Raw genomic sequence first — 72,089 nt, forward strand, 5'->3', positions numbered from 1 at the left:
ACAGCACCAAGGCCGTTACCCCTAGTTACCAGACAAGGAGTTCCAGGGGACGTCGAAGAAGAGGAGGAGGTCATGGCTACTCCCACAGCACACAGCACATGGCTTCAGCAATGGCGTTGATGCAAGGGCGTGGCCAAGGCAGCAATCTATGCTGGTTGATCGACAGTGGTGCATCTCACCACCTGGTGGCGCCATCTAGTGTCCGTTTGGAGAATTGCAGACATTTGCAAACCCTTAAAGTTGTGACAATGGCAGATTCAACTAAACGTTCCTTAGAGACCGTAGGCACAGTGTTCTTGAAATGTTTGCAAACAGAAATTGATGCCTACGTGCTAAAGGGATTGAAGGGGTGTATTTTGTCTGTGTCAGAACTTGATAGAAATGGGTTTAAAATTGTGTTTGAAAATGGGGTTTGCACTATTTCAAAGAATAACGTATCTCTTTTGCAGGTGGAATGCAGAGATGGGTTATATTATTTTGAGACAAGTCCAGATGAAGTTGAACAGGTTCATGCTGGTTGTGTGAACTCACCTACCCATAATTCTTGTGTCCATTTATGGCACCACCGTCTGGGACATATTAATTTTCAGTATGTTAAAAGGCAACCTGAATTATCAGAAGGGTGCAAAATGAACAAATGTACTAAGTATTTGGATTGTACTGCATGCAAAAGGGCGAAGGTTCATAGATGCAGCTATCCCAGTTCAGATAGGAAATCTGACAAAGTATTCCAACTTGTGCATATGGACCTATGTGGCCCAATGCCTGTTGCTAGCATGGGAGGTTCGAGGTATGCACTGTGTCTCTCGGATGACAAAACAAAGGTTACATGGTTTTTTCCTCTCAAAACAAAAGCAGATACTGCAGAAACAGTTAAAAATTGGGTTCATGCAGTGGAACTTGAATTCGGTACTAGAGTACTTGCTTTTCAGACAGACAGAGGGTCAGAATTTACCGGGTCTGTGTTGCAGAATTTCTTTAAGAAAAAGGGAATTAAGCATCGTCTGTCTACTCCTTATTCCCCCCAAGAAGGAGGCGTGGCCGAACGTAAAAACAGGGTTCTGCAAGAGTTGGCAAACTCTATGTTTGATGCTAAACTCCCTCAAAGTTACTGGGCGGAAGCCTGGCAGGCGGCTACTCATATTCTGAACCGAGTATATAATTCGGTAATTGCAACTACCCCATATTTTGCTTTATATGGGAAGAAGCCCAAAATTAATTACTTTCGGGTGTTTGGATGTCCAGCCTATGTACTTATCCCAAAAGCGTTAAGGAAAAAGGGAGGTCCAAGGGCTAGGAAACTCATCTTTTGTGGGTACGAACCACACGCCAAATCTTGGAGGTTCGTGAACCCAAATGGGGATACTACAAGAGTGGTCCTCAGTAGGAGCGCTGAATTTTGTGAGCAGTCTGGATGGACTCACTTACACTGTAACCCTGACATTTTGAGAGATGATTTAGGCATTTATGCTGAGAATGAAAGTCCAGAGAGTAGTGAGCCAGAAGAGGATGGTGCACATGGTTCAGATGCAGATTCTGACCAGGCACAAGGTCCTTCTCCTAAGGTAGAAAAGCCAGAATCTAGGAGTGTTCCAACATCGCCAGTCAGTAGGCCTAGCAGACAGCAAAAGAGAAGCAGGTCGCCTGCAACACCAAGCCCAAGGGAGGTATCTAAACGGAGGTCTTTATCCCTAGAGGCACATCCAGGTATAAAGTCTGAGACAGATTCTGACAGCCAACGGTCAGAGGGGGCACAAGAGGAACAATTGCGCAGGTCAAATCGTGCCACAAAGGGCAAGCCGCCAGAGCGGTTTAAGGTGACAAGTGTATACGTAAATATGGCACAGTGTGAGCCAGATAGCTATATGAAGGTACAACAGCTTCCAAGCTCAGAAGCCGTTAAGTGGCAGGAAGCAATGGAAAAAGAGATGGCTTCAATGAAGTCTCTCGGTGTGTTTACAAGTACAGAGCTTCCGAAAGGGCAACAAGCTGTAGGTTGTCGATGGGTATATCGTTTAAAGCCCACAACTACTGAAGAGTTGCAATATAAAGCCCGGCTAGTTGCAAAAGGGTTTTCGCAGCGCAAAGGTGTTCACTATTCTCAAATCTATGCCCCAACTTCAAGATCGGAGTCACTAAGAATGCTTTTAGCCTCTTCAGCTAAGAAGGGAAATAAGCTGTTTCATTTTGATGTCAATGTGGCTTATTTAAATGCAGACTTACAGGAGGAAGTCTATATGACACCACCACCGGGTTTTGAAGGAGACAAGCCAAACCAGGTCTGGCGCCTACATAAATCCATTTATGGGTTGAAACAGTCCGCCCGTAATTGGAATTCCTGCTTAAACGACGCTCTAGAGAGCATGGGGTTCAGAAAGAGCGCAGCAGATGCGTGTCTTTATCTAAAAGGCTCGGGATGTGAACAAGAAGCAGTTTTGATATTTGTTGACGATTTATTATACAGTGGAAAGGATGATAAACTTGCACAACAATTTGCCACAAAGCTTGGAGAAAGGTTTCAGATAAAATCACTAGGCAATGTATCTGTTTATCTAGGAGTTAAAATTCAGCAAGATGAAAATGGGAACTATTGGCTCAGCCAAGAAGCTAAGATCCAGCAGTTGCTGGAAAGGTTTAAAATGGACAACTGTGCTGGTGTTAAAACCCCAATGGAGTTAAGTTACATAAAGGATGCTCAAGCCGAGCAACAGACAGAGTTCAGTAATCCCGGGGTTTACCAGTCAGCGATAGGCAGTCTACTCCACATTGCACAGTGGACTCGGCCCGATATAACATATGCTGTCAACATGCTGTGTAGACAAGCTGAAAAACCATCAATGCATGCTTGGCAAGGAGTAAAAAGAGTTTTAAGGTATCTCCAAACTACCAAAAGGTTTCGCTTAAAACTATCAGCAGAGGGCAGCACACAACTTGAATGTTGGGCCGACAGTAGTTGGGCAGATGCTGGACCAGATAGAAAATCAGTGTCAGGAATGGCGATAAAATTTGGAAATGCACTAATTGGTTGGAGATCAAGAAAGCAGTCACTTATAGCTTTAAGTTCAACTGAATCTGAGTTTAATGCATTATCAGATGTATGTAGAGAACTGGAATTTTATAAGCAACTGGTACAAGAATTGTTTGGAGAATGTTCCCTACCTATCAGAGTGTGGGAAGACAACCAACCTTGTATTAAACTAGCTAAATCAGGTCAATTCAAGGCCCACACAAAACACTTGGATATCCGTTATCAAAATGTATGCCAAAGTGTAAAACAAGGTTTAATTGAACTAAAGTATTGTCCAAGCCAAGAAAACCTTGCAGACGGTTTTACGAAAGCTTTGAGTCCGCAATCTCATAAATGTTTCTGTTCAGGTTTAAATTTGAATTAAGGTTGGTACAGCTCAGTGTTACGAGCGAGAGGGGGTGTTGCTATCAAAGGGTTAAAAGGTAGCAGAAACGCTCTAATCACTGAGCAGCTGGAGGTCATTAGGCTTCCAGGAACATGAGTTTGTATAAATAGTCTCCTGTGTGTTTGTTCTCCCCTTTTCTCCCCCTTTTTGGGCGTGTTTGCTGAGATGTGTGGTTCTTCGCCAGGGTTGTTTTTTGTTTTTGTAAATAAACCTTATCTTTGAGTTACAAACCGCATGCTCCAAGACTCCTCTTTGAAAAGATACTGCCTCTCCTGCCCTTCTTCAACTGCTGTGCGAAATACTCTGCTGTAGTGGGACTTGTGACGATGGAAGCGCACTGGGCATTTACATTAAACTAACTAATTAATTTCTGTCATATCCCTTATTGTCCTCTCTTCTACTTTTATCTTATTTATTAATTTTTCATTTCTTTGTTTCTTTAATTGCCAGGCAAGGATCTTGCCTGGTTTATTTGCCCATTCAAAATTTTTATATTTCCAAAATTTGATTTGTTATTCTACCTCCTGTTCTATAATTTTATTGTATTCTACTCTCAGTAATTTAATTTCTTGATTTAATCTCTCTTTATTTTTCCTTGCATAGGCCAATTTTTCCTTCCTTTTAATTTCTTCTAAAAGCTCCCTTTTCTTTTTTTCTTTATTCTTATATGCTATTGAGTTTTGTTGTATGAAATATCCCCTAACAACTGCCTTCCCAGCATCCCACACTGTTTTTACATCTATCCCTTTCCTCCAGTTGTTTTCAAAATATTCCTTCATCAACTTTCTGGCTCCTTGTATTACTTTTTGGTTGTTTAATAGCAAAACATTCATTCTCCACCTTTTTTCCCCTTTCTCCTCTTTTCCTTTAAGAGTTAATGATACTGGATTATGATCTGTAAGTGTTTTTGGTAATATTTCGGCATTCTCTGCTTTAATTGTCATATCCTTAGTAATCCATATACTATCGATTCGACTATGAATTTTTAGGTTCTGAGAAATATGTGAACTCCTTTTCGACAGGATATTTATATCTCCATATATCCACTAAATCAAAAATCCTTACCATTTCCACAAAGCTTTTTGGCAGCTTCCCTTCATTCCCCCCTCTTTTCTTCTGCGATCTATCCAATTCTGGTTCCATTACTCCATTTAAATCCCCTAACACAATAATTCTCATATCTATATATTCCATTAATAACGATCTTACTTTAGCATAGAATTCTGATTTTCTTTCATTTGATCCATAGATTCCCGCTACCACAATTGGCTCCCCCTCTAGTGATATTTTGACTATTACAATCCTCCCCTCTTTATCTTCGTATAACAATTCTGGTTCATATTTGCTTTTAACATACATTACAACCCCCCTCTTTTTTCTTACATCAGATGCGATGAATTCTTCCCCTAACTTTGGTTTTACCAATAATCATTTATGCTTAGTATTGATGTGGGTTTCTTGTAAACAAACAAGGTCCCGCTTCTGCCTCTCTAAGATACGTTCAACTTTCTGCCTCTTCCTCCTATTATTTAAACCATTTACATTCCAAGATAACAATTTAAATTTCATTCTTTATTAGTTCAAAAAGTTATAGAGTTAGTAGAAAGAGTTAAAATTATCTGCAGTGGTAAAGGAGAAGGGTTTTGTACTAGTTATTGGTCTGATTATTTACCACTGGCGTAGTTCTTTATCCTTCCACCCTTTCCACCTCTCCCTTTCTTCCTTCCTCATTTCTTCCTTCGCTTTTCCCTCCTCCTAATTCTCCTCGATACTTCCTCCAAAACATATCTGCTTCCTCAAATGTCTCAAATCATCTTCTTTTTCCTTTGAAACTGAAGGAAATCCCCACTGGGTATTCCCATCTGAAGGATATTGATTTAGCCTTTAGTGCTTTTGTTAGAAATTGGAATTGCTGTCTCTTTTTTATCATCCTGGGTGGGACCTCCCGTAAAATGATTATTTCCTTTCCATCGATGGTTAAGTTCTTCTTACTCTTTGCTTGGAGGATCTTATCTTTCATCCAATTCGATGTGAATACAATGATGCAGTCTGCCGGCCATTTGTTCATTTTTGCTTTTCTTGAGTTCACTCTGAAGATTTTCTCTGTCCGTTCTATTATGTCTTTTTCCTGTAAATGTAGCCACCTTGCTAAATTTTCAGTCATCTTCTTCCAAATATCCTCCCTTTCCTCTTCTGGAACATTTCTGAATCTCAAGGTTTTCTCTTTAATCTGCATCTGTATCATTGCTAGCGCATCCCCAGTAGCTTACTGGATTGCTTTTTGTTCCTCCATCTCCTTTTTCAATTTGTCCATTTCTTTTCTTTGTTCCCTTTGTTCTTTGCTAATTTTCTTCACCATCTCTTCCATTTGTTGATTTTTATTCTGAATTTCTTGCACTTTCTTATCTGTCTCCTTCATTCCTTCTAAGACTTCTGATAATTTTTCCTTTATTTCTTCATTTTCTTTTTCATTTTTTTCCATTGTGTTTTCTAATTTTTCTAATTTCCCATCAATTGTATTAATTTTTTCTTCCAACTCTTTTCTCAATGCTCCAACATCCAATTTCAAACTAATAATAAGGTCCCTCAAATCCATTTCTTCAAAGCCTGAGTTTCTTCTTAATTGTTGCTGTTGACTTCCAGTTCCAGTCTGTTTTTTAATTGCATGAGACATTTTGCATTCTCTTTTTCAACCACCAGATGTCCTTCTATTACTTCAATTTTCCTTTATTGCTGCTTTTCCTACTTTGTCCACTGGGTGTCACTGTGTTCTTATTTACTCAGCTTGCCAGCTTCTGCCCTCCTTTAAGCCTCTCTTTCACTGTTTTGTCTTCGTCACTTCCTCCTTCTTGGTGATTACTCAGCGTCTTCAGACACTCGACGCCATCTTATCTGTTAAATTCCCCTCCTTTTCACCACAGCGTTCCTTATTCCTTTGTCCTTATCTTTCCTTCAAGGACATTCAGTTTCAAAGCAGCTGCTTTACTCCACCCAGCTCCAACAACAGACAGCCTGCACTGCTTTGCACTTTGTAGTAAGTCCGTTTCAGATAGTGTGCTTTTAAATAGTTTAATTGCAATCTGAGTGATTTCTTTACACTCTCTCCATATATATTTTTCAGCTCTTCTGTCTTCCCTTTACTTTTGTGGTAGCATTACTTCCCCTCCGCTATTTTTACTCCTTATTTTGTTTTGGGTTTACTCGCTTCTTGAGGGGTTCCCCCCCGAGTTTCCTTTTTTCCCCTTGTCTTATTTTCTTTTAGGTTTTATTGTTACTGCTACCACTTTACGTTTATTTAAATATATAAATAGAGATTTTACCATCTTGTCACTGCTTCAGTGATGTGAGGCTTTTCACCGGTCTGTTTGATGTTCTTCTCTGTGCCTGGATTTCCCCCCCCCCCCACCTCAGCCTTTTATTCTTTTGGTGAGGGGTGCCGGGACTCCAAAAAGACACTGCCGAAGTTTCTTTGGCTTGAGCTTCCTTCCAAGCCTTTTCAGGGGTCGTTTAGCCAAACGTCGCCCCTCACAGTACCGGTGTATGCCCTGACTTGCTTACTACAGTCAGAGCTCACACTGTTGCAGCTGTGGTAAAAGTGGAAGTCCTATTTCATCTTTTTTTTTAATTCATTATAATTTTTTCCCCAGAAGTCTTTTACCTTGGAGCAAGTCCACCACATATGATAGAAAGTACCTTCCTTTTCTTTACATTTCCAGCATAAATTATCACAATTGTGGTAGAGCTTCGCCAGTTTAACAGGGGTTACGTACCATCTATACATGATTTTCATAATATTTTCCTTTAACATTGTATATGCGGTAAACTTAACCCCTTTCTTCCAAAGTCTCTCCCAATCCTCCATCATTATATTATGTCCCACATCTTGTGCCCAATCAATCATAACCGATTTTTCTTGTTCATCTTTTGTATGCCACTCCAATAACAAATTATACATTTTAGACAAATTTTTAACATTAGTATCTAACAACTCCGTTTCCAGTTTGGTTTTTTCAATTGCAATACCTTTTTTCTTATCAATCTTAAATAATTCATTAATTTGGTAATATTGAAGCCAATTTACTTTATCTTTGATTTGTTCGAATGATTTTAACGTAAATCCCTCCCCGTCTTTAACCAATAAACCTGAGTATCTCAACCACTTATTTTCCATATTAAGCTTTTTTTGTGCCTGCACTTCCATTGGTGAAATCCATTTGGGTGTTCTTCTTACCAAAAGATCCTGATATCTAGACCAAACATTAAAAACTGCCTTCCTAATTACCGTATTTTTCGCTCCATAGGGTGCCCTGGACCAGAGGAGAATAAAGAAAAAAAATTATTTCAGCCCCAAAGAGCAAAGATCCATCCCACTGGCTGTCTTGGCTTCCTCTTTAGCCACGCACAACCTCTCCAGCCAGGAGAGGCTGCGAGCAGCTTTGGCAGAAGCTGCCCGATAGCTGCCTGAAGCCCGGGGAGCACAGCGCTGCGCTCCCCGGGCTTTGGGCTGCAGGCTGCTATCCGCAAGCCTTCGGAGCCCGGCGGGCACTCCCACCATGCTCCAAAGGCTTGCAGATAGCTTCCTGAAGCCTGGAGAGTGAGAGGGGTCAGTGCGCACCGACCCCTCTCGCTCTCCAGGCTTCAGCGAAAGCCTGCATTCGCTCCATAGGACGCACACACATTTCCCCTTCATTTTTGGAGGGGGAAAAGTGTGTCCTATAGAGCAAAAAATACGGTATATGACTCTTAAAGCCACTATAGGCCTTTATTTTGTCATACCAAAGATATGCATGCCAGCCAAACCTACTGTCCAATCCTTCTAGGTCCAAAATGTCCTCATTTTCTAGATTGATCCAATCTTTAATCCAGCAGAAGGCCGCAGCCTCAAAATATATCTTTAAATCAGGTAGGGAAAGCCTCCTCTTTCTTTTGAATCTGTAAGTAATTTATACTTAATTCTCAGTTCTTTCCCTTGCCAGATAAATTTGGACAGGGCCTTCTGCCATTCTTTAAAACATTTAACATTATCAATACGTTTGAAATAGAAACAACATTTTCGGCAGTACATTCATCTTAACCACCGATATTCGTCCCATAAGTGAAAATTTTAAGTTTGACCAAATCTCTAAATCTCTTTTTATTTCATTCCATACTTTCTCATAATTATCTTTATACAAATTCAAATTCATGGCTGTTAAATTCACACCCAAGTATTTAACCTTCTTCGTAAATGCTAGGCCTGTTTTTTTCTATAAGGGTTTTTCTTTCATCTTTATCTAAGCTTTTATCGATTACTTTGGTTTTGCTCTTGTTTAATTTAAATCCAGCCAGCTGCCCGTACTCCTGTATCATCTCCAGTGCTTTTACTGCACTGGTCTCTGGATCCTGTAAAGTTAGAACCAAATCATCAGCAAAGCCTTTTAGTTTATATTGTTTCGAACCCACTACAATGCCCTTGACTTTCTCTTCTTTTCTTAAACTGTTCAGCAAGACCTCAAGGAAAAGTGGGACCCTTGCCTGGTTCCTTTTTCAATTTTAATTTCTTCCGAGACCACATTATTAATAATAATTTTAGCTTTTTGTTCAGAATAGATCGCTTTGATACTATTTAGAAATTGTTGACCAACCTCAATACTTTCCAAATTTTTTTCCATAAAAAACCAAGAGATATTGTCAAAGGCTTTCTCCGCATCAATAAACATTAATAATGCTTTGGTGTTTCTTGTAGCCTCTAATCTTTCCAGAATATCCACTATATTTCTAATATTATCTTTCATATGTATTCCAGGCAGAAAGCCTGCCTGGTCTTTATGTATATATTCTGATAAAAACCTTTTTCAGTCTATTAGCCAGGATATCTGCAAATATTTTATAGTCTACGTTCAGTAGTGAGATTGGACTGTAATTCTTTACATCTGACCTATCTTGTTCAGATTTCGGTATCACAGTTATAAGTGCCTCTTTCCAGGTTGCAGGTGCCCTCCCTCCTTTCAGTATCTCATTACAAACCTCTGCCAAAGGTTGAATTAACCAGTCTTTAAAAGTTTTATAGTATTTGGCAGATAATCCATCCAGTCCTGGGGCTCTGCCCATTTGCATCTGGTTTATTGCCATCTCAACCTCCTGCCTAGTAATCTTGTCATTGAGTAGTGGTTTTTTATCTGCGGGAATTTTCTGCAATTCATTTGTCCTAAGAAATTGCTCGATTTTATCTGTATCCTCTTTACCTTTTTTATACAGCTGTTTAAAATGTTTCTGAAAGCATTTTCTAATATCCCCAGGGTTTTCTACAGATTTTCCCTCCGAACAAGTTTAGGCAGTTTAAGGCCAGGACCAAACACCTAGACGTCTGTTTCCAGAATATGTGCCAGAGTGTTCGGGCGGGATTAGTTCACTTTAAATACTGTCCCAGTGCCAGGAACCTCGCTGATGGTTTCACAAAACCGCTGACCTTCCAGCGTCATCAGTGGCGTAGCGTGGGTTGTCAGCACCCGGGGCAAGGCAAGTAATTTGCGCCCCCTAACCCGTGGATTTGCGCCCCCTAACCCTAACCCCCAGATGTTGCGCCCGGTGCGGCTGGCCCCCGCTGCACCCCCCACGCTATGCCACTGAGCGTCATGGGGAGTTCTGTGAAGGTCTGTGTTTGGAGTGAGTGGTTATGCTTACATTCCCCCAGATACAGGGCAAGAGGGGGTGTGAGGTTTGGTGGTTATAGGGTTAACCTCTATGTGTCCTGCATCTGGGGAGGAGCTTCCCACATCCAGGAGCTGAGCTCTTTGTCTGTGTGATAGTTTCACTTCTGACTGGAGAAGAGTCAGAGATGCACGCTATAGCGCCAGACTCTGACGGAATTGCTTGCATTATCTGTCCGATGTAAATAAAAGCTGTTTAGTTAGCAAGAAACAGCATATGAATTCTGGTGCAGGGGAAACATGCCGGACCCGGGCACTTATTCAAGAGATAAATTACAATCAAGAAGAACAAATAATAACACTGTTTAATGGTAGTAGTAGTAGTAGTAGTAGTAGTAATAATAATAATAATAATAATAATAATAATAATAATAATAATAATAATAATAATTTTATTATTGTTATATTTTATATACCACCCTATACCCAGAAGTGTCAGGGCAGTTCACAGACAAATGAAATAATATTAATTCATTATTGAGAAATTGTATTTCTTATTTCTTATTTTCATTTTTATATTTTATATTATTTATATTATATTCATATTTATAATATTTTTCTAAGAAATTCTTATATTATCATATAAAAAGAATGATAAGAATAAATAATGGTAAAAAGTACTATTTCTCAATAACGAATACTGGTGATAAGTTACAATCCAGAAAAATTAAAAACACCAGTTGATGGTATTAAATGATGACTGGTAAAGAGCCATGACGATAATAAATAACGACTCTCCTTTTTCCACTCTCCTTTTCCCACTTAATTGAGAATTTTAATTTATATGATTCCTGGAGAACAAAAAATCCAAGTGCTAAAGACATAACCCACTACTCGGAGGCAAAAAAATCTGGGGGACGAATCAACACAATATAGCTATCAAAAAAGTTGATACTGAGTTTAGAAAAAGCAGAGATACTGAATAGATCGATATCAGATCACAATCCAATATATATGAAATTTCAAAAGCACACTAAGGGAAGGTGGAGAATGAAGGAGGAGGTATGGAGAGATGATCAAAGGGTTAAAAGGGCTAAGGAAATATTGACAGAATTTTATGAAATAAATGAAAATCAGGATACAGATAAAAAAATGATTTGGGAAGCGAGTAAAGCCTATATGTGAGGTTATGTAATACAACAAATGGGAAGGATAAGGAGAAATAAAGATAATAATATTATGGAAATAAATAAACAAATAAGAGAGAAAAAAAAGATTTAGTGAAAACCCCCAAAAATGAAGATATCCTCCAACAAATAAAGAACTTAGAAGCCCACCTATTGAATTTAATAAATAGAGAAGTTGAGGGGAAAAATTACATGGACAAAACAAATATATTTTGAACAGGAAAATAAACCGGGTAGGATGCTGGCATGGTTTATTAAGGAAAGACAGGTAGAAAGAGTAATAAATAGAATTATTGATGAAGAAAAAGAAATTATTGACCCAAAACAAATCAAAGAAAGATTTATAAAATATTACAAAAAAATAATAAAAAGTAGAATTGAAAGAGGAAAAGAAAATCCAAAAATACCTATTAGAAAATAGATTACCAGATATAGAAGAAGAATATGCAATTTTAAATTCAAATATTGAACTTGAAGAGATTAAAAAAGTGATTAAAAATATGAAGGATGGGAAATCGCCGGGACCAGACGGAATTTCAGTAACATATTATAAAAAATTAGAGGAAATAATAACAACCAAATTAATTATACAATTAATTATGAATGAAATTTTAGACAAAGGAGAAATACCCAATTTGTGGCAAGAAGCATTGATAACCCTTATCCCAAAGCAAGGTACAGATCTGAGACTTATAAAAAACTACAGGCTATATAGACTATAAAATATTTACTGGAGTTTTTGCAAATAGAATGAAAACTCTGCTAAAAAGGATAATTTAAAAAGATCGGGCAGGATTTTTGCCAGCCAGACAAATAAAGGACAACACTAGAATAATTATAGACTTAATAGAATATGCCGAAATGAATCCAAGTAAAGAAATTTCAATGCTTTCGGCAGACGCTGAAAAGGCATTTGACAGTGTCTCTTGGAAATTTATGTTTAAAACTTGCAAAAGTTTAAATTTAGGTAAAAGAATTATGAATGGAATTCAAGCAATTTACAAAAAACAAAGAGCCAAACTAATCCTAAACAACGAAATTACAGAAGAATTTGACATCGAGAGAGGGACACGACAGGGATGTCCTTTATCCCCGCTCCTATTTATAACAATATTAGAAACCCTATTAATAGCTCTGAGAAAGGACGAAGAAATAAAGGGCATATGTCTTGGTACACAGTGTTACAAAGTAAGAGCATTTGCAGACAATGTGATTATTACAACCAAAACACCAAAATAAAGTATAAAAAAGCATTAGAAAGAATGAAAGAATTTGGCGAAGTAGCAGGATTCAAATTGAACAAAGATAAATCGAAATTGATAACTAAAAATATAGGCAAGAAAGGGAAAAAGGAATTAGAGGAAACAACAGGACTAAAAATAGAAAATAAAGTGAACTACTTAGGGATATGGATTACAAATAAAAATACAAATTTATTTAACGACAATTATATCAAAAAATGGAAAGAAATTAAAGGAAGTATGGATAAATGGGGAAAACTAAAATTATCATTAGGTGGAAGAATATCTATGATTAAAATGATGATACTCCCCAAAATTCTATTTTTATTTCAAATGATTCCAATTGTAATAGGAACTAAATATTTTATAAGCTGGCAAAGAGAGCTTGCAAATTTTATATGGCAGGGGGAACAGGCAAGGATAAAATGAGAAGTAATGATGGGCCCAAAGGAAAGTGGAGGATTCGCAGTGCCAGATTTAAGAAAGTATTTTGAGGCAGCGTGTTGGTGTTGGATAAAAAAAATGGATATTATTAAAAGATAATGAAGTCCTAACACTAGAGGGTTGGGACAAAATATACGGCTGGCATGGCTATTTATTTTATGACAAAAAAGAACAACATAAAAAATTTACAAATCACATAGTAAGAAAGGCTCTTTTGGATGTCTGGGAAAGAACAAAAGGAAAAATTATCGAGAAAACTCCCCAATGGGTTTCACCAGTGGAGGCAACCACAACATTAAAGAGTAATGCAAAAGAGACTTGTGTTGCGTTCGCAAAGTAAAGGAAGGATTGAACTCTGATTAATAAGAATACACACAGAGACTTGAACCAGCAAGACTCTGGGAAGGGTGCGTATAATCGTGTCTTTCTGTGCCTGTCCCATGTCCAGCCCCTGGCCCAGGCCGTTTTATTCACAAAAGGACTTTTTACAGAGTGTTCGAAAGAACCAATCAGATTTCTTCTGAGCATTTCAACAAAACCCACGTGGGGACAAAGTTAGATAAAAAGAAATTCTTTTAACTACAAAGACTACTACTCTGAGCATGCATACATAATCTGAGAGTAAATAAAAGAGGACTAGAGAAACCCCGGAGATCACAAACAGGAGTAAACAAGAGAGGATGGAAGGATGGCAAGGAGGTAGGCATCTTTATCACCTTCCTGTGAAACTATTTCCAGGCCCTAAGATTAATATATATGGAAACTACATCAAATAAACTTGCCCACTATCTTTATGGCCCAGGATGCCTGCCTGGAGAAGCAACTGCTGTGTACGTGACATGTGAGGAAGAGAGGAATGGAACAGGGATGCAGGGGTGTTGATTGATCAAGAATCATATCAAAATAGGGCTTCCGGAGGCGGCGCGAAACGGCAATGGCGGTCCTCTTCTGCCTTTGAAGAGGGGCTCCGCGGAAAAGGGTCGCTCGCTGCGGCATAGCGGCGACCCATTAAGAAAAACCACGGGCAAGGTGAGCCCGTGGCCGTGGGACTCGGCGGGCACCAGAAGCCCCCCCAGAAACGGAGAAGGAACCCCGTAAGGGGCTCCGGAACGTAGAAGGGGGAGCGGTGCTGTGAGTTCATCGCTCTTTCTGCGGAAGCGAAGCCGCGCGGCTGCTGCCGATGAGCGCCGACCTTTCTTCTTGAAACATCAGATTACAAGCAACATACCCGTGAGTAAGGGGCATTAAAATTTCGGGACTAAATTATTAAATTCGGCTGAAAACGGGAGACGAGAAACAGGAAGTCCGTCTTCCGATTTTGCTTACAAGATCAAAGCAAAGACTCTGAGAAGCGGGAAGCGCTTTAAAAGAGACTGTAAAAACTTGGGACCACCGTGCATCTGTTGATTAAGCTTTTAAGGGGAAAAGAGGAAATTCTTTTGAACTTGTTGGACTTTTAACTGGAACTCTCCTCTTGTTTGTGGATTATAAGGACTAAAGAAGGACTAAAGAAACCAAGCCGTCGGGCTGCCAGACGTAAGAGAACTGCCAAACTGCGGAAACTGTTACTTGAACTTAAACTGTTACTTTGGAGCACTATTGATTAGACACTGTTGCTGGCACCCCTTTTGAAACTTTGTGATTTTAAAAAGAGAGCTCTGGAGAACCTTCCTTTTGTACTGGAACTATAGGGATTAAGCATTGGGATTGCAGGAACTTTAATGGCGGAAAAAGTTATTTCTTTTTTCTGAACTTTTGTGGTACTCCCCCTAGAGGATTGCAGAGTTATAGAGGCCTGGGAACTATACTTTATTTTGACTTTCTGTTGTTTGAGTGTTTATACTCTGGACTTGTCTTTCCCATGGAACAATAGACAACTTGACCTTGAACAGAGGCAGGTGTGGAATGAGTGGCTCAGGGAGAACAAGAGCAGCTAAAGCGAAAGCAAAACAAACTGTACAACTTGTTCAAACAACTTTGACTCATCAACGTAGATCATCGGTCCCAGCTGTGCTGGAAGCACAGAGGGGGGAAGCTGAACAGCCTACAGCAGAAGATATGGCAACAGGAGGATCTGAAGCAGTTTTGAAACAAATTTTGGAGCAACTGGCAATTTTAAATCAAAAGGTGGATAATCAATCAACCAAAATTGACCAAGCTACATCTTCGATTAGCAAATTGACTGATCAGGTTTCACAGCATACACGGGCAATTGAAAATTTGCAAGGAGCAACGGCTGAAAATCATAAACTAGCTGAAGAAGCCAATCAAAAAGCAGAGCAAGCCAATAAGAAGGTTGATGAGATCAAGGGAGAAGTGAAGCCTTTGCAAAAACAGATTGGGGAACAACAAGCCTACCTGTCAATGGTTGAATTGAAAAATAGGGAGAACAATCTCAGGCTGAGAGCTATTCCAGAACTTGAACAAGAAGACCTGAGTGGCTATTTGACATCTGAATTTTCTAAGTTCTGGGGTATAGAAGAAGATAAGGATTTTAAGATTGTAACTGCATTCAGACTGGGAAGATTGGTAAGGAAAGACAAATCCAGAGATTGTTTGATTATTCTGAGATCAAGGGAAGAAAGAGACAAGATACTAGGCCTGCATTTTAGAAAATCACTTCAAATAAAAGACAAAAGGGCTGAAATTTACAGAGATATACCGAAACAGTTACTGGACCTTAGAGCCACCTATTTAGAACTGACAAAACTGTTGAGATACAACGCAATTCCTTACAGGTGGGAGTTCCCACAAGGATTATCTTTTACCTACAAAGGAAAGAAGGTTAAAATTAAAACAACAGAAGACCAGCAAAAGTTCTTGCATGACCACGGGGAAGACCTCCAAAAAGGAGCAACAGCATCTTGGCCACCACCACCACCTGGACCAACATTGCCTGGAGCTGGACCAACGCTCCCATCCTCGGGATCAGAGGAAAAGGAAGAGACCCCACTGTAGGATCAACGAATTAACCCAGGATGTCTCTGCAGCTACTTAGTTGGAATATAAATGGTGGAAATTCCCCGGAAAAAAGAAGAAGAGTATTTCACATTTTGAAAAAGGAACAATTGGACATTATTTGCCTGCAAGAAACCCATGTGACTAGGCTCCATAGAAAAGTGCTAATTAATAAAAGATTAGGCCAGGAATTTATTTCATCGGACAGAGTTAAGAAAAGAGGAGTGGTGATTTATGCAAAGGAGAGCCTGTCACCGAAATTTTTATTTAAAGATGAACAAGGAAGAATTTTGGCGATTGAAATTCAGACACAAGGAGAAAAATTTCTGATATTAGGAATATATGCACCAAACGAGGGGAAATCAGAATTTTTTAAGAAGCTGCATGAGACTATGCTGGATTACCTGGACTATACCAACATCATTATGATCGGAGATATGAACGGGGTGGTATCTACAAACATGGATAAGTCACAAAATCAAAACATAACAAAAGATGGAAGGCTACCTAAAACCTTTTTTGAACTAACCGACAATATGGATTTGATCGACATATGGAGGACAAAGAACCCCCTAGGTAAAGAAGGAACCTTCTTTTCGGAGGCTCATCTGTCGTGGACACGAATCGACCAAATATGGACAACTAGAGGGCTGGCACCTAAGACTAGAAAAGTGGAAATCTGCCCAAAAACCTGCTCCGACCATAACGCCTTGAAAGTGGAATTGAGACTTAATCCAATCGGTTCCTTTAGATGGAAAATGAATGACACCCTATTAAGAGATCAGGAGATCGTGAAGAAGGCCCAAAAAACTCTAAAAGACTATTTTGAGATAAATTTGAACACTACGGTGGAAAAAAGAACAATCTGGGACGCAAGTAAAGCAGTTATGAGAGGATTTCTGATACAACAAAACACGATTAAGAAAAGACTCTGGAATGAAAAGAAGGATAAGATATTGGAGAAAATAAGAGAAGGGGAGAAAAAACTAAGATCTAAGCCAAAGTCGAAGGAGGTGCTGAGAGAAGTTAAATTCTATCAAGCACAATATTCAAAATTGATAAACCAAGAGGTTGAATGGAAAATTAAACAAATGAAGCAAAGATCATTTGAATCAGCGAATAAATGTGGAAAACTGCTAGCATGGCAGTTAAAAAAGAGACAAAAATTAAATACAGTTACAAATCTAGAGATTGAAGGGAGAATTGTCCAGAAACCAGAAGAAATTAGAAAGTGTTTCCAGAGATATTTTAAAGAACTTTATGTACAGGGGCCACAGAAAGAGTTTGAGGTGGATCAATTTCTAAAAATTAATGGATTATCAAAATTATCTCAGGAAAAGAGAACAATCCTGAACTGTAAAATAACACAACATGAAATTGAGGGTGCCATTCAGAATTTGCAACTAGGCAAATCTCCAGGCCCGGATGGACTTACCTCCAAATATTATAAGACTTTGAAAGACTATCTGATACAACCCTTGATGGAGGTTTGTAACCAGATCATGGAGGGGAAGAAGGCACCGGAAACGTGGAAAGAAGCTTTCATCACATTGATACCTAAATCAGAAACTGAAAAGACTCAACTTAAGAACTACCGTCCCATCTCACTCCTAAATGTGGATTATAAAATCTTTGCGGACATTCTGGCAAGTAGGCTTAAAAAAGTACTCAATGGAGTGATTCATAAGGACCAGGCAGGCTTTCTCCCTGGTAGACATTTGTTTGATAACACTAGGAACATTATTGATATTTTGGAACTTTTACAAACAAATATCAATACGAGAGCGGTGTTAATTTTTATTGATGCGGAGAAAGCCTTTGACAACATTTCCTGGATGTTTATGAAGGAAAACTTGGAAGGGATGGGAGTGGGACGGGGGTTTGAAAATGGAATAGAAGCAATTTATTCAGAGCAAAAAGCTAAACTGATAGTGAACAATGTGGTGACAGAGGAGTTTAAAATTGAAAAAGGGACACGACAGGGGTGCCCCCTATCCCCTCTTTTATTTATTTCAGTCCTAGAGGTGCTTTTGAATATGATTAGGGAGGACCGGTTGGTACAAGGAATACAGGTCGGAGTGAAACAATACAAACTGAAAGCATTTGCAGATGATTTGGTTTTAACATTACAGGAGCCAGAATCTAGTATAAAAAGAGTTTTAGAATTGATTCATGAATTTGGTCGGGTGGCGGGATTTAAGTTGAACAAGCAAAAAACCAAGGTGTTAGCTAAAAATTTGACACCTACAGAAACAGAGGAGTTTCAGAAAGAGACAGAATTAAGCGTGGTTAAAAAAGTGAAATACCTAGGGGTTCATTTGACCTCCAAAAATATGAATTTGTTTAAAGATAATTATGAAAAATGTTGGTCGGAAATCAAAAAAGACTTGGAAATTTGGTCAAGATCGAAACTTTCCTTGTTGGGTAGAATTGCAGCTATAAAAATGAATGTATTGCCGAAAATGTTATTTCTGTTCCAGGCCCTACAGATCGTGGACAGAGTGGAATGTTTTGGAAAGTGGCAGAAGGATATTTCTAAGTTTGTTTGGCAGGGCAAAAAGCCCCGAATAAAGTTTAAAATATTAACTGACTCGAAAGAAAGAGGGGGGTTTGCCCTGCCGGACTTGAGGTTGTATTATGAATCTGCAGCTTTCTGCTGGTTGAAGGATTGGTTTCTGTTGGAGAACACTGATGTCCTAGATCTGGAAGGGTTTGACAATGCTTTTGGTTGGCATGCATATTTGTGGTACGACAAGGTTAAAGTTCACAAACTGTTTAAAAACCATATTGTCAGAAGAGCAATATTTATGGTCTGGATAAAATACAAAGACTTATTAGAGGGTAAGACCCCAAGGTGGCTATCACCGGTGGAGGCTAAGGCCCGAAAAAGACTCAATATGGAGGCCTATTGGCCGAAATATTGGGAAATAATTGAAAAAACTGGAGAAAATTGGAGGTTGCAGAGCTTGGAAAAATTAAAAAATAAGGTGCGAGATTGGCTACATTACGCTCAAATTCAAGAGGTTTTTAAAATAGACAAAAAGGTTGGGTTCCAGGTGGAAAAATTGAAACTAGAGACGGAATTGTTAGAACCAAAAACTAAGACACTTTCGAGAATGTATAACTTGCTGCTTAAATGGAATACACAGGACGAGATAGTTAAATCTGCCATGATAAAATGGGCACAGGACATTGGGCACAACATCATGTTTGAGGACTGGGAAAGGTTATGGAACACCGGAATGAAATTTACGGCATGTAATGCCTTGAAGGAAAACATTATGAAAATGATATACCGGTGGTACATGACCCCAGTCAAGCTTGCTAAGATATATCACCTGTCCGACAACAAATGTTGGAAATGTAAGGAGGCTGAAGGGACATTCTTTCACCTCTGGTGGACTTGTCCAAAAGTGAAGGCCTTCTGGGAAGTGATTTACAATGAGTTAAAAAAGGTATTTAGATATACCTTTCCCAAGAAACCAGAGGCCTTTCTTCTGGGCATTGTGGACCAGAAGGTGTTAAAGAAGGATAGAATTTTCTTTATGTATGCTACTACAGCAGCAAGAGAGGGACGCAGGTGGCGCTGTGGGTTAAAGCCTCAGCGCCTAGGACTTGCCGATCGAAAGGTCGGTGGTTCGAATCCCTGCGGCGGGGTGCGCTCCCGCTGCTCGGTCCCAGCGCCTGCCAACCTAGCAGTTCGAAAGCACCTCCGGGTGCAAGTAGATAAATAGGGACCGCTTACTAGCGGGAAGGTAAACGGCGTTTCCGTGTGCGGCTCTGGCTCGCCAGATGCAGCTTTGTCACGCTGGCCACGTGACCCGGAAGTGTCTCCGGACAGCGCTGGCCCCTGGCCTCTTGAGTGAGATGGGCGCACAACCCCAGAGTCTGGCAAGACTGGCCCGTACAGGCAGGGGTACCTTTACCTTTACCTTTACAGCAGCAAGAATTCTCATTGCAAAGTATTGGAAGATACAAGATTTACCCACGCTGGAGGAATGGCAGACGCAGTTGATGGATTATATGGAACTGGCTGAAATGACTGGCAGAATCCGAGACTTGGGAGAGGAAACAATGGAAGAGGACTGGAAAAAATTTAAGGACTATTTGCAAAAACATTACAAGTTGTATGAATGTTAAGAAAATGCACGATTAGGAAATTTAAGCTTCAGCAACTTGATTAGGCGAATTGAAAATTAAGGTACAAGGAATAAGAGGTGGAACTATGAAATAACTTTATTATGTCTATTTTAAATATATAAGAATTGGGATATAACACCGTGAATCTAGAAACTTGATAAACTGAAAGATACAGTAAGTTATGAAACAAGGTAACAAATTGCTGACGTTTTTATCACAAAGAACGCAGGGTTTGGAGGATGTGGGGAAGTCCAGTTGGATTGTTAAAAAACATTATGGAAAGTTGGATTTTTTGTATATTCTTTTTTCTTTTTTTCTGTTCTTTTTCTTTTCTCTTTATTCTATATATCTTTGACTGTAAGAAAAGAAACTTAATAAAAATATTATTAAAAAAAAGAAAGAATCATATCAAAATAGTTTAAACCCAGTCAACACAATGCTTTCATTGCTGACACAGATGGCTTACTCTATATCTGTTATAATTCCTCATAGCAATCCCACCTGATCACTACATCTCTGGATATTTGCACTCCTACAACTTGGCCAACGTATAGGGAAATATTAGAAGATGCAGATGGAAATATTAAATTAAAAACTTGTGAACAATTACAAACATTTGGAATAAATTGGTTCCAATATTAACAATTAAAAGCTACATATGAAAAAGACATAAAAAGGGGGGATTGGAAAATAAAACTTCAAAATTAGAAAAGGAAATATTGAAAAGCGATCAAAAAATACTTGCAAAAATGTATAGATTAAACCACCTTAGAACAAGAGACGAAAGGGGAAAACATGTTAAAATGGGAGCACGATTTGGGATATGAGATAGATCTGGAAAGATGGAAAACTTTTTGGGAGAAAAACATAAATTTTACTGCGTGTGATTTATTAAGGGAGAATTTCAGAAAAATTCACCACAGATGGTACCTAACCCCTGACAGATTTTCAAAAATAAATAAAAGGAACAACGACCAATGTAACAGAACAAAAGGTACGTTATACCACATGTGGTGGACTTGCTCAAAGATTAAAACCTTTTGGGACATGATCCACGACGAAATAAAAAAATTGATAAGGACATCACACACAAAAAGGCAGAGGCATATCTATTAGGAATTCTAGATAAAGATATCCCAAAAGATAAAATTGATTTCTATACGCGACAACAGCGGCAAGAATTTTGATTGCTAGCTGTTGGAAAGAAGACAGCATCCCAACAAAAAGAGAATGGTTGGGGAAACTTTGCGAGTACCTGGAACTAGCAAAACTGACGGACATAATAAGGAGAAAATCCAAAACTGTGGTTATGAAGCAATGGGAGTTCTTAAATGATTATTTACAAAACCAGGGCTCGGCTACTAAAATCTGGTTGTGTTTAGAATAATCTTGTGCGTAATATAAAAAATGCAAAGTGAGACATTAAGGAAATCCAAAGGGAAAATATGAAGAACAGAGGATCTGACGAACGGATTATTAAAAACACGTGAGGCAAACGGTGGAAGTCTTTTTTTTTTTTTTAAACCACCACTTTATTTAAGGTAGATAAGGACAAGATGAAATTATACAATTGAATATAAATATAAATGGGAACGGCTATGTATAGTGAATACTTATCTACTAAAATTTCACCTATGATCTTTTTCTTTTACTTCTTTATTTTTTCTTTGTTCTTTGTTCTTTTTTCTGATATCTTTCATTTCACTCCTTTATTGTGAATAGCATTTTATAGAGGTATAAATAACTGTAAATATGAAAAGAGACAAAGTATTCTCTAAAATTTTTTTCCTTGGTTATATGTATTTTCTTTTTCTTTTGTATTTTCTTTTGTTGTAAATATGTATGTTTTCTAATTTGTACTTAATAAAAATTATTAATAATAAATAAATAAATAAATAAGGATCAGCAAGAATCCTTTTTTTTAAAAAAATAGTTTAATGGTTATAGAGATGAAGAAAAGGAAATACAGGTAGTAAGAATAATGAACAAAGGTAAAAACATAGCAGTTGGGGGAAAGGATGAGATGATAATAATGGTGACAACAACAACAACAACAACAATATTAGCAATTAATGGAGCCCCTGCCCCCCAGGCACCTTCAACCTGCTTGCGAAATCTGCAGGTGCCGCGGAGGAAGTGTTGTGGACCCAGGCGGGCAGCCAGGGCACTGCTTGGCGCCGTGCCTTGGCCACGATTCCCCAGCGCCTGCTGCCCAGCTTCCAGGTGAGGTCTTGTGTTTGAATCCAGCCTAGAATAAGAACAAACAAAATCATCATGAATAACAGCATCGGAAAGTATTTTCTCTCTGTTCCAGATGACCTTTGAGCTGCTCCGAGATGGCTTTGCGGGAACCGCGGCACTGGACGACGTAGCGCTGGGGTCCGGCGCCTGCACCCGCCCCCCTCCGCTGCAACTTTGAGGAGCCCGGTGCCTGCCGGTTTCGGGAGGAGGGTGGGCGCAACGGCCAGGCAACGCCACCTTGGGGCAAGGCCCACCCCAAGACTGTGTAAAGTGGTCTGGCAGACTTCCGTGCAGTACTATCTGCTTCAGGACTCAGCAGAGTGTGCACAGCACGGCCACTTGGTGTATAAGCTTGCAGAAGAGAGAGTCCACACGCTGTTGTTCTAAACTAACAGCTTTATTTACAGCAGAACAGTAAAATAACAAACAGACCATCTGAGACAGCAGGCATGGTGTCTCAGCAGAAAACGAAAGTAACTCACAGACAACGAAATAGCTTTCTGGACGTGGAGAAAGCTCCTCCCCAGATGCAGGACACACTGAGCTGTTAACCCTGTAAGCTCTAAACCTCACAGAACGCACCCTGGGCACGCAAGAGGGTGACTGACGCCGGCGTCAGGCCGGATAACTGCCGGGGGTCCCAATATGTAAAGACATCCCATGTTGAAAATGCAGTGTCCCGTGCACAGCGGAATGATGAGGAGTACGTGCACATACTCTATATTGCTTTATTTACACTTCAAAGCTGGTAGGTTACAGAAAAACATCTTGCCTCTGCCGGAGCAGAGAAAACATCCTCTCTCCTCTAAAGCACGGAGAGAAAACAACTAAACTGCGAAGAACAGTGAAAAACAGGAAACCAGTGTACGTTACATCCAGTCTCCCTTTCCCGTGGGAAAACCCAACAGCAACTGACTGTGGAATGTAAACACCTGTCTCGTGACAAGCACTTCGCTGCACAGTGAAAGAGAGCAGAAACCAGCATCCTCCCCCTTTCTGTGAACATCACTGGGCAGCGTGTTCGTACAATATCAGTACAAACCCAACTTCTGCACATAGGTACAGTGTTGATCCTTTGATACAATCTTGGACAATACATCAGCAGGAATTTCATTACCTGGCAAATAGGACACTGTTACGAGTCCCTTTTGAATACATTCCCTAGCATGTTGCAACTTCAATTGCAAGTGCTTCGTGCTTTGCTTACAACCTTCAGAATTCAGCAAAGCCAAACATGCTTTGTTGTCCTGGTAAACCTGGATTGGACATTTGACAGGAATTTTCATGTCTTTGCACAATTTTAACAACCATTCACAATCCTTAAGTGAATAAGACAGTGCATTCAGTTCAGCTTCACAAGTACTTAAGCTAACTGTTGTTTGCTTCTTGCATGACCAATCAAATAGACCCTGATTGTACATATAGCAAACTCCAGACGTACTTTTCCTGTCTGTAGTGTCACTTCCAAAACTTGCATCTGCAAATATCTCAAGACCACCAGACTTTTGATTGTTAAATCTCAGTCTGTAATGCATAGTGCATTTCAAATACCGCGCTATGCGTTTCAGAGCTTTCCAATCCTTAACAGTAGGATTGTTGACTTGTCTGCTTAGCAAATTACAGCTAACAGCAATGTCTGGTCTTGAACATCTGGCAATGAAGTTTAGCTTGCCTAGCACACTTCTGTACAGTGTAGTATCAGAAAATGCTTCTTCAGTGTCATCTACCTGATAACCTGTTGTCATCGGTGTGTCTACAGGGTTAGCATCCATCAGGTTTAGTTTGCTTAATACATCAGCAATTTTCCGTGACTGGTGTACTAGAATGTTACCATCTTGATCTCTCTCTATTTCCAGAGATAGGTAGTTGTTTACCTCACCAAGATCTTTCATGTCAAAGTGCTCTTTCAGTTGAGCTAGGGCATTATTGTACATTGTGACATCCTTCCAAAAGAATAAAAGATCAACATAAAACAAACAATACAGTTTCTTTTGCCCCTCCTCTTTGACAAATACACATGGATCAGCTTTCCCTTGCTTAAAACCTAGAGAAAACAATACTTCAGTGAGTTTTGTGTGCCAACACCGTGCACTTTGTTTGAGACCATAAAGGGACTTCTTCAGAGCACAAACATATCCCTGTTTTACCTGTACGCCATCAGGTGGAAGCATATAAAGTGATTCATCTAGAGATCCGTACAGAAAAGCTGTATTCACATCATGGTGACTAATGTGTAGATTCTCCTCTGCAGCTAGCTTGAGCATAAGCCTAATGCTCTCATACCTCACGGTGGGTGAGTAGGTCTCGTGATAGTCTTCACCTGGTATTTGTGCAAAACCTCTGGCTACCAATCTGGCTTTGTGTCTGACTATCTTGCCATTTTGATCAGTCTTCGCTTTGAAGACCCATTTGCTTCCAAGCAGTTACATTCCTGGAACTACTGGAACTAGGTCCCATGTTTTGTTCCTTTCTAAGGAATCAAGCTCAGCCTTCATGGCATTTAACCATGGCTCAGCTTCCTTTGAATCCAAATCCTGGATTTCTTGGAAACTTGAAGGTTCAAATACCTTCTTGGAGCTTTTAACAGCTGTTACTGCTATCTTAGCAAACTCATCAGCAAATCTCTTTGGAGGTCTGCCTTTTGTTGCTCTCTGTGACCTGCGAATTAGCCTTAAGTCTTCAACACTCTCCTCTTCCTTCTTAGGAGAAAAGTGACCTATTGTGAACAATGGTTCCTCCAATTCTTGATCAGAGCTCTCAGAGGGTCACATAGAGGCTTTCGCACTCTTGAAATCCTCTGAATCACCCGATTCAGTTTCAGACTCAGAATCAGAACCTTCATCAGTGGGTGTGGGTTGTTGCGGTTGCTTTTGACTATCCTCAGTCTCATCACTGTCATCAGGATAACATTGGAAAATTCCCACATTCTCCCCCCACTTAGCATTGTACTCAACACTTCTTGTGAGCTTAATTGTCTTAGAGTCAGTCATCATTATTCTGTAAGAACCTTTCTGATAACCTAGAAAGATACCATGCAATCCACGCTTGTCTAACTTGGAGCTTTGTGGTGAGTGAACCCACATGTCAGAACCAAAAATTTTCATGTGTTTGATGTATTGCTTCTTGCCAAACATCTTCTCATAGAGGGTACAACCAATCGCTGAAGATAACCTGCGATTATAACTGTAAACAAAACACGAGAGAGATTCGGCCCAATAACTCTCTGGAAGATTTGCATCATGCAGCAAGGTTTTTAACCCTTGAAGCAATGTTTGATTTGCCCTCTCGCAAAGTCCATTCTGCCATGGCGAGCGAGGACTAGACAAATCATGTTGAATTCCTTTCTCAGTCAGAAAAGCTTCAAACTGCTGAGAAGTGAATTCTTCCCCGCGATCAGTGAAAAGAATTTTTATCTTCTTACTATGCACATTTTCCAACCAAGCACAGAATTCCTTGAACCTAGGAAAAGCCTCTGATTTCTGCTTGAGATTGTACACATAAATATACCTGGAAAATGCATCAATGAGAACCATGAAGTACCTGTTTCCACCCAAAGAGGGCGCTAGTGGTCCTACCAAATCAGCATGAATAACCTGGTATGGTTCTGTAGCTTGCCTACTAGACACCTTACCTTTCGTAGCCATTTTCACCTTGTTTGCTGCGCATGCCTTGCACTTCATGTGGTACCTGCAGGGTTTAATAGTCATACCTTCAACCAAGGCAGGCATTTTAGATACTGCCTCAAAATTCAAATGACCAAATTTTCGGTGAAAATCATGAATACATCCTGCATGCAAACTTTTGTTAGTACCTGCAATGCAACACGTTTCATCCTGCACAACATCATCAAAATACAAAACATACAAACGATCAACATATTCAGCATGCAATACATAATCATTTTTCTTTGTGATGATGCACCTTTTGTTCTTAAAGGAAACGTCAATTTTCCGCTCATTCAGCTGTCCAACGCTGAGCAGATTATGCTTGGCATCCGGTACATAAAGCACATCCTGTATCGATAAGTCCAAACTGTGAAGAACAACAGTTCCGTAGCCTTTACTGGGGATTGTGTGGTCATCCACCTGGTGAATCGCACCTTCCTGCGGTGTAAAAGACACGAACAGTCGCTTATCGTTGCACATGTGATGCGTTGCAGCCAACAACGAAGAAAGATCTAGACGTCTTCTGGACCTCTGCAACCTTTGGAGTGAAGCGTGAGACCATTGCCTTGTGCTGCGTTGTCCTGGACACCGGACCTTTGCCTTTGCCTCGGCCTTTTCCACGCGATGAGCTTTCGCTGCGCTGCTCTGTCTTGGCCCTGGGATATTTGCATTCCCTCTTCATATGGCCTAGACGTCCACATGAGTAGCATTTCACTGCCTTCAAAGCTTTGGCGCCATCTGGTGGTTCCACTGCACTATGGGATGACGTCTGTGAAGTCTCCCCCTTGCCCATGCAGCTATCACCCTGGCGGTCTGCTTCATTCTGAATCACGGCAGTATCACAGGCTACTGTGAGCTGAGCATTTGGCTGATTGGCATCAAATTCCCCACTTGCCTCAGCCAGCCTTCTGCAGCTAGCCATCATGACTCTGGCATTAGCCTTCTGCGTCATCTCTGCTGCTTTAAATCAGGCTGCTTTATACAAGCTGCGTCTGTGTACAGCTGCTTCATTCCAAAAGCAAGTTCAAAACAGCCTCTGCCTGTGAGCCTGTGCCACTCTGCTTAACTGCAGCTGCTTCAAACCTCATTCCAAAGGCAAGTTCAAAAGTGCTTTCTCTCTGCTGCCTTAAATCAAGCTGCGTCACTGTTTTCTGCAGCTGCTTTATTCCAAAAGCACTTTTAAAAGTTACTTTCGATTTCCCCAGCATAGGAGCTTGTTCCTTTGAGCCTTTGCCTGTGCCCGGCAAAATGGCCATAAAAGTTCAGAGTCCAGCCATAAAGCCATTAATTAGAAGCTGGCAGGCTGCCCGGAGCAGTAGCACATACCTCATCAATCATCTGGACGCGCAGAGCAGATACCGTCCGATCCGTCCCTCTGCATTCCGATCCTTTTGCCGGCACTCCGATTCGACTTCTGGGCGTTTTTCTGGGCCCATAACCATTTATTTTGATATTGCAGTGTCCCGTGCACAGCGGAATGATGAGGAGTACCTGCACATACTCTATATTGCTTTATTTACACTTCAAAGCTGGTAGGTTACAGAAAAACATCTTGCCTCTGCCGGAGCAGAGAAAACATCCTCTCTCCTCTAAAGCACGGAGAGAAAACAACTAAACTGCGAAGAACAGTGAAAAACAGGAAACCAGTGTACGTCACATCCAGTCTCCCTTTCCCGTGGGAAAACCCAACAGCAACTGACTGTGGAATGTAAACACCTGTCTCGTGACAAGCACTTCGCTGCACAGTGAAAGAGAGCAGAAACCAACATCCCAATCGGAACTTGTCTCTTCCCTCCCCAGGGCACAACAGGGTCGCCGACACCAGAGCCCTGGCAGCAGGGCAAGCAGAGCCGCTGCAGACAGGGATGTACCTACCACTGGGAGGCACCCACTGTGTCGGATTCTGGTACTACCTGAGCGCCGGAGACGCAGGTAAAAGCTCGGGGTGGGATGGATGACTCGCCGGGGTCTCGTCCTGCCAGAAAGCTTGATGATTCCATCAAGGCGCTCTCCCGCCAGGCTCTCTGCGTGTCTCTGTGGAGGAAGAGGGCGGGAGGCAGGCCAAGGCACTGGCAGCGGGTTCAAGGCGGCACAGAAGCTGGCGCTACACAAATTTCACGGTGGCGGTTGGCGGCGAGTGGCAGGTGAGTGCCAAAAGGGAGCGTCAGGTTGGGGGAATGGTGCCGGGTACGAGTTTGTGGCAGCATGCGGACGCCCCTCTCTCTGGTGTAGGTGGCGTTTGCAGCAGAAGGCGATGGAGGGGCTGTGCCGTCATATGTGCTGCTTGACGAACTCGAGGTGACACCGGGGAGCTGCCTCGGCCCAGGTAAGTCTTGGGAGTTGTAGCGCTGCATGACCAAAGGGTTCCAGGTGCAAAATAGGGCCACAGAATCAACTGCTCTGGCTTCTCTGTGCTCAGGCTTGTGCAATTTTGAATCCGGCACCTGCAGCTGGAGGAAGCCCCATGGCGATTGGCAGAGCTGGGATTGGGCTGGGGCAGGCGCCGACGGTGAGTCTCGAACGCGGCACCCCCAAGCGTCCGGGTCGGGAGGCTTGCAACTTACAACCCTGCAAAGTGGGCCGAGGGGATCAGAACAAATCGTTGCAATAACAGTTTGCTCTGAGCCGGGTCCAGGTGCGAATAACTGGGCTTCTCGCCTGATTATTACTTTCTTTTCTCTCTAGGGCGCTATGTCTCCGTCCAGGTGGGCGCTGGGCACCACGCCGCCCGCCTCGCCAGCGAGACCCTCAAAGGCACCGGCTGCTTCTGCTTCTGCATGGCTTTCTGGGGTGAAAGCGGTGAGTCGGGTTTTGCTTGGGCTTGTGGAACTCCCTGCTGCGGGAAGGGAATTATAGCAGAGCCTCCGGCACCCAAACCCACTGCCCACCTGACTCCTCCTTCCTTTTCCTCCCCAGCAGCCGATGCCGAGCTCCGGGTGCTCCTGTCCAGCCCGCAGGGGGAGTGCGTGGTGTGGCAGGCAGCTGGCCACCAAGGTTGGGCCTGGCAGGAGGAGAGGCTTCTCGTTGATAGCAGTGGCAAGTTCCAGGTAAGTCATCTCAGAAAGTTTGGCGCCTTTGGGACTGCCTGCCACTGGAGTTCCTATGATAATTAAACTTCCTTATATTAGTCCTATTAAACTCCTTTAAATGTGATGGTGTTTGTCCACCTTTGGGACTGCCTGCCACTGGACACCCTATAAAGATGTCGAGCTTTCCGATTCAAAAAAGAGAATCCCAATTACCCCTTTGGGACTTCTTGCCACGGCGCCGGGAAGCTTTGGGACTCCCTGCCACTTTGGAACGCCTCTCGGGGTGAGGTGTTCAGCAGGTGGCAGGCTCAAATTCCTTCCTGGCAGGAGGAGCCACTGGTTTGAACCCATGTATCGCAGGTGGTGCTGGAAGTGGGCACTGGTGATTGGTCTGATACGGGCACTATTGCGGTGGACGACATAGCATACGCGGCCAGATGCGGGTGCCAGGAGCAGTGCCAGGGGAGCGGTGGCGAAGGGGAGGGGAGGCCCAATGCTTTGACGATCTGGAGTTTGAGAGACAGAATTTTTGCACTGCTTCCTTCTGGCCTGAGCAAAGCAAAGTGGCCGTGAGAGTAGAGATAATTTATTTGCTGCTTTATGTTGCCCAATAATTATAACATAAATACAGTGGTACCTCGGGTTAAGTACTTAATTCGTTCCGGAGGTCCGTTCTTAACCTGAAACTGTTCTTAACCTGAAGCACCACTTTAGCTGATGGGGCCTCCTGCTGCCGCCACGCGATTTCTGTTCTCATCCTGAAGCAAAGTTCTTAGCCCGAGGTAATATTTCTGGGTTAGCGGAGTCTGTAACCTGAAGCGTATGTAAACTGAAGCGTATGTAACCCTAGGTACCACTGTATATATTATAAGAACTACAATTACAATAAGAAAAATAATCATGCTGACAATAAAAAATATTGGCATAGTTATAATTACTATTTAATTATATATTATAATATTACAATAAGAAAAGTAATCAGAATTACAATAAGAAAAATTGGCATCGTTATTATATTCATACTTATTATTTAATTATATAATATAACAATTACAATAAGGAAAATTGGCATCATAATTATGTTATTCCTATTATACGCAGAGGCACTTCTGCGAAAAGAGGGTCTGTACAATGTCATTACAGACACACACATCGCAGCTCCAATGACGAATGAATGGGCAGCTAAGGATTCCAAATCAAGGGGAACACTTACATTGCTGGTATCCCCAGAAGAGCTTTGTCTCTTGCGTGATAAGGCCTCAGCCAGAGAGATTTGGGACACTTTAAGAGATTCTCATTTAAGAACAGAGGCTGGTGCTTCTTTGTTCTACTATGCCAAGCTGCATGATATGGCACTTGCTGAAGGTGCAGATGTGCGTGCTCATCTGATGGAGATGCAGAATCTGAGACATGAGCTGCAACAGAGAGGTCTCACCTTTCCAGAGGCTGTGTATTCCTTCATGATACTACATTCTTTGGGTTCAAGTTGGGAACCCGTTGCCACTCAGATTGCTGTTTTGCCAACTGCTCAGATCACGGTAGAGCATGTTACTGCTGTGATTCAGAATGAAGCTGACCGCCGGAGGGGACTTCCGGTGAGCACGATCTCGTCGCAAGCGGGGATTTTACCGCAAGGAAAATCCCGGGCTATTTCGGAGGAATAGGGGTGCTACAGGGCGCACTAGCCCCCTAAAATACCTCTGGTGGGTGTCCAGAAGGTCAGGTTCCCGGTGGTACCAGTAGCGGTTCGCCCCACCGTCAGGTAGCTTCAAAAAAAGCAAAGAGAACGGCGGAGCAGATCAGCGGGTCGAGGGAAGCCATTATCTGCCTCTGAATAGCGAAGCCCCGAGCTTGCAGAGGAAGTGCTTCGCTCTCAAATTAAAGAAATCCGGCTCCAAATTAATTGTAAATCTGAAGTCTGAAAACAACAAGGAAGTCCCGGAGAGAAAGAAGGAATTTTGCGGAGTTCACCTGACAGCCGAAATCAGCTTAGACGCAGCACTGCACGCAGAGCGGAAAAAAGGAAAGTGAGTTGCCCTAGCGGCTATTGTTTCTTCTCCCCCATTAACTCTTCTAAAAAGTAACTTTTTACGAAGATACGTTATATCAAAGACATTACCAGAGTAAAAGGGGAAACAGAAGAGCAACTTTTTGTTTAAAATTGAAGTCTTTGGTGTAACGGAGGAGATAAATAGATGAAGGAAGTGCTTCTCTACTTTCACTTTTAAAGAACAAAGGACAGTGAAACGAAAGGGAAGCCTTCGACTCCATTGAGAACTTTTAAGCAGAGTTAACAGCCAGAGGACGTATTAATAAACAAGTACATTTTGGCTTTGGATTTATAGGTTGTTCTAATTTATTTTCTTCTTTTTTTTTAATCCTTCAAAGTAGGTAAAAGACCCTAACTAATTAGGGCACCTTTACAACTTTTATAACTTTTATAACTACGCCACACCAACACAGATATAGGACCTCTAGTGGTTGGAAGGAGATGATATAACTTGTTTTTTTGCTACTACTTCATTGACGGACACTGAAAATTGGATATAATTGGATATAATATTGAAAATTGGATATAATTGGATATAAAATTGGGGAGTGTACATCTTTTTTTCCCATTTCTTCATTGAGGGATATTGGACATAAATTTGATATTAAGGATCTATAATTGCTGTGTTTTCTTCCATCTGTGGGATTGTTTTTCTACGCCACTCATATTTTTCCCGAATCTTATGGTGAAAATTGGATATAAAATTGGATATAAAATTGGATGTAAATAAGGGTTCCTACCTTGCCTTCTTCATCTATGAGACAGATTTTATTTTTATTTTTATCATCTTCGTTTCCCGGCCTTGAAAGAAGAGGGATCTAAGTTAAATTAAGTTTATCTCCTGCTGGATTATTGCAGAAGAACAAAAATTTGGAACCTGAGCTCAAAGGCAGGAGTTCACGGAACAAAATAATCCAAAAAGAGGAATAGCCTGATTGGTGGCAAGAAGACGACTCTGAATTGACACTCGGTGGTTTATACAACTCAACGACTGTTAATCAAATTAAAAGTTACAAATTAGGAAATTGGGTAAATGTAAAAGTTAAAGAGTGAATTGATAAATATTGAGGTATATAAAAGATTGTTTTATTTGACAGATAGTTAATAATATTGGAGGGGTATATGGTATTGTGAAGAGGTGTCAATTTTGTTATAGGAGATTGGTGGACATAAAAGGTTTCTTGGTTTTTGTTTATTGGGTCAGTTAGATTAAAATGTCTAATCCACCAAAGAAAGGGTTGGATGGGGGGACACCAACAGAAATGAAAGGGTCCAAGCAAGAAGCAGATTTCAAAGCAGAAATTTTAAGAACAGGTTGATAATAAGATTAGAACAGGTTGATAATAAGATTGGGAAAATGGATAAAAAAATTGATGAAACAGTCAATGAGTTGAAAGGGCAAATAAAGAAATAATAAATAATGACTTCAAAATTTTATCCAAAATGTATAAGTTGTTGCTAGAATGGAATTTGAAGGATGAGGCAGTTAAGAAGAAGAAGAAGAAGGTTTGGATTTGATATCCCGCCTTTCACTCCCTTTAAGGAGTCTCAAAGCGGCTAACATTCTCCTTTCCCTTCCTCCCCCACAACAAACACTCTGTGAGGTGAGTGGGGCTGAGAGACTTCAAAGAAGTGTGACTGGCCCAAGGTCACCCAGCAGCTGCATGTGGAGGAGCCGAGACTCGAACCCGGTTCCCCAGATTACAAGACTACCGCTCTTAACCACTACACCACACTGTACATTGGGCCAGAGACTTTGGTTATAAAGACTCTCCTCCCTGCAAGAGAGGGGAGTGGTTGTGGGCGGGAGCCCGAGCTCCGCCCCTAGTTAGCCCCCTGCCATCGCCTCACCTGGCTGGCGCCCACGCCCCTCAGCAGGCATCCAACCAGGTGCCTGAGGGGGGCGTGTTCAGCAGCCTTTTGCTGTGGCGGCAGCCTTCGCCCGGCCTCATTCTTCGTCCTCTCACCACGAGTCACCCACCCTCCACTCCCTTTTAGTTAGGGCTTAGGTCACTGGCCTTGCTATGGACCTTAGGTTGGTCGCCCTGGTTGTTTAGGGGGCCTGGTAGGAGTTTTTCCATTTGGCATTAGGCCTTTTTGGTTTTTTCGCCTACCTCGTAGCAATTGTCACAACTTTTTGTGGTATTGGTGGGTAGGTTAGGCATTGGAATAATGTGTTGTGCTGTGTCGAAGAGCTAGGTGTGGCCATCGCCTATGCCTTCAATTTTTAGGGGTATTCCATTAAAGGAATCTGGCGGTCGTGTATTCTGTCCGATGCCTGCTTGGCGGGAGGCCATGGCACGACCCTCGGTGACATTAGGGGTGAGCCTATAGTTGGATCGGCATCAACTGGCTCCACCTACTGGTGAATAAACCCACTTGTTCAAATCCAATGCCTAAGCCAATACCTTTTCACTGCTGTAATCAATAAAGTTGTGGCCTTTCCTTGCCCATTAACCTTATATCACGTGTCCGTGTGTATTCTTTCCACATTGCGGGGGTCGGGTCCTCGAACCACAACATACAATTTGAAGACTGGGAAAGATTATGGAAGGAGAATTTAAAATTCACAGAATGCATGACATTAAAAGAAAATGTTATGGAAATGTTTTACAGATGGTACATAACACCAGTAAAATTAGCGAAAATGTATAAGACATGTAATAAGTGTTGGAAATGAGAAGGCTCTTTTTACCATATGTGGTAGGAATGTAAGAAAGTGAAAGACTTCTGGGAAATGATATATAATGAATTGAAGAAGATACTAAAATATACATTTATAAAGAAGCCAGAGGTCTTTCTGTTAGGAATTTTAGGAAATGAGATAAAGAGAAAGGACAGTAATTTTTTTCAATATGCAGTGACAGCTGCAAGAGTGTTACTGGCTCAGAAATGGAAACAACAGGAAATACCGACAATGGAAGAATGGAGAAGGAAGCTGTTAGACTATGCTGAGTTGGATAAATTGACTGGGAAGATTAGATACTTAAGAGACCAAAAGTTCACCGAGGACTGGGGAAAATTTGTGGAATATCTGGAAAGTATAAGTGAGGGACAAATAACGCTAGAGGGATTTAAAGAAGCACTGTGAAATGTGAGAAGTATTGTTAAAAGTGAATAGAAAAAGAAAGGTTCAAATAATGACAATACAAACCTAAGAAATGCGTAAATTAATAATGACTACAAATGATTTACAGAAAAGCTGAAGGAAGTCCAGAAAAGAAACACTTTGTGAAAAATTGGATGTGAAATTATTATGTGTTTTTGTTTTTGCTGTAAATTAATAAAAATTATTTATATATATAAAAAAGAAGCTGACCGCCGGAGTGCTAGCTGCATGGGTAAGGGGGAGTCTTCACAGACGTCATCCCAGAATGCAGTGGAACCACCAGATGGCGCCAAAGCTTTGAAGGCAGTGAAATGCTACTCGTGTGGACGTCTAGGCCATAAGAAGAGGGAATGCAAATATCCCAGGGCATGCAAATATCCCAGGGCATGTAATGCTCTGAAAGAAAATGTTATGAAAATGATATATAGATGGTACATGACCCCAGTTAAACTTGCAAAAATATACCATTTGTCTGATAACAAATGTTGGAAATGTAAAGAAAATGAAGGAACATTATTTCACCTCTGGTGGACCTGCCCCAGAGTGAAGGCTTTCTGGGAAATGATATATAACGAGCTGAAAAAGGTATTTAAGTATACCTTCACCAAGAAACCAGAGGCCTTCCTTCTGGGTATTGTCGGCCAGAAGGTGTTAAAGAAGGACCGAACATTTTTTATGTACGCAACAACAGCAGCAAGGATACTCGTTGCTAAGTATTGGAAAACCCAAGATTTACCCACGCTGGAAGAATGGCAGATGCAACTGATAGACTATATGGAACTGGCTGAAATGACTGGCAGAATCTGAGACCTGGGAGAGGAGACGGTAGAAGAAGACTGGAAGAAATATAAGATTTATCTACAAAAATATTGTAAATTGTATGAATGTTAAGCAGGATGCTAGATTATAAACAATTCGGCACCATTAAAACAGATGAGGTGAATTATGAGGTTAAGTTAAACTTAATTAGACAATGATTAGGCTAAACCAATTTTTTTCAAGATATAAAACAAATTCATTTAAAATGTGTGATGTAATATTGGAAAATTAGTTAGTAAGAATGTAAACAAGGTGATAAATTGCTGGATTAAATTTTTTATAACTGGGAACGCAGAAACGGGAGACGTGAGGAAGTCCAAAGATGACAAGAAAATGTGTTATGATATATATTATTGTGTTTTATTTATTTGTATTGTAATTAAAAACTCTTAATAAATATTTTTAAAAAACAAACAAAAATAATTGAAGACTCCAATAAAAAAATACAAAAAGATTTGAGGGACCAAAAGAAGGAAACAGAAAAGCTGAAGGAAGAAGTAAAAAAATTAAATAAAACACAAGACCAATTATTGGACAATTTAGCTATGAACTTGCAAAATGGTTGGAGATGAAAGAAGAACAAATAGCATATACAATAGAGAATAAGAGGAAAACCACAACAATTTAAGACCAAAAGAATCCCCGGAGACTGTTTAGTAATATTCAACTCCATTGAAATGAAAAATATAATATTAAGAAATAGTTTTAAAAGAAAGTTGATGATCGGAGACCGTCCAATCACCATCTTTAAAGAAATTCCAATTAGGATCCTTCGCAAAAAGGAAGGATACAGACAGTTAACAAGTGTTTTGAAGAGGAACACAATACAGTACAAATGGGAATTCCCAGAGGGGGTTTCCTTCTCTCATAAAAATAAAAAATTCAAGCTGACAGATATTCATGAAGCAGAAAAGTTCGTGAGAAGATACGAAAAAGACCTGGGTAAAGAAGAAGTAGGACAGCGAGGAGGCGACTTGGTCGCAGGGGGCAGTGGAGGGGGTGGAGTCGAGGAGGGGGGGGGAGTCAGAGGAGGAAACGGAGGATTTTAGATCGGAGGAAGAGGAGGAGGGAGAAGACAGAGAGTTCAACAGAAAGGGAAGCACCAGACTTTAAATCAGAAAGTAGGATAAAGTGTACTTAGTCATAACTTGAAATGACCATTAAGTTTATATCGTGGAATGTGAATGGCTTTAATGATAAGTCCAAGAGGAATAAATTTGAAAAAATTATAAAGAAAAAAAATATTGATGTCATTTGTTGCCAAGAAACTCATGTTGCCAAAAAACACAAGCATATTTTAATAAATAAGAAGCTGGGAACAGAATTTATCAACTCAGACTCAAAAAAGAAAAGAGGGGTAGTAATTTATGTGAAAGAAAAATTAGAACCCTAGCAAATATGTAAGGATGAGGAAGGAAGAATCCTAGGAGTACAAATTAAATACCAGGGAGAAAAAATAAATGTGGTAACAGTTTATGCCCCAAACTCAAATAGACTGGAGTTTTTTTAAAAATTGGAGCAATTCTTATTAGACTTAGATAATAACAAATTGGTCTTACTTGGAGATTTAAATGGAGTACCGACACAAGAACTAGATAGAAGTGTAAGAAAAAAGAAGTTAAACCAAGGGAAATTACCGAAATCCTTCAATGACCTTGAGGAAAATTTAGATCTAATAGATATATGGAGATACAAAAACCCTACGACAAAACAATTCACCCAAATCTCTGAACCACACCAGAGCTGGAGTAGGTTGGATCAGATTTGGATCTCAAGAGAATTAACAACAAGAGTGGTGAATTGCGAGATCCAACCCAGAACTCTGTCGGACCATAACCCAATAACACTACAACTAAAGTGGAACACCCAGGGGCTATACAGATGGAGAATGAATGACTACTTATTTGAAACAGAAGAAGTGATTGAAAAAGCAAAAACTACTATAAAAGACTATTTTGACCTAAATATGAATAAGGGGACAGACATAGATGTAGTGTGGGACGCTAGCAAGGCAGTGTTAAGAGGCCTCCTGATACAGCAAAATATTCAAAGAAAAAAGGCCAAAGAACAGAAAAAAGAAGAAGTAATTAATAAAATGAGAATATGTGAGAAAAACATGATAAAAAATTCGAACAACAATGGTTATAAACAAGAATATAAGATGCTCCAAACACAATACTCAATATTAATAAATCAAGAAGTGGAATGGGGAATCAAGTTAATGAAACAAAAGTTTTTTGAATCTGCAAACAAAACTGGAAAGTTCCTGGCGTGGTAACTGAGAAAAAGGAGAAAACTCAGTCTTATCAACAAAATAAAAGTGGAAGAACAAGTGCTAGAGGACCCCAATGAAATAAAAAAGAACTTCCTTAAATTCTATGAAAAGTTATATAAAATAGAGGAAGAAGACTTAACAGGTATAGAAAAATATTTAGAAGAAAACAGCCCAAATAACATATCGGAAGAGGAAAGAAACGATTTAAATAAACCTATAAAAGTAGAGGAAATTAGAGAGGCAATTAAGAGGATGAAACTGGGGAAAGCCCCAGGCCCAGATGGGTTATCTGCTAAGTATTACAAGACCCTAGAAGAATATATAACACCGGTATTATGTGATGTAATGAATGAGATATTAAGAGGAGGAAAAACACCAATATATTGGAAAGAAGCATACATCACGTTGATTCCGAAACCAGATTCAGACAAACTTAACATCAAAAACTACAGACCGATCTCATTATTGAATAATGATTATAAGATCTTTGCCGATATAATGGCACACCGACTTAAAAAGTGTCTGAGTAATCTAATCCATACTGACCAGACCGGTTTTCTACCCAATAGACAAATTAAAGACAACATAAGACATACAATAGACATCATTGAATATCTAGAATGCCATAATGAAATTCCAGCAGTTTTAATGTTCGTTGACGCCGAAAAGGCATTTGATAATGTGTCTTGGGTTTTCATGATAAAATGTTTGGAAAGGTCGGGGATAGAGGACACATTCCTGGAAGGAATTAAAGCGATTTATACACAACAAAGTGCTAGACTAATCATAAATAACAATTTGACAGATCCGTTTAAGATAGCGAAAGGTACCCGACAGGGGTGCCCTCTGTCCCCGTTACTGTTCATTATGGTGCTAGAGATAATTACAAATAAGATAAGGAAAACTCAAGATATTCGGGGTATAAAAATAGGAGTGAAAGAACACAAATTGAAATCATATGCTGATGATCTTATGTTGTCGCTGGAAGACCTAAAAAAGAGTGTTGGTAAAGTATTGGAACTACTAGAGGAATTTGGAAAACTATCCGGTTTTAAATTGAACAGAGCAAAAACCAAAATAATGACCAAAAATCTGGAAGAAAAGACAAAAAATGATCTCGAAACTCAAACAGGGATTAAAATTGCCAAAAAAGTAAAATATCTCGGAATCTGGTTAACCATGAAGAACATAAATCTGATTGAAAATAACTACAAGAACACATGGAAAGAAATAACAAAGGACTTGGATACTTGGAACAGAATACACCTCTCTTGGTTGGGGAGAATGGCTGCGATCAAAATGAATCTATTACCAAAATTACTCTTTTTATTCCAAAATTTACCGATAATTAGGGGAATTTCACTATTTAAAGATTGGCAGAGACTACTTTCTAAATTTATTTGGCAAGGAAAAAGACCAAGGATTAAATTCAACCACTTAATTTCTATCCAACATCATTCTAACATTCATTAATTTTACAATATTTCTGTAAATAGTCTTTAAATTTCTTCCAGTCTTCTTCCGCCGACTCTTCTCCCTGGTCTCGGATTCTGCCAGTCATTTCTGCCAATCCCATATAGTCAATCATCTTCATCTGCCATTCTTCCAGAGTGGGTAGATCTTGTGTCTTCCAGTACTTTGCAATAAGTATTCTTGCTGCTGTTGTGGCATACATAAAAAAAGTTCTATCCTTCTTTGGCACCAATTGGCCGACCATGCCCAGGAGAAAGGCCTCTGGTTTCTTCAGGAAGGTATATTTAAATGCCTTTTTCATTTTCATTTCATTATAAATCATTTCCCAGAAAGCCTTAATCCTTGGGCACGTCCACCAAAGGTGAAAGAATGTACCTTCATTTTCTTTACATTTCCAGCATTTATTATCAGGCAGATGATAATTTTTTGCAAGCTTGACTGGGGTCATGTACCACCTGTAAATCATTTTCATAATATTCTCTCTTAGGGCATTGCATGCCGTAAACTTCATACCTGTGGTCCATAACTGTTCCCAGTCAGCAAACATAATGTTATGTCCAACATCTTGTGCCCATTTAATTTAGTACCGGATGAATATGATCTCGCAGCGAAGACCCCATAAGGAGTCTCGCCGCGGCATTCTGCACCCGCTGGAGTTTCTGGGTCAGTCTCAAGGGCAGCCCCACGTAGAGCGAGTTACAATAATCCAGTCTGGAGGTGACCGTCGCGTGGATCACAGTGGCTAGGTCAGGGCGAGAGAGATAAGGAACCAGTTGCTTAGCTTGGCGGAGATGAAAAAATGCAGCCTTTGTTATAGCTGTAATCTGCGCCTCCATAGAGAGGGAGGTATCGAAGATTACACCCAAACTCTTAACGGACGATGCTGGCACTAATTGCACCCCCGCAAGAGATGGGAGTTGCCCTCTCAATCCCATATCACTCCGTCCCAGCCAGAGGACCTCTGTCTTCGAAGGATTTAACTTCAGCCGGCTCCCACGTAACCATCCAGCCACAGCTTCCAGACATCTGGTCAGTGTGTCTGGGGCCGAGTCAGGATGGCCGTCCATCAACAGATAGAGTTGGGTGTCATCGGCATACTGATGGCAACCCAGCCCAAAACTCTGGATAATCTGGGCAAGGGGGCGCATAAAGATGTTAAAAAGCATCGGGGAGAGAATCGCACCCTGAGGCACTCCACACACCAAGGAGTGGCGCGATGACAATTCCCCCCCAAACGCAACCCTCTGTCCCCGACCAGAGAGAAACGACCGCAGCCATTGAAGGACTGTGCCCTGGATCCCCACGTCGGCAAGGCGGTGGTCCAGGAGTTTGTGATCGACCATGTCGAAGGCTGCTGACAGGTCTAGAAGAATCAGCAGCCCCGACCCGCCTCGATCCAGCTGCCTGCGGAGATCATCTGTTAGGGCGACCAGAGCCGTCTCGGTCCCATGACCAGTGCGGAAGCCGGACTGGAATGGATCCAGAGCCGATGTTTCATCCAGAAACCTACCAAGCTGTTCAGCAACCGCTGTCTCAATCACCTTACCCAGGAATGGAAGATTCGAAACCGGGCGGTAATTGGATAGATCTAAGGGATCTAATGATGTTTTCTTTAAGAGCAGACGCACCACTGCCTCCTTCAGTTCCCCTGGGAATATCCCGGTGCCAAGGGACAAATTGATGATATCCCCCAGGGGGGCCTGCACTTCGTCTGGACACGCTCTAATCAGCCAAGACGGGCACGGGTCAAGAGGTTTTCCGCAAGGGAAAGCTGATCCATGTGTATTTGTCAAAGAGGAGGGGCAAAAGAAACTGTATTGCTTGTTTTATGTTGATGATATTCTGTTTTTTTGGAAGGATGTCACAATGTACAATAATGCCCTAGCTCAACTGAAAGATCACTTTGACATGAAAAATCTTGGTGAGGTAAACAACTACCTATCTCTGGAAATAGAGAGAGATCAAGATGGTAATATTCTAGTACACCAGTCACAGAAAATTGCTGATGTGTTAAGCAAACTAAATCTGATGGATGCTAACCCTGTAGACACACTGATGACAACAGGTTATCAGGTAGATGACACTGAAGGAGCATTTTCTGACACTACACTGTACAGAAGTGTACTAGGCAAACTGAAGTTCATTGCCAGATGTTCAAGACCTGACATTGCTGTTAGCTGTAATTTGCTAAGCAGACAAGTCAACAATCCTACTGTTATGGATTGGAAAGCTCTGAAACGCATAGCACGCTATTTGAAAGGCACTATGCATTACAGACTGAGATTTAACAATCAGAAGTCTGGTGGTCTTGAGATATTTGCAGATGCAGGGACTTCCGGTCGGCGCCAGCGTTAATGGCGGTCCTTGCTTCGAGCTCCGAAGCAGGACTGCTCCACGAGTTCGGGTCTGACCCGCTACGGCGAGCGGGGGACCCCTAAAATCACAGGCGCAGAAGCCTGTGAGCAAGGAGATTCGGCGGGCACCTTTGCGCCCCCCGGTACTGTGAAAGAGCCTTTTTAAAGGCTCCGGAGCGGCACCGGGTGTGAGCGCGGTGCTGAGAATCGCTACCCAGCCCGTGGAGTGAAGCCGCGTCGCCATCAATGGAGAGCGCCGATTCCTTCCTGAAACTAAAGATTGACAACATTACCCGTGAGTAAGAACAAGAGAATAAGATTAACGGGACACTAAAAATTTTGACATTCGGCTGAAAACGGGAAAGGCATAAATTAAGGAAGTCTGCCTTCCCGAACTGCATGACTAACAAAGCAACAAAAAAGCAAGCTGTATTTAAAAGGGAAACTTTTCTTTAATCCAGCATACCTGACATCGAACGTAGACCTCCCCCCATCCGGCAGGAGAAGGGGGGAAGATAATTGGGACATTGTTTAACCTGCATTAAATAATTTGGACGGGAAATCTTTCACTGTCAAATCCTCTGATTCGGGCTGCCTGAATAAGGCACCGAGAAAGCGATCTGTCAGACGGATCTTGGATACAAAGTGGGACTTTATTTGTAACAAAATTACGGGACTTTAGTGGATTTATACTGTTGAATTTTGAACTGAAACAAAGTAAGGATTTACAATTGGACTTTTGAACTTTTTCATCGCTCTACGCTTTCTTGTTTCTTTGTGGCTTATTCCTATTTGGATACAATTTGCTCCCTCTAGAGGGTTTCAAGGGAAACAGTTCCATTGAGGAAGAAGCAGTGGGATTTTCCACTTGTAAATCTTTCCTGTGAGAACGACCTTGGATATGAGCACCCCAGTGGATGAGATATCAACTAGATCAAAAACAAAGCAAGCACAAGCACAAAAGAAAAGGGGCTCTATGTCAGGAGGAGTACCAGCTGCACAGGAAAAAGTAACAACTGCATCAATGGATTCTATGACACAGGCACTGCTTAAGATAAATCAATCGCTGGAAGCATTGACAAAGCAGTCTACAGAAAATTCTAAAAAATTGACAGAACTGACAGCGAGATTGGACTTGAACACGGCAACTGTGACAACTAACACAGATTCTATAAATCGATTAATACAAGAAAGTTCAGAAACAAGAAAAATCGCTGAAAGTGCTAAAAGCACTGCAGAGGAGACAAGGGAAAAGTTTGTGCCAATTGCAAAAAAAGTGAATGAGCATGATGCAACTTTGGCCTTAATGGAACTGGAAAGGAAAGGGAAAAATCTGAAACTAAGATTGGTTCCTGAAAGTGAGGGGGACAACCTTGCGGAATTCCTTACAGAGAACTTTGAGGAATTTTGGCAAGACGAATTGGAGAAAGAGGAGGAGTTTGTGATAACTACAGCCTTCCGGTTGGGCAGGAGACAGGGCAAGAAACCAAGGGATTGCCTAATCACGTTGAGATCCAAGGAAGAAAGAGATAAAATATTGAATCTACACTATCAAAAGGCACTGGTGATCCAGAATTGTCAAATACAGATCTTCAAGGACATCCCTAAATACATTTTGGAGGTGAGAACCTTCTATAAAGATCTAGTTGACCTGCTGAAGGAAAATACCATCCCATTTAGGTGGGAGTTCCCACAAGGATTGTCCTTTAACTTCAAAGGTAAGAAGATAAAAATAAAAACAATTCAAGATAAAGAACAGTTTTTGGAGAGATATTTAGAAGACCTGCGGAAAGGAACGGTAGGAGAGAGAGAACCAACTGATATCGCAAACTTATCATTTGGACTTAACCCAATACCAACCGAGGAGGAACGAAAGCTTGGAGCTGTCGGTGGAAAAGGTACCCAGTAACAAGATGTCTCTGCAACTTCTGAGTTGGAATTGCAATGGTCTAAACCTTCCCAGAAAAAGAAATCAAGTTTTTCACATTTTAAAGAAAGAACAGTTAGATATAATATGTTTACAAGAAACCCATATTGCCAGGATACACAGGAAACTTTTGACAAATAAGAGATTGGGACAAGAATTTATATCATCAGACAAAGTCAAGAAAAGAGGTGTGGTGATCTACGTAAAAGAAAAACTGGTTCCAAAAATGATATTTAAAGATGAACAAGGAAGATACCTGGCAGTTGAAATTCAAATTCAAGGAGAAAAAGTTTTGATAGTAGGAGTATATGCACCAAATGAAGGGAAGGCCGAATTCTTTAAGAAGCTGCATGAGACATTAATGGACTTCCTGGACTATAAAATCTTAATGATGGGAGATATGAACGGAGTTGTCTCCACAAACATGGACAAAGCACAGAGACAAGTGATTTCTAAGGAAGGGAGACTACCAAAGACTTTTTTTGAAATGACTGAAACTATGGATTTGATTGACATCTGGAGAACAAGGAACCCTCTGGAGAGAGAGGGAACCTTCTTCTCTGAAGCAAAAATGACATGGACAAGAATTGACCAAATATGGGTTACTAGTAGCCTGGCGCCAAGAATAAAAAAAGTAGAAATCTGCCCAAAAACCTGCTCCGACCATAACGCCGTAAAGATGGAGATGAAACTAACAACAACTGGATCCTTTAGATGGAGAATGAATGACACCTTATTTAAAGATGAAGAGATTGACAAGAAGGCCCAAAAAGCAGTGAAAGACTATTTTGAGGTAAATTTGAGAACAGATGTGGAGAAAAGAACAATTTGGGACGCTAGCAAAGCCGTGATGCGAGGTTTTCTAATTCAACAGAATTCTATAAAGAGGAAAAAACAAAATGAGAGGAAAGAAAAAATCTTAGAAAAAATGAAAGAAGCAGAAAAGAAATTGAGGTCCAGACCAAAGTCTCAGGAGATTTTGAGAGAAATAAAGTATCACCAGATGCAATATATGGAATTGATGAATCAAGAAATAGAATGGAAAATAAAGCAGATGAGACAAAAGACATTTGAATCAGCGGATAAATGTGGGAAACTTCTGTCATGGCAATTGAAAAAGAGACAGAAATTGAACACCGTGACAAGCCTAGAAATGGACGGAAAGATTATCCACAAACCTAATGAGATAAGTAATTGCTTTCAAAGTTTTTTTAGGAAATTGTATGCACAAGGGCCAGTCAATGAGCAAGAAATAGAAGAATTTATTAGAAAATATGGTTTACCAAAAATCTCAGAACAAAGCAAAACGATTTTGAATGAAAAAATAACAGACCAAGAAATAGAGGGTGCCATTCAGAACATGCGATTGGGAAAATCTCCAGGACCAGACGGTTTGACTGCTAGATATTACAAAGCGTTGAAGGAATGGTTAATACAACCATTGAAGCAAGTTTGTAATGAAATTATGGAGGGGAAAAAGGCACCTGAATCGTGGAAAGAGGCTTTCATCTCACTTATACCGAAAACAGAGACTGAAAAGAACCAGGTTAAAAACTACCGCCCTATATCTTTACTTAATGTGGATTATAAAATTTTTGCAGACATTTTGGCAAAAAGACTAAAAAAAGTGCTGATAGGGGAGATTCATAAAGATCAAGCTGGCTTTCTCCCAGGGAGACATATGTCAGACAATGTGAGGAACATTATAGACATTTTGGAGTTATTAGAAGTTGACATTAACCGAAAGGCGGTTTTGATTTTTGTGGATGCGGAGAAAGCCTTTGACAACATTTGTTGGAGTTTTATGATGAAGAATCTCCAAGGGATGGGGGTAGGCCAAGGTTTCGAAAACGGTATAGGTGCAATATATTCTAAACAAAAAGCAAAGCTAATAGTGAACAATGTGGTAACGGAAGAAATACCTATAGAAAAAGGTACACGACAGGGGTGCCCAATATCCCCTTTGCTTTTTATATCTGTCCTGGAGGTTTTGTTAAACATGATTAGAAAGGAACAGTTGGTTAAAGGAATACAGGTCGGAGCTAAGCATTATAAATTAAGGGCATTTGCAGATGACTTAGTGTTAACGCTGCAACAGCCAGATACTAGTACCAAAAGAGCATTAGAACTAATTGAGATATTTGGTCAAGTAGCAGCATTTAAACTGAATAAACAGAAAACGAAAGTGTTGGGAAAAAATTTAACAATGGAAGAAAAAGAGAGATTTCAGAGTGAAACTGGTTTGGAAATAATGAAAAAAGTGAAATACCTAGGGGTGAATTTAACATCTAAGAATGTGAACTTATTTAAAGACAATTATGAAAAATGTTGGACAGAAGTTAAGAAAGATCTAGAAATATGGTCTAGGCTGAGACTTTCCTTGTTAGGCCGAATTGCTGTTATCAAGATGAACGTATTGCCTAGAATGTTATTCTTATTTCAGACCTTACAGATTCTAGACAAGATGGACTGCTTCAAGAGGTGGCAGAAAGATATATCTAAATTTGTCTGGCAGGGCAAAAAGCCCAGAATAAAATTTAAGATTTTAACTGACGCAAAAGATAGAGGGGGTTTTGCCCTGCCGGACTTAAGACTCTATTATGAATCAGCGGCTTTTTGCTGGTTGAAACACTGGCTACTCCTTGAAGACACAGACATTTTGGACTTAGAAGGGTATGATAATAACTTTGGTTGGCATGCATATCTATGGTATGACAAGGTAAAGGTGCATAAAGGCTTTAAAAACCATATTATTAGGAAAGCTTTGTATAATGTTTGGATTCGATACAAAGATTTGTTGGAAAGTAAAACCCCTAGGTGGTTGTCACCAATGGAAGCCAAGGCGGTGAAAAAATTAAACATGGAACCTAATTGGCCAAAATATTGTGAAATCCTAGAACAAGATGGTGAAAAGTTTAAACTCCAGAGTCATGAGAAGCTAAAGTTTAAAGTTCGAGATTGGTTACATTACTATCAGATAAATGAGACATTTAAGCAGGACAGGAAATTAGGATTTCAGAAGGAGAGGTCAAAGTTAGAAACAGAACTGCTAGAACCCAATACTAAGAATCTATCTAGAATGTATAACTTGCTGTTGAAATGGAATACACAGGAGGAAACGGTTAAATCAGCTATGATTAAATGGGCACAGGATATCGGTCATGACATTATGTTTGCTGACTGGGAACAGTTATGGACCACCAGTATTAAGTTTACGGCATGTAGTGCCTTAAAAGAGAACATAATGAAAATGATCTATAGGTGGTACATGACCCCAGTCAAGCTTGCAAAAATCTACCATTTGCCCAATAATAAATGTTGGAAATGTAATGAGTCTGAAGGTACTTTCTATCACCTTTGGTGGACCTGCCCAAAGATCAAAGCCTTTTGGGAAATGATCTATAATGAAATTAAAAAAGTCCTTAAGTGGACATTTATAAAGAAACCGGAGGCTTTTCTCTTGGGCATGGTCGGCCAGTTGGTGCCAAGGAAGGATAGGACTTTTTTTATGTATGCGACCACAGCAGCAAGGATCCTGTTGGCAAAGTATTGGAAGATGCAAGAACTACCTACTCTGGAAGAATGGCAGACAAAGGTGATTGACTTTATGGGATTGGCAGAGATGACCGGCAGAATCCGCGACCAGGGGAAAGAGACAGTGGAAGAGGACTGGAAGAAATTTAAAATATATCTTAAAAATTGTTGTAAAATTGAGGACTGACAAGATGTCTAGGGGTAAGAAATAGAGAATTACGGCTGTAAACATTAACATTAAGGAAATTTAAAGAAAACTACTAGAGAAATTGACTGAAGGGTTGCTAAAGAGTTGTAAAACAAGGATGCAGTGAAAGGGAGGTATGGGGAAGTCATGTTTTAAATGTTTTTATATGTTTTTGTTTTGTGTTTTGTTTGTCTTTTTGTTAAAAAACCAATATTTTTTTTTTTTTTTAAAAAAGAGATATTTGCAGATGCAAGTTTTGGAAGTGACACTACAGACAGGAAAAGTACGTCTGGAGTTTGCTATATGTACAATCAGGGTCTATTTGATTGGTCTTGCAAGAAGCAAACAACAGTTAGCTTAAATACTTGTGAAGCTGAACTGAATGCATTGTCTTATTCACTTAAGGATTGTGAATGGTTGTTACAATTGTGCAAAGACATGAAAATTCCTGTCAAATGTCCAATCCAGGTTTACCGGGACAACAAAGCATGTTTGGCTTTGCTGAATTCTGAAGCACAAATTCTGAAGCACAAAGCACTTGCAATTGAAACTGCAACATGCTAGGGAATGTGTTCAGAAGGGACTCATAACGGTGTCCTATATGCCAGGTAATGAAATTCCTGCTGATGTATTGTCCAAGATTGTATCAAGGGATCAACACTGTACCTATGTGCAGAAGTTGGGTTTGTACTGATATTGTACGAACACGCTGCCCAGTGATGTTCACAGAAAGGGGGAGGAGGTTGGTTTCTATTTCCCTCACTGAGCAGCAAAATGCTTGTCACAAGTAAATGTTTACATTCCACAGTCAGAATTACTGTTGGGTTCCCACGGGAATGGGAGACTGGATGTGACGTACACTGGTTTCCTGTTTTTCAGTGTTCTCTCGGTTTCTTTGTGTTGAGAAGAGTTGCTTCTCTGCTCTCACGGAGGCAGGATGTATGTTTGTATGCTCTCAGCATAGCTTGCAAATAAACTTCAGCATGTAGCACAATTACCTGCTTATCCTTTTGTCTGCGGGACTACGCTCTGTTTGGGCTCAAGATAAGACGAGCCTGTATCAGCTCCAGATGGGCCGGAGCTGGTCAAATCTCACAGTCGCATCCTGGTGGGCACCAAGGGCACCCCCCACCTGGTGACATATGATGCCCGCACCATCTGCTAACCGGACCCCCTGATCAAGGTCAATGACACCGTCCAGGTCGACCTGCAGACGGGCAAGATCACCGACTTCATCAAGTTTGACACAGGTGACGGTTCCTCAGAGTGCGTCAAAAACACTGGAATCCCTCCCCAGTTGGGGGAAAACAGGGAGACTGAGACCTCGTCGAAACGTCGCCTAGACACCCCAACTTTTACACGGGAAGACACCCGAGGACACCAAAACCTGCATTCCTGTACCCGTGAAAATCTACGAAAGCAAACATATATATATATATATATATAATATATATAATTGTTTATAATCAAGCATCCTTCTTAACATTCATACAATTTACGATATTTTTGCAGGTAGATCTTGAATTTTTTCCTATCTTCTTCTACCGTCTCCTCTCCCAGATCTCGGATTCTGCCAGTCATCTCGGCCAGTTCCATATAGTCTATCAGTTGCGTCTGCCATTCCTCCAGTGTGGGTAAATCTTGGGTTTTCCAGTGCTTGGCTACAAGTATCCTTGCTGCTGTTGTTGCGTACATAAAAAATGTTCGATCCTTATTTAGCACCCCTTGGCCGACAATACCCAAAAGGAAGGCCTCTGGTTTCTTAGGAAAGGTATACTTAAATACCTTTTTCAGCTCATTATATATCATTTCCCAGAAAGCCTTCACTCTAGGACAAGTCCACCAAAGGTGAAAGAACGTTCCTTCATTTCCCTTACATTTCCAACATTTGTTATCAGACAAGTGGTATATTTTTGCAAGTTTGACTGGGGTCATATACCATCTATATATCATTTTCATTACATTTTCTTTCAAAGCATTACATGCAGTAAAGTTCAGCCCAGTAGTCCACAACCTTTCCCAGTTCTCAAACATAATATTGTACCCAATGTCCTGTGCCCACTTTATCATAGCCGATTTAACCGTTTCATCTTGTGTGTTCCATTTTAACAGCAAGTTATACATTCTTGAAAGTACCTTGGTCTTAGGCTCTAACAATTCCGTTTCTAACTTCGATTTTTCCACCTGGAATCCTAACTTTTTATCGAGTTTGAAAACTTCTTTAATCTGAGCATAGTGTAACCAATCTCGGACTTTGTCTTTCATTTTCTCCTGACTCTGCAATTTCCAATTGTCACCATCTTTTTCTAATATTTCCCAATACTTTGGCCATTTGGCCTCCATATTGAGCCTTTTCCGGGCCTTAGCTTCCAAAGGTGAAAGCCACCTTGGAGTTTTATTTTCCAATAAGTCTTTGTATTTTATCCAGACATTAAACACTGCTTTTCTGACAATATGATTCTTGAAAGCCTTATGAATCTTAACCTTGTCGTACCATAAATATGCATGCCAACCAAACGCATTGTCAAAACCTTCCAAATCTAGTACATCAGTGTCCTCAAGAAGCAGCCAGTCTTTTAACCAGCAGAAAGCTGCTGATTCGTAATACAGCCTTAAGTCTGGCAGGGCAAAGCCCCCTCTTTCTTTCGCATCAGTTAGTATCTTAAACTTAATTCTGGGCTTTTTGCCCTGCCAGACAAATTTAGAAATGTCTCTCTGCCACTTCCGGAAGCACTCTGTTTTGTCCACAATCTGTAATGTTTGAAACAAAAACAGCATTTTTGGCAAGACATTCATCTTTACAGCAGCGATTCGGCCTAACAAGGAAAGTTTCAGTCTTGTCCAACTTTCTAAGTCTCTCTTAATTTCTGACCAGCATTTCTCATAATTGTCCTTAAATAGACTCCGATTTTTTGCTGTTATGTTTACCCCTAGGTATTTTACTTTTTTAACCACGTTTAACTCTGTCTCTTCCTGAAACCGTTCTGACTCTGTAACTGTCAAATTTTTCCCCAGTTCCTTAGTTTTCTGCTTGTTTAATTTAAATCCCGCTACCCGACCAAAGTCTTGTATCAGTTGCAATACTCTTTTTGTACTAGATTCTGGCTCCTGCAAAGTCAAAACTAGGTCATCTGCAAACGCTTTAAGTTTATATTGTTTCGCTCCGACCTGAATTCCTTCAACCAACCGGTCCCCTCTAATCATGTTCAAGAGCACCTCCAGGACCGAAATAAATAGCAGAGGGGATATGGGACAGCCTTGTCGTGTTCCTTTTTCAATTTTGAACTCTTCTGTAATCACATTGTTAACTATCAATTTAGCCTTTTGATCTGAATAAATTGCATCTATCCCATTTTCAAAACCCCGTCCCACTCCCATTCCTTCCAGATTTTTCTTCATAAATTTCCAAGAAATATTATCAAAGGCCTTCTCCGCATCTATAAAAATTAACACAGCTTTTGTATTGATATTTGTTTGCAAAAGTTCCAAAATATCAATGATGTTCCTTGTATTGGCAAACAAATGTCTACCTGGGAGAAAGCCTGCCTGGTCCTTGTGAATTACTTCATTTAGAACTTTTTTAAATCTGCTTGCTAAAATATCTGCAAATATTTTGTAATCCACATTCAGTAGGGAAATGGGGCGGTAGTTCTTGAGTTGTGTCTTTTCAGTTTCTAATTTTGGTATCAATGTGATAAACGCTTCTTTCCACGTTTCTGGCACCTTTTTCCCCTCCAAAATTTCATTGCTAACCTCCATCAGTGGTTGTATCAGATAGTCTTTCAATGTCTTATAATACTTGGAGGTAAACCCATCTGGCCCTGGAGATTTGCCCAATTGCATATTCTGAATGGCTTGTTCAACCTCTTGTCGTGTTATTTTACAGTTCAGGATTGCTCTATTTTCTTGTGACAATTTTGGTAGTCCATTCTTTTCCAAAAATTGTTTTATCTCAGCCTCGTCTTGCGGCCCTTGAGTATATAGTTTTTTAAAATATCTCTGGAAGCACTTTCTAATATCTGCAGGGTTCTGAATGTTTCTTCCTTCAATCTCTAAATTTGTAACTGTATTTAGTTTTTGTCTCTTCTTCAACTGCCATGCTAGCAGTTTCCCACATTTATTCGCCGATTCAAATGTTCTTTGTTTCATTAGTTTAATTTTCCACTCTATTTCCTGGTTTATCAATTTGGAATATTGTGCTTGATAGAGTTTAATTTCTCTCAGGATCGGCTGTGACTTCGGGTTTGATCTCAACTTCTTCTCCAATTCTTTAATTTTCTCCAGAATCTTATCTTTTTTCTCATTTTGCGTCCTTTTCTTTACAGCATTCTGTTGTATCAGGAACCCCCTCATCACGGCCTTGCTTGCATCCCAGATAGTTCTTTTTTCCACTGTGGTATTCAAATTTATCTCAAAGTAATCCTTCAGGACTTTTTGGGCCTTCTTGGTAATCTCCTGATCTCTAAACAAATTGTCATTCATCTTCCATCTAAAGGAGCCGGTAGGTAGTAGTGTCATATCCATCTTTACTGCATTATGGTCGGAGCAGGTCTTTGGGCAGATTTCCACCTTTCTGGTCTTAGATGCCAGACCTCTAGATATCCATATTTGGTCGATTTTCGTCCATGTCAGTTGGGCTTCAGAAAAGAATGTACCTTCTCTTCCCAAGGGGTTCTTTGTCCTCCAGATGTCGATCAAGTCCATATTGTCAGTCAGTTCAAAAAAGGTCTTAGGTAGTCTGCCATCTTTTGTCACATTTTGATTTTGTGACTTATCCATGTTAGTTGACACCACACCATTCATATCTCCCATCATAATGATGTTGTCATAGTCCAGATAGTCCAGGACGCTCTCATGCAACTTCTTATAAAATTCTGATTTCCCCTCATTTGGTGCATAAATTCCTAATATCAAAAACTTCTCTCCTTGATATTGTATCTCAATTGCCAAAATTCTTCCTTGCTCATCTTTAAATAGAAATTTAGGTGACAGGCTCTCCTTTGCATAAATCACCACTCCTCTCTTCTTAACTTGATCCGAAGAAATAAATTCTTGGCCTAGTTTTTTATTTATTAGTACTTTTTTATGGAGCCTAGTCACATGTGTTTCTTGCAGACAAATAATGTCCAATTGTTCTTTTTTCAATATGTGAAATAACTTCCTCCTTTTTTCCGGGGAGTTGCATCCATTAATATTCCAGCTCAGCAGTTGCAGAGACATCCTGAACGATTCTGTTATTTCTCTGGGTGTGGTGTCTTTTTCTCTGGATCTTCAGGTTCCAAGGGTAGAGGTGCAGCAGATGCTCCAGGCCCCAAAGGTGTTTCAATTCCTTTCTGAAGGTCCTCTCCGTGGGCAATTAGAAATTTATCTCTGTCTTCAAGTGTTTTGATTTTAATCTTCCTCCCTCTGAAGGTGAAGGATAATCCCTGAGGAAATTCCCACCTAAAGATAATTGAGTTGTTCCTTAACAGTCTGACCAGTTCAAGATAGGCGGATCTAAGGTCCAACAGCTGTTTCGGGATATCCTTGTAAATTTCAGCTCTTCTGTCCAAAATGTCCAGTGACTTTTCGTAGTGTAGACCCAATATCCTGTCCCTTTCCTCCTTCGATCTCAAAGTTATCAAGCAGTCTCTGGGCTTGTCTTTCTTTGCAAATTTTCCAAGTCTGAAAGCCGACACAATTTTAAAGTCCTTTTCCTCTTGTATAGGCCAGAACTTGGAAAATTCTTTGGTCAGGAGCTCAGCTAAATTTCCTTCTTCAACTTCTGGTATTGACCTTAACCTTAGGTTATTTTCCCGGTTCCTCAATTCTATCATAGACAAATACATCTGTTGCTCTCCAACTTGTTTATAAAATGGTTTTACCTCTTGTTCCAAATTTTCAACTTTTTGGCTAGTTGCCTCAGCCAATTTACGATTTTCTGCAGTGGCCTCAGTTAACTGCCCAATTGCTTGTACATTCTGTGCCACCTGTCCAGTTATTTTATTTAAACAGGCTGTGTTCTGGTCAATTTTAGCTGTTTGTTCGTCCGCTTTCTTGTCCAAAGATTCCACTCTCTTGTCCAAAGATTCCACTCTCTTATCCAAAGATTCCAATTTTTCATAAATTTTCTCTAAAATTGAAGCAGTTGCTCCTGCGGTCATATCTTCCAGCGGTAGCTGCTCAGTTTCTTCTTCCCCTGCCAATGGCAGAGTAGGCACACTTTCTTCTTCCCCTGCCAACGGCAGAGTAGGTACAGATGATCTACGTGTCTGTAAGGCTGTGGTTAAAGTTGTTTGTCTAGTTCTTGCTCCCCTTTTTCTTGTGCCGCTCATTCCAATTTTATCTAAAAGTCAAGGTCAAACTGAGTTGTTCCCATGGGAGTGCAACAGCCCAAGAGCAAACAGTCAAATAGGAGGAAAGGAAAGAGAAAGTAGAATAATGTCACTGCTGTAAGTCCAAAATCCTCTAGAGGGAGCTTAAAATGTCTTGGGGGAAGAAGCCAAATCAAAGAAAGTCGATAAAATCAAATTTAATGTCCAAAGACCTTCAGTAGCTAGTATTAAGCAGAGTTGTTATTGACAGCATTACATTGTTTCTGACAAGTGCCGACAGGTGTTTCAAAATAACAAGTCCAAGAACCCTTAGGTTGTTGCGAGTCCAGATACAAAATAGCCAAGTCTGCAAACTGACAGTTCTATTGTTCAGGCAGCCCGAGTGCCTGGGCTTCTCAAACAAAATTTGTAGTTCCAAAGAAGAAGGTTAACACATTCCAAATAAAGGGTGAATCATATAAATAAATTAAATCCTTGCCTAAAAGCGAACTTCAGTAGATGCTCAAATCAGTTAGGTTAAAAGCCTCTTCAGTGGCTCCACGCCTCCAGCTCTTTTTGCTTTGAAGTTTAAGTAGCAGCGGAAGACAGACTTCCTATTTTCATCTCTCCGCTTTTAGCCAAATTTCCACTAAATTTATAGTCAAATTGTAAAAGTCCTTCCTTACTCACGGGTTGTTACTTTTCCGTTCCGAATGTTTCCAGGAAAAAAGGTCAGCGCTCACCGACAGCAGCTGCGCGGCTTCGCTCCGCAGAATAGCGATCGACTCACAGCGCCGCGATCCCCTCCACGTTCAGAGGCTCCTTACGGGGTCTCCTCTTCGTTTTAAGGGCCGCTTCTGGCACCCGCTGAGTCCCAGGTCCCCAGGCTCTTGCTGCCTGGGGTTTTTCGGTGCGGGTCTCCGCTTTGCCGTAGCGGACGACCCGTTTCTGCCGAGCTTCCTCCTCACAACGCAAGGAGGACCGCCATTGCCGTTCGCGCCGCCTCCGGAAGTCCGATTGTTGCGTTCACTTTCTTCTATCACTGGTGTTTGAGTGACCTCCCTCTCACGTCCCCCCACTCCCGCCCCCTCGGTGCGGTGACAGTAAGGACCTGTGAAAAACTGGGTGCAGTTTCATGTGGTTGGGCAACCTAAGTTTGAATGCCACTGGGTTGACTTGTTGTATCACCTCAAATGGTCCCAGCCGTTTAGGTTTCAATTTCTTACATCCCCCCTTAAACGGCAACCCTTGAGTGGATAACCACACCCGGTCCCCCACTCTTATGGTTTCACCTTCCCGTCTGTTTCTGTCTGCTTGCTTCTTGTATTCTTCTTTGGCCCTCTCTAAATTAAGTTGGAGCTGCCTGTGGATCGCTTCCATCTCTTCTACAAAGTGTTCTGCTGCCGGGACACTCCATCTTTCCCCTCCCTCTCCTGGAAATGCCCTGGGATGACACCCATAATTTGCCAGGAAGGGACTCATCCCTGTGGACACATGCTCCGCGTTGTTATAGGCAAATTCTGCCAGAGCCAACTTATCTACCCAATCATTTTCTCTGTCATTTACATAACACCTCAGGTATTGTTGTAGAATGCCGTTCGCCCTTTCCGCCTGCCCATTCGTTTCTGGGTGTCGGGCAGTCGAAAAATTGACTTCCACATGCAGTAAGCTCATGAGCTTCCTCCAGAACCTGGAAGTAAATTGTTTCCCTCGGTCGGAGACCACCCTCAAGGGGGCGCCCTGCAACCTAAAAATATGTTTTACAAACAACTTGGCGGTTTCTTCTGCTGTGACCGCATGTGAGCAGGCTATAAAGTGGCACATCTTGGTCAATAGGTCTATTACCACCATGACAGCTGTTTTTCCCTTGGATTTTGGCAGATCCGTCATAAAATCTATGGATACTGCCTCCCATGGCCTTTCTGGTGTGGGTAAGGGTTCCAGTAGCCCCGCCGGTGCCAGCCTCTCCCCTTTTGCCCTCTGGCAGCGGTCGCATCCCCTTACATATTCCCGTACGTCTTCCCTCACCTTGGGCCACCAAAACTCCCTGGTAACCAACCACATGGTTTTGTGTTGCCCGAAGTGCCCCGCTGTGGGGCTGTCGTGCAATTGTTTGAGTACCCGCCCCCTCAATTCTCCTTCGGGTATGTACAGTGCCCCCTTGTAATACAACGCTCCGTTCCTTTCCTCAAAACCCCCTGTGTTCTCTCCATCTCCCCGAAGTCCTCTGAGCTTGTCTTGGGCGTATCCATCGTTCTGGGTTCCCTCCACCAATTCTCTCGGCCCCACCAATGCCGCCCCACACACCCAGCGGTCCTCTGGGATGATATGTCTCTCCTCGGGCGCTCCCTCCCCCTCTAAATACTCGGGTTTTCGAGAGAGGGCGTCCGCTCTGACATTCTCTGCCCCTGGCACGTAACAAATCTCAAAGTTGAATTTGGAGAACTCCTGGGCCCATCTCACTTGTCTCTGGTTCAGTACTCGGGCAGTTCTCCAGTATTCTAGATTTTTGTGGTCGGTGCACACTTGGACCTTGTGATGCGCTCCGATCAGCAAGTGTCGCCACCTCCGGAACGCCTCATGAATGGCGAGTAGTTCTCGGTCGTACACGGTGTAATTCCTCTCAGACTTGTTCAGTTTCCGAGAGAAGAATGCACACGGTCTCCATTCCGATGTATCCTTTCCCGGCTGAAGAAGCACCGCCCCCACCGCGCGGTCTGATGCATCTGTTTCCACTCTCATCGGTTGTTGCAGATCCACGTGCAAAATAATAATAATAATAATAATTTATTATTTGTACCCCGCCCATCTGGCTGGGTTTCCCCAGCCACTCTGGGCGGCTTCCAACAGAGATGAAAAATACACTAAAATGTCACATATTAAAAACTTCCCTGAACAGGGCTGCCTTCAGATGTCTTCTGAATGTCAGGTAGTTGTTTATCGCTTTGACATCTGATGGGAGGGCATTCCACAGGGCGGGCGCCACTACCGAGAAGGCCCTCTGCCTGGTTCCCTGTAACTTGGCCTCTCGCAGTGAGGGAGCCGCCAGAAGGCCCTCGGAGCTGGACCTCAGTGTCCGGGCAGAACGATGGGGGAGGAGACGCTCCTTCAGATATACTGGACCGAGGCCATTTAGGGCTTTAAAGGTCAGCACCAACACTTTGAATTGTGCTCGGAAACGTACTGGGAGTCAATGTAGGTCTTTCAAGACCGGTGTTATATGGTCTCAGCGGCCGCTCCCAGTCACCAGTCTAGCTGCCGCATTCTGGATTAGTTGTAGTTTCCAAGTCACCTTCAAAGGTAGCCCCACGTAGAGCGCATTGCAGTAGTCCAAGCGGGAGATAACCAGAGCATGTACCACTCTGGCGAGACAGTCTGCAGGCAGATAGGGTCTCAGCCTACGTACCAGATGGAGCTGGTAAACAGCTGCCCTGGATACAGATTTGACCTGTGCCTCCATGGACAGCTGTGAGTCCAAAATGACTCCCAGGCTGCGCACCTGGTCCTTCAGGGGCACAGTTACCCCATTCAGGACCAGGGAATCCTCCACACCTGCCCGCCTCCTGTCCCCCAAAAACAGTACTTCTGTCTTGTCAGGATTCAACCTCAATCTGTTAGCCGCCATCCATCCTCCAACCGCTTCCAGACACTCACACAGGACCTTCACCGCCTTCACTGGTTCTGATTTAAAAGAGAGGTAGAGCTGGGTATCATCTGCATACTGATGAACACCCAGCCCAAACCTCCTGATGATCCCTCCCAGCGGCTGCATGTAGATGTTGAAAAGCATGGGGGAGAGGACAGAACCCTGAGGCACCCCACAAGTGAGAGCCCAGGGGTCTGAACACTCATCCCCCACCACCACTTTCTGAACACGGCCCAGGAGGAAGGAGCGGAACCACTGTATGACAGTGCCCCCAGCTCCCAGCCCCTCAAGACGGTCCAGAAGGATGTCATGGTCGATGGTATCAAACGCCGCTGAGAGATCCAGCAGAACTAGGAAACAGCTCTCACCTTTGTCCCTAGCCCGCCGGAGATCATCAACCAGTGCGACCAAGGCAGTTTCAGTCCCATGATGAGGCCTGAATCCCGACTGGAAGGGATCCAAATGGTCCGCTTCTTCCAGGCGTGCCTGGAGTTGTTCAGCAACCACTCGCTCAATCACCTTGCCCAAGAATGGAAGGTTTGAGACTGGGCGATAATTGGCCATCGTGGCCGCATCTAAAGATGGTTTTTTAAGAAGCGGTTTAATAACCGCCTCTTTCAGCGGGTCTGGGAAGGCTCCCTCACGGAGGGAAGCATTCACCACCCCACGGAGCCCATCGCCCAGTCCTTCCCGGCTAGCTTTTATAAGCCAGGATGGGCAAGGATCCAGGAGACAGGTGGTTGGCTTCACTCGTCCAAGCACCCTGTCCACATCCTCGGAGGTAACAGAAGTTGTTCTTCCGACGCGAACGCCTTTTTTAATCTTTCGAATGCTCGCTGCGCCTCTTCCGTCCAGACAAATTTCTTTTTGCTGCTGAGACAGTCAGTGATGGGCGCCGTTAAGTGGGCGAAGTTCTTGATAAACTTCCGGTAGAAGTTTCCGAACCCCAGAAACCTTTGTACGTCCTTTTTGGTCTTCGGTGTCTTCCATTCCAGTACCGCTTGAACCTTGCTGGGATCCATGGCCAATCCTTTGTCTGATAAACGGTACCCCAGGAATTCCACCTCTCTGGTATGAAACTGACATTTCTCCAGTTTCACCCACAGCTGGTTTGTTTGCAGCCTGCTCAGTACCTCTCTTACGTCCCGCACATGCTGCTCCTCATTCTCTGAGTACACCAATACGTCATCTAAAAATGCCACACAGTTTTTGTAAAGTAAAGGTCCCAGGACGTGATTCATGAACGATTGAAAGCAGGCTGAGCCCGCTTGTAGACCGAAGGGCATAACGAGATACTCAAAGGCCCCCAGGGGGGTGAACATGGTAGTTTTCCATTCGTCTCCCTTTCTCATTCGTATCAGGTTATACGCCCCCCTCAGGTCCAGTTTGGTAAAGATTTTCCCCTTCCTCACTCAGTTCAAAATGTCATCGATTCTTGGCATGGGGAATGTCACGGGTTCTGACACAGCATTCACGGCCCTGTAATCAACTACAAGCCTGGGTTTATCCGTGTGTTTTTTTTGTCCACAAAGAAAACTGGGCTACCCCCCACCGCTCGTGACTCCCTGATGAAACCTCGCTTGAGGTTCCTGTCAATGAACTCCCTTAACTCCTGCATCTCCCGGTCGGACATTGCGTACAGCTTGCCCACTGGTAACTGGGCTCCTGGGAGTAGGTTAATTTGACAGTCAAAGGGCCTGTGCGGGGGCAGTTTATCTGCTTCTCTTTCGCTGAAGACATTACCCAGGTCGGCGTATTGTCGTGGTACCTTCCCTTTATCAGCTACTTCCATCCCTGCTAGGGTGGCCTTGGCTCCTCCCTGAGCCTCTTCTCCCTTGCAGTGTACTAGGCAATGTGCTGACCCAAAGGAAACTACCCGCTGGTGCCATCCCACTAGCGGATCATGCAGCGCTAGCCAGCTCATCCCCAATATGATGGGCGCCCCTCCCAGGGTGGCCACATTGAACGCTATTACCTCCGTGTGTCTGGCCACCTTCATTATCATAGGGACAGTCTGTTGGTTAACTTCTCCGCCCAACAGCTCCCTCCCATCAATCGTTGTGACCTGTAAGGGGTTACTTAAAGGGATCGTCTGTATCTGGTGTTCTGCTGCAAACTCCTTGCTCATAAAATTGCAGGAGCTGCCTGAGTCCAATAGCGCCTTTATCTTTAGCGGGTGTCCGTTTGGTAGCTCTAGCACCACCTCTACTACAAGCGCTGGTGTCAGGGGTTCAGGAGCAGAGACACAGGAGGGGGAGCAAATGGAGAGCGAGGAGGAGGAATCCGAGTGGGGTGGAGGCAGTGACAGTGGCCAGAGTCATTCCATGAGCCTCTCCAGTGAATCGGAAGATTCACAGAAGGGAGCGCCGATGGCCAGGGCAAGGGGGGCTCCAGGGGGCAAACCCCAGGAGGAAGGGGCCAGCGGGGACTCCCTGAGCAGCAGTTGGAAATCAGGACCAGCTTCCCCACCAGAGCGCAGTAGGGAGGGGGAGTCCCAGGAATCGGGACCAGTGTTCTCACCACCAGCGAGAGGAGATTACCGGCTGGGCGAGCGCGCCAAGTTCAAATGTACAGGCAAGCGGCACAGCAGGGAGCCCGGATAGGGAGCCAGGTCCTAAAGCCCGCCGGAAGGAAGGGCAAGACTCAGGGGGGTCAGCATCAGAAGAGTCCAGGAAGGAGGAAACCCCAGGGGGCAGAAGGACCCAGAGGAGGAAGGAACAGCGCAGGAGGTGGAGCCGGGCTAGGATCTTAAACTGGTGCGGAAGGGATAGTGACTCAGAGGGGACTTCGCCGATCTAGAGTCAAGACGTAGGGCTGCACGCTCTGGGGTTTGAAATGGAAACTAAACTTCAATAAAGACTTTTGTACATTACATCAACCGGGCGTTGGTCCTCTGTGAGCTGGGACCTAGAGGCAGTCCTGACAGTAAGTCCCCTCTCCTTTTACAACCTCGCAACGTGAGGGAACGCAGCGAGGGGCGAAGATTGGTGCTTCGCGAGCTCACGAATACCAGGCAAAATGACTACCGAAGAGCAAATAGCAAGCCTGCAAAATGCAGTGACACGACTGACCGCAGAAGTTTTGGCATCCAAAAAGAAGGAAGAGGAAGCAGCTGCTGCCTGCCAGGATCTGCGAACCAGGTTAGACGTGTTGACTACACAGGGGCTACCGGCACCCAGACCAGAGGGGATTGGGCTGGGGAAGAGAGGAGGGAGCCTTGTGTCTCATTTCGATGGGAACCTGCAGCAGTATCCTAACTTCAGAGCAGACGTGATTTATGCACTACAGTTGCTGGAGAAGGACTTTAGAAGGGAGGAGGAGAAAGTGGGCTTTATAGTATCTCATCTCCATGGAGAAGCTAAAGCATGGCTGCGCAATCTTTGGAGAGATAAGGATCCAGCCCTCCAAAATGCGGCTGCCTTCATTAAAGCGATGGATGCGTGTTTTTTGTCAGAGATTGATGTGGATATCGCCAGGAGGGAGGTTCACGGACTAAGACAAGGCAGAGCCACTGTAAGACAATATCACTCCCGCTTTTTTGCACTGGTGAACGCGCTGGGGTGGGAGAGAGAGTCAGCTGTCGTCAGAGACCTGTTCTGGGAGGGGCTGAACGGAGCTGTGAAAGACGAAATTGCAAGGGGGGAAAGACCCCAGACCACCAAAGACGTGGTGGAGAGGGCGCTCACGATTGGAGTGAGGCTGGAAGAACGCCCTTGGGGCAAGGAGGAAGGGCGTTGGGGGCGCACGCCAGCAAGAGCACCGCCCCCCTTTCCCAAGGAAGCGGCGCGCGCTCAATCCATGCCTCCGCTGGGAGGAGGTGAGGAGCCGATGGAGATAGGTGGTGCCAAGGCTCAGTCAGCAGCCAGAGCCCTAACGCCGGGAGCAGTCAAAATGAAGCCTCCTAGAGGGAACAGGAAGTTCCTGCGACAGTGCTCAGCACATGGCGAAAGAGTGTCCCCAGAGGATTCACAAGCACACTGCAGCCTCAGCGACAGTAACAGGAGCAGTTCAGCAGAGTGAATCACAGCAGGGAAACGACAATGTCTGGCTGGAATCGGAGGCACTGGGGCCCAGCCAGACAAGTCAGTGAAGCAGTCCCCAGGAATATTGCAGCCCACGGACCCCCTCCCACCCAAACCAGTGGTGCAGCTCACCGCATCCCTCCAACTTCCCAATGGGCTCACCATGGAAGTCCCCATTACCATTGATTCTGGAAGCAATGCAGATTTTATAGGCGTGGATTTCATCCAGCAGCATAGCATAGCGCTTCTGCCAGCGGCGGTGCCCCTGAACGTCGTCACGGTGGACGGCAGAGAGCTACTGGGAGGGCAGGTGCTGCAGCAGACGCCGCCAATGGTGATGCGAATTGGCAATCACCGCGAAGTCATCAGCTTCAACGTCACCCGCCTGTCAGACACGCCCATTGTGTTGGGCATGAGTTGGCTGGATAGGCACAGCCCGGCATTAGCATGGTACCAGCGTCAACTGACCTTCTGCTCCTCCTACTGCGCAGAACACTGCATCCTAGCTAACCAGGAAGATGAGGGGCGTGAGGATGGACCACAGCTAAACTTGGGCATGTTGCAAGCTGTACCCAACAAGTACAAAGAGTTTTTGGAGGTCTTCTGCGAGAAGGAAGCGGACAAGCTGCCTCCCCACAGACCCTACGACTGCAAGATTGACCTCCTGCCGGGGGCGACGCTGCCGACGGGGAAACTGTATTCCATGTCTGAAGATGAACTGCAGGAACTCAGGGAGTTCATAGATCACAACTTGAAGCGGGGTTTCATCCGAGAGTCCAAGGCGGTAGGGGGCAGTCCCGTGTTTTTTGTGAAGAAGCGGGACACGCCCCAGAAGAGGCTGGTGGTTGATTACCGCGTCTTAAATTCGAAAACTAAGCCCTCAGCCTTCCCTATGCCCAAGATCGATGACCTGCTGGCGACGGTGAGGAAGGGTCGCATCTTTACCAAGTTGGATCTGCGCGGAGCGTACAATCTCATTCGCGTGCGGGAAGGCGACGAGTGGAAAACGGCCATGTTTACGCCGCTGGGCACCTATGAATATAGAGTTATGCCTTTTGGATTACAAAATGGTTCCCACTGTTTTCAGGCCTTCATGCACCATGTCTTGGCGGGTCTTCTCTACAAGAAGTGCGTCTGCTTCCTGGACGACATCCTGATCTTCTCGGAGTCGCAGGAGGCTCACGAGAGAGATGTCAAGGAAGTCCTGCAGCGGCTGAGAGAGCACAGGCTTTACGCCAAGCTGGAGAAGTGCCAGTTCGACAGGACGGAGGTGGATTTCCTGGGCTACAAGCTGTCTGACAAGGGACTCGCCATGGACAGCGCCAAGGTACATTCAGTGCTGGACTGGAAAAGCCCGCGCAATCGGAAGGAAGTCCAGAGGTTTGTCGGCTTTGCCAACTTTTATCGCAAATTCATCAAGGGTTTCGCTATGCAGACAGCGGCCATCACCGACACCCTCAGTTCCAAGAAGAAGAAGTTCATCTGGACGGAGCAGGCGGAGCAGTCCTTTCAGAAGCTCAAGCGTCTCTTCGCGTCCGAAGAACACCTGCTACACGTGAACCCCAGCAGGCCCATGAGAGTGGAGACGGACGCCTCAGACAGGGCCGTGGGGGCCGTCCTGTTGCAGCAAGACCACCAGGGGGACTGGAGGCCGTGCGCTTTCTACTCCAGAAAACTCAGCAAGTCGGAGCAGAACTACACCATCTGGGACAGGGAGTTGCTGGCCATACATGCAGCCTTCAAGGCGTGGCGGCACTTCCTCGTCGGAGCCAAACACACGGTGCAGGTCCACACGGACCATAAGAACTTGGAGTACTGGCGCACGGCGAGGTTCCTGAACCAGAGACACATCCGCTGGGCGGAGTTCTTTGCAGATTTCGACTTCAGGATCGAATACATCCCAGGAAATAACAACATCATGGCGGACGCGCTGTCCAGGAAACCGCAGTATCTGGAGGAGAAGGCGCCGGCGGCGGCCAAGCACATTTTCGCACCAAAGGCGTGGGCATGCGCTTCAGCCACGGTGGACCTGGACGCGGTACGTTGCACGCTGCAGACGGACTCCTTCGCTCGAGCCAGGATGGAGGAGGTGCGCAGCGGCACGGCGAGGGGCGACGACTTCCAAATACGCGACGGCCTGCTCATCCGCAAAGGGGCCCTCTACGTACCGGGAGACGACCTCCGCGCGAAAGTACTGCAACAGCTGCACGACGCGCCCAGCGCTGGGCACTTCGGCAAGGAAAAGACGGTGGACTTGGTAGCCAGAGACTTTTGGTGGCCCAAGATGCGGGGGGAAATCGCGGACTACGTCAATAGGTGCGACACCTGCCAAAGGGCCAAGCCAGTACACAGGCCGCCGGCGGGCCTGTTGGAACCGCTACAGACACCGTTCGAACCGTGGGAGAGGGTGGCCCTGGACTTTGTCACCGATCTGCCCAGTTCGAGAGGCAAGACAGCAGTACTCGTGGTAGTAGACTTGTTCACCAAGATGGCCCACTTCATTCCTTGTGCGAAGGTGGCCACGGTGGAGCAGACCGCTAAGCTGTTCATAGACCACGTGTTCAAGGTGCACGGCCTGCCACGGTCTATCTTGTCCGACCGGGGGCGCCAGTTCATCTCCAGCTTCTGGCAGAAGCTAATGGGCATCCTGAACGTCAAGGTCAGCCTGGCGTCGGTGAGGCACCCGCAGACTAACGGACAGGCGGAGAGGGTCAACGCCATCATGCAGCAGTACCTGAGATGCTACGCGAACCAGCAGCCCTCGACCTGGGTGGACTACCTACCGCTGGCCGAGTTTGCCTACAACAACACGAAGCACGTGTCCACAGGGGTGACACCGTTTTTCGCCAACAATGGGCGGCATCCCAGAACCTTCCCGGGTTTGGAGAAAGTGAGGGAGGGGGAGCCGCAGGGAGCAGAGGCCGTGGCAGCGGAGTTGCAGGAGGTCCACGAGCAGCTCAGGAGGCAGTTAGAGCTAGCAAAACAGGCTTACAAAGTGCAGGCAGACCGACACAGGAGAGTTGGGGAGGACATCCGGGTGGGAGACTGGGTCTGGTTAGCAGCCCAGGCAGTTCCGGCCAGATCGTTGGCCAAGAAGAAGCTCGGACACAAGCAGCTAGGGCCTTACCAAGTCGAGGCGCAGATCAACCCAGTGGCCTTCCGGTTGACACTCCCGGAGGGGTCCAGAATGCACCCGGTCTTTCATAGATCAGTGCTCACGCCCTACAAGGCACCTCACCGGTTTCAGGCGCCAGGGACAGCACCGAGCCCGCTCAGGGAAGCGCCCGCGAAGGGGGGGTCGCCGAGAGGGGGGCCACTTAATGAAGCCACAGAGATTTTAGACTCAAGGTGGGGGGAGGAAGGGATTGAATATCTCCTCGCCACAGAGGACACCCCGGCCAGCGCCAACAGGTGGGTGCCGGATTATGCATTGGAGGAGCAGTGGCTCAAGGAAGAATTCCATACACTTTTCCCGCACAAGCCCATGCCAGCGGACTTTTTCGACGACTGTCTGTTCACACCCACACTCTCAGCCAGCACTTTCCAGGGTTTCTCTTCAGCTGAGGAATTGGCCCCGGGAGGCAGTTCCCCAGAGGGATCGCTCTCAGGGTTTGGCACGGGGGGATCTTATTGGTGGGAGGACCAACCCGAAGTGGGCTGGCGCAGAGACCTGCCGAAGGGACCCTGGGACGTGGTGTCACCTCAGGCGACAGGGGGAGAGGGGGTCTTGGGTGATTTGGGGGCGGCCTCGGATTTCGAACACACTGCCCGGGAGATGGAAGCGGAGGAGATCGCCGTCGACGAGCCCATGGAGGACTTCCCAGACTTATCCCGATGGCTGCATGCCTCGGGGGACGAACTGTATCCTGAACTCACCCCCACAACACTGGAGCACCCGGAACCTGCTCCTGAAGAGGGGGGAAGGGGGGGCTTCGTGGGGGGGATGGATGTCAGGGGTTCAGGAGCAGAGACACAGGAGGGGGAGCAAATGGAGAGCGAGGAGGAGGAATCCGAGTGGGGTGGAGGCAGTGACAGTGGCCAGAGTCATTCCACGAGCCTCTCCAGCGAATCGGAAGATTCACAGAAGGGAGCGCCGATGGCCAGGGCAAGGGGGGCTCCAGGGGGCAAACCCCAGGAGGAAGGGGCCAGCGGGGACTCCCTGAGCAGCAGTTGGAAATCAGGACCAGCTTCCCCACCAGAGCACAGTAGGGAGGGGGAGTCCCAGGAATCGGGACCAGTGTTCTCACCACCAGCGAGAGGAGATGAGTCAGGTTTGACCACGCCCACATCGGAGAGCGGGGAAACGGTCAAGAGGAAGGTTACCGGCTGGGCGCACGCGCCAAGTTCAAATGTACAGGCGAGCGGCACAGCAGGGAGCCCGGATAGGGAGCCAGGTCCTAAAGCCCGCCGGAAGGAAGGGCAAGACTCAGGGGGGTCAGCATCAGAAGAGTCCAGGAAGGAGGAAACCCCAGGGGGCAGAAGGACCCAGAGGAGGAAGGAACAGCGCAGGAGGTGGAGCCGGGCTAGGATCTTAAACTGGTGCGGAAGGGATAGTGACTCAGAGGGGACTTCGCCGATCTAGAGTCAAGACGTAGGGCTGCGCGCTCTGGGGTTTGAAATGGAAACTAAACTTCAATAAAGACTTTTGTACATTACATCAACCGGGCGTTGGTCCTCTGTGAGCTGGGACCTAGAGGCAGTCCTGACAGCTGGTCTTGGGGGTTCAGGCTTGGGCACATTCACTGCTCTTTGGCCTGGCTGCTGTGCCCCGATGCTTGCAACCAGGCGTTGGCTTTTACCTGCTCCTGAACCCCCTCTTCTTCACCCCCAACAGCTCCCGCCATTCCTTGCCATCCCTTCCTTTGCGGACAGATTCTGGCAAAGTGACCTGGCTGTTGGCAGAGGAAACATTTCTTGGCGCTCTTTCCCTCCTTCTTCCCTCCATCGGTTCTACGGGCGGAGAATGGTGCTCTGGCATCTCTGGAATGCGGAACTCACTCCAACATTCCCCTTTCCCTTCCCGCTTCTCCAAGGCTCTCGCCTCCTGGCGCGTTCCTATGGTGAGCGCGGATTTAGTCAGCTGGTCCATAGACTCCGCCCTGGGCGCGCGGGAAAGCTCATCCTTCACCGCCGCGGATAAACCTTCTTCGAACAGCATTTGTATCGGTTCCGCAGTCAGGTCCCATCCCAATTTATGGATCAGCATGGTAAACTCTGTCCAGTACTCTCGGACGGAGCGATTCCCCTGTTTACACGCCATCAACTGTCTGCGCACCACCCCTTGCTCAATCTCGCTGGAAAACATCAGATCCATGGCGCGAAAAAACTTTCTCGAGTCTTTTAGAACGTCATTATTCGCTGCCATCAGGGGCCTCACCCAGTCTTTCGCCCCCCCTTCGAGATGCCCAATGATAAACGCCACTCTCGATTCCTCATCGGGAAAGTCATCAAACTGCAGCTTGAGGGCGTATTGCATCTCTGTTCTAAAGGCTTGATAATTTCTGGGATCCCCCCCAAACTTCTGCACCAACCCCGGCACCTTCCTTGCGAGTGGGGTGGTTTTTCCCTTGTCCGCATCCTGAGCCCGCCTCTCCGAGCCTCGCCGTTTGCAGCGCTAGCTGGAGCTCCAACACCCTGTACCTTTCTTCCAGGCTTGGACCCGCTCCAGCTCCTCCTGCGTCTCCGGCTCCGGTTGGGTTGCTCATGATGCCTCTTTTTGCACAAGCGGCTTTCAGAGACTGTCGGATTGCTGTGATGGGATGATGAGCTGCTTGTGCGTTAAAGCTTAGTCCCTCAGAGCTTGGGCATGGTTCTCAAACTCTGCCTTAAGCGGAGCCCCCTTAAACATGACTCCCTCAATCGCTAGCAGAATCCGACAGTGGGCGTTTGCGGAATCTGCTCCAACATAAAATTTCCTTAACGGAAACACGTCTTCGGGATTCTCAGCGAGACAGTTTCCGGCGAGGAGTGGGTGTACCTATGGGGGGTCCTGAGACTTCTCCACTGTTTTCACTGGCAGTCTCTCGGAGCCCTCCCTCCGACTCACTTTCTCTCTGAGCTCTTTCCCTCCCCCTGCTGGTACCTTCCTCTGCTGCTGAGTCTCTCTTAGCGTCTGAGAGCCCTTCCACCGCCTGCCTTTCCGATGGCAGTTCCCTGACAATAATGAAATGTTTCGAAAAACTGGTGAGGAAGCGCATCTTATCTTGTCTGCCAGTGGGACTTGACCCTTACCAGTTTGCGTACAAGGCAAAGAGATTCATGGAGAATGCTGTGGCAATGGCTTTACATGTTGTCCTGACTTATTTGGAGAAGCAAGGGAACTACGCGAGACTGTTATTTGTAGACTTTAGTTCTGCATTTAATACTATTCTTCCGCATAGATTGGTGCCCAAATTATTAGACCTGGGACTTCCACCAGGTTTGTGCAGGTGAATATTAGATTTTCTATCAAACCGCTCCCAACGGGTCAGGTTGGGTTCCCACGTCTCTGCAGATCTCATCATGAATACGGGGACGCAGCAGGGGTGCGTGTTGAGCCCACTTTTATATAACCTTTACACAGCTGACTGTGCCCCCAAATACCCCAGTAATTGTTGGGATACTGCCAGGGAGACATAGGCCATCACTGCCTCCACGCTGACTCCGGACTCTGGACGTCCATTGACCTCCCGTAGATACAGTATCAGCAATTAGCGGCACGAGCTCCAGAAATAGATTGCCACATTCCTGGGCTGATGCACACTCTATCAGCAGAATTCACACAGCGAAAGTTGCACAGCAGGAGAGCATATTTACAAGTTTATTCAGCGTTGGTCAGAACAAAGAAAAACATGACCACCTGCTAGCGTGTTCAGGCACCGAGAGAGAGAAATGAAAGCAATAGCAAACATAAACATCCTGTGAACAGGAAATACGCAGACTCTGACTCACACAGCCTGCTCCCTCTTAAGGTAGAACAGAAATATCCTAACATCCTCCCCCTTTCCGTGTAACCTGTAGCACCTGTGGTTCAACCCAATTGCAACCTCTGTACGTAAACCTTAAGTTGTTCTCTGTTAACAACCTTAGACAACAGATCAGCAGGAATTTCATTTCCTGCCATGTAGGACACCTGAATGAGTCCTTTCTGAATACACTCTCTTGCACGATGTAGCTTAATCTGCAAGTACTTGGTTCTTTGCTTGCAACTTTCTGAGTTCAGCAAAGCCAAACAAGATCTATTGTCTTGATACACTTGTATAGGACATTTCACAGAAACCCCAATGTCCTTAAACAGTTGCATCAACCATTCACAATCCATGAGTGAAAATGACAGAGCATTGAGTTCTGCTTCACAGGAACTTAGGCTTACTGTCGTCTGCTTTTTGCACAGCCAGTCAAACAGACAGTGGTTGTACATGTAGCATACTCCAGAAGTGCTTCTACCATCCGTGGTGTCACTTCCAAAACTAGCATCTGCAAAGATTTCAAGACCTCCAGTCTTCTGACTGGTGAACCTCAGCCTGTAGTGCAAAGTCCCTTTCAAATAGCGGGCTATGCGCTTCAGAGCTTTCCAATCCTGAACAGTAGGATTGTTAGCATGTCTGCTAAGCAGGTTAGTGCTTACAGCTATGTCAGGTCTTGAACATCTAGCAATGAAATTCAACTTGCCTAGAATGCATCTGTACAGCGTAGTGTCAGAAAACGCTTCAGCAGTACTATCTACCTGGTAACCTGTCACCATCGGTGTGTCTGCTGGGTTTGCATCAACCAAATTCAACCTGGTTAATACATCAGCAATTTTCTGTGTTTGGTGTACCAGAAAATTACCTGCTTGGTCCCTCTCCACCTGCAGAGAAAGATAGTTGGATACCTCACCAAGATCCTTCATGTCAAAGTGCTCCTTCAGTTGAGCTAGGGTGCTTTGGTAAAAAGCCTGATTCTTCCAAAATCTCAGAAGATCATCAACAAAACATAAACAATACAGTTTGTTTTGTCCCTCCTCCTTGAAAAACACACATGGATCAGCTTTGTCCTGGTGAAAACCTAGAGAAAGCAATGTCTCAGTGAGCTTTGTGTTCCAACACCTGGCACTCTGCTTGAGACCATATAAGGATTTCCGCAGTTTACAGACCATTCCCTTCTGTATCTGCATTCCATCAGGTGGAAGCATGTACAGCTCCTCCCCCAAAATCCCGTACAAAAAAGCTGTATTAATGTCATGATGGGAAACATGCAGTTTCTTCTCTGCAGCGATATTGAGCATCAGTCGAATGCTCTCATATTTGACGGTGGGCGAGTAGGTCTCGTGGTAATCCTGTCCTGATACCTGTGAAAAACCTCTGGCAACCAATCTGGCTTTGTGTCTGACAACCTTGCCATTCTGGTCTGTCTTGGCCTTGAAGACCCATTTGCTGCCAACCAGTCTCATTCCTGGGACTACCGGTACCAGCTCCCAAGTTTGGTTCCTATTCAAGGAATCAACTTCAGCCTTCATGGCATTTAGCCAAGGCTCAGCATCTTTAGAGGTTAACTCCTGAACCTCTTTGAAGCTTGAAGGTTCCCACACCTTCTCTGAGCTACTAAGAACAGCAGTTGCAGTCTTAGCAAACTCATCAGCAAATCTCTTTGGAGGTATGCCTTTGGTCGCTCTTTCAGACCTGCGAACGAGACGCAAGTCTTCTAGACTCATCTCCTCCTTCTTAGGAGAAAAGTGACCAATGGTGAACAGTGGTTCTTCCAGTTCATTGTTAGACGCATCAGATGGTCTGACTGAGGCCTTTGCGCTCTTGTAGTCTGCTGTGTCATCACTGTCGCTGACACCAGCAGCAGCGCCACCAACTGAACTGGAATCCGAACTCTGATCATCACCATCATCATCATCATCATCATCATCATCATCATCCTCAGCTTTCTCAACATCATCTGGTTTGTGCACATCACCTTCATCCTCCTCTGGGTAACTCTGGAAAATTCCCACATTTCCTCCCCACTTAGGATTGTACTCAACACTCTTGGTGAACTTAATGGACTTAGAGTTAGTCATCCATACCCTGTATGCACCTTTTTCGTACCCCATGAACAAACCATGTGCCCCATGCTTCCCAAGCTTGTTGCTTTGTGGGGTGTGTACCCACATGTCAGAACCAAAGATTCTCATGTGCTTGACGTTCGGTTTCTTACCAAACATCTTCTCGTAGGGAGTGCAACCTATAGGTGATGACAGTCTGTGATTATAGGAATAAGTAAACGTCGACAGAGCATCCCCCAAAAACTTCTCAGGGAGGTTGGCATCATGCAACAAGGTTTTCAGGCCTTGAAGCAAAGTTTGGATTGCTCGCTCCGCAAGTCCATTCATCCATGGCGATCTAGGCGTTGACAAGTCATGCTGGATTCCCTTCTCAGACAGGAAAGCTTCAAACTGCTGAGAAGTGAACTCCCCGCCTCAATCAGTAAATAAACAGCCGATACGTTTACCATGAACATTCTCCAACCAAGCACAGAATGCCTTGAACCTAGGAAACGCTTGCGATTTCTGCTCAAGCATAAACACATGAATGTACCTAGAAAAAGAATCAATTAGAACCATGAAGTACCTTGCTCCTCCCAAAGAGGGCGCAAGAGGACCAACCAGGTTTGCGCGCACTAGCTGGTAGGGTTTGGAAGCCTGCCTGCTAGACTCCTTGCCTTTTGGAGCAACCTTCACCTTGTTCTCTGCACAAGATATACATTTCATGTGAAACTTACAGGGTTTGATGTTCAAACCTTCAACCAACCCAGGCATCTTGGCTAGCGCTTGCCAAGACATGTGACAAAACCTTTGATGTGCTTCATGAATGCATCCTGCATGAAGAACCTTGTTAGTTTGTGCAACACAACAAGAATCAACATTAGTCACAACAGCATTGTCATCATAAGTTATACAGAATAAACCATCTATAAACTTTGCATGCAAAATATCCTCTTTGCCTTTCCTGATGACACAGACGCTCCTCTTGAAGGAAATCTCAAAACCACGCCCAGTCAGCTGTGGGACACTGAGCAAATTGTCCGCAGCTCCTGGAACATAAAGTACATTACTGATGGTTGTATGCAAACTTGCAAGTTTAACAGTCCCTTCTCCTGCAAGACTCCTTGCTTTTTGGAGCAACCTGGGCTGATGCACACTCTATCAGCAGAATTCACACAGCGAAAGTTGCACAGCAGGAGAGCATATTTACAAGTTTATTCAGCGTTGGTCAGAACAAAGAAAAACATGACCGCCTGCTAGCGTGTTCAGGCACCGAGAGAGAGAAACAAAAGCAATAGCAAACATAAACATCCTGTGAACAGGAAATCCGCAGACTCTGACTCACACAGCCTGCTCCCTCTTAAGGTGGAACGGAAATATCCTAACAGTAATAAGTGTTGGGATACTGCCAGGGAGACGGGGGCATCAGGCAGACCACCAGCTGGCTCCGGACGATCACCGGTCTCCCGTGGAAAGCATCAGTCAGTCAGTGACACGAGCCTCAGATACGTTTAGAGACCCATGCACGCTCTGTCAGCAGAGTGTGTAAATCACTCACAGCAGAAGAGGCGGACAGAGAAATATGTTCAAGCATATTTACAGCATTTATTCAGCGTAGTTCAGGAACAAAGGAAAACATGTCTGCTTGCCTTCGTGTCCAGCAAACAGAAGTTCCCAGCAGACTGTGCTGTGAGTAAACAGGCATGTGATACACAAACGTCATGCCTGTACCCTTTTAAGGTGGAACGGAACTATATCCTAACAATAAAATTAAATTTGCAGATGATACAATAGTGGTTGGTTTAATCACGGCTGGAGAGGGGGAGGCGGCCTATAGGAAGGAAGATGAGCAGTTGGGGGAGTGGTGCAGGAAATACAACTTACTCCTGAACTTAAAGAAAACAAAAGAGATTATTGTGGACTTTAGGAAATGTAAATTGAATATTCAGCCACTTATTACTGAGGGGAAGTGCATAGAACAGGTCTCAGTCTTTTGATTTCTGGGAATGGAGTTGAGAGATTACCTAACCTGGGGAGAAAACAGCAAAGACCTGATGAAGAGAGCACAGCAGAGGTTATATTTTCTGAGAATCCTCTGGAAAAACAATCTCTCAAAGGACCTGTTGATGGCACTTTACCATTGTTCTGTGGAGAGTGTATTAACTTATGATCTGTGTGTGTGGTTTGGGAACTGCACGGTCAGGGAAAAAACAATGCTGTCCAGGGTTGTAAAGACTGCAGAGAGAATAATTGGGTGCACTCTTCCCACCTTGGATCAAATCTATGCTGCCAGGTGCCATAAGAAAGCGGCAGAGTTAGTGCAGCATAGTGCGCAGCCTGGAAATGATCTCTTTCAGCTTCTGCCTTCTGAAAGAAGGTACAGGCTTATAAAGACTAAGACTAGCTGTCTGAGAAACAGTGTGATGGCCTGGGATTCCGATTCAGAGGCTGAACCAGAGGAATC

The 72,089-nt window shown here is 43.6% G+C and overlaps 1 protein-coding gene and 2 long non-coding RNA genes across 3 annotated transcripts; 1 reads left to right on the top strand and 2 right to left on the bottom strand.

Annotated features, from left to right (window-relative positions):
* Positions 1 to 10,971: 10,971 nt before the first annotated feature.
* Positions 10,972 to 21,526, bottom strand: LOC310836024. Its single transcript, XR_014559843.1, has 3 exons — positions 21,234 to 21,526; positions 20,549 to 21,121; positions 10,972 to 13,231 (listed from the first exon to the last, which is right to left on the bottom strand). It is a non-coding gene; the product is annotated as an uncharacterized lncRNA (long non-coding RNA).
* LOC310836008 lies at positions 18,380 to 20,368 on the bottom strand. Its single transcript, XR_014559828.1, has 2 exons — positions 19,793 to 20,368; positions 18,380 to 19,413 (listed from the first exon to the last, which is right to left on the bottom strand). It is a non-coding gene; the product is annotated as an uncharacterized lncRNA (long non-coding RNA).
* Positions 21,527 to 21,961: 435 nt separating the features above from the next.
* On the top strand, positions 21,962 to 51,963 carry LOC310836033 (apical endosomal glycoprotein-like; the record flags this gene model as incomplete). Its single annotated transcript, XM_083720972.1, has 9 exons — positions 21,962 to 21,981; positions 22,135 to 22,235; positions 27,719 to 27,850; positions 27,938 to 28,062; positions 28,151 to 28,244; positions 28,604 to 28,717; positions 28,835 to 28,965; positions 47,859 to 47,941; positions 51,951 to 51,963. The coding sequence occupies 9 exons, from the start codon at positions 21,962 to 21,964 to the stop codon at positions 51,961 to 51,963; spliced, it is 813 nt and encodes a 270-aa protein (XP_083577098.1).
* Between the last annotated feature and the right edge of the window lie 20,126 nt (positions 51,964 to 72,089).

This window comes from Podarcis gaigeae, assembly GCF_964106915.1.
Source record: "Podarcis gaigeae genome assembly, chromosome: W".
NCBI lineage: Eukaryota > Metazoa > Chordata > Lepidosauria > Squamata > Lacertidae > Podarcis > Podarcis gaigeae.